The sequence below is a fragment of the Eumetopias jubatus genome, unplaced genomic scaffold, assembly GCF_037043125.1.
Source record: "Eumetopias jubatus isolate StellerSeaLion01/CBP00866 unplaced genomic scaffold, mEumJub1_p1.0 scaffold_7, whole genome shotgun sequence".
In the NCBI taxonomy this organism is placed as follows: domain Eukaryota; kingdom Metazoa; phylum Chordata; class Mammalia; order Carnivora; family Otariidae; genus Eumetopias; species Eumetopias jubatus.
Window position 1 is genome coordinate 1,275,015 of NW_028274813.1, and position 55,155 is coordinate 1,330,169.

Genomic DNA, 55,155 nt, shown 5'->3' on the forward strand with positions numbered 1-55,155 from the left:
ACCCCCTACTCGAGAAATTGAGAGATTTTGTCACAGCAAACTGATACCAAAAACACACTCAGTGACAGTCTATTGGAAAATGATCCCATGTGGAAACGTGGAAATGCAGGAGTGAGAGAGGAGTACCAGAGATGAAATATGTCAACACACTTAGGGCATGTTGACTGTAGAAATTAATAGTTCATTGTAGGGTTTACACTATTTGCAGAATTAAAATGCCCGATCATGGTAGCACTAAGGTGGGAGAGGCAGACAGATTTAAAGCGTTGGAAGGTCTTTACAGTGCCCAAGAAGTGGTAAAAGTGCAAGCTTACATTAGGCCCTAATAAGTGAAAGATAAATTTTGTAATTGAATTTTATAATTGTGAATTATTTAGTAATTGCCAGAAAGTAGTAAAAAGAACAATTTACATTGGACCCTAATAAGTGAAGGATGAATTTTATAATTGTTTGGGTGCCCACTAAGAGTATAATGAAAGAGAGCGTTACTAACAAGCAAATGGGGAAACATGGAATAATAATAATAATAATAATAATAATAATAATACTTGATTAATCCTAAGAAAAATGGAACAAATAACAGACATAAGCAAATTCAAAGTTGAATACATCGATAATTTCAATAAATGTACTAAAAATACTCCAATCACAAAACACATATTGTCAGACCGAATTTTATAAAACAAAATCTACAAAGCTTGAGTAAAAGGATGAAAAGGATGTTATGATAACGTTAACCAGAAAAAAGCTAACATAGCTATACTAATATCATACAAAGTAGACTTTAAGATAAGAAAAATAACTAGTGATAAAGAAGACTTCAGGATGACCAAAGGGCCCATCAACCAGCAATATAACAATTCTAAATTGTATGCACCTAATAACATAACTTCAAAATATATAAAGAAAAACTGATGGCACTGTGAGGAGAAATAGATAAATCCATAACTAGTGGCAGATTATAACTCAGCCCTTGCAGCAAGTGGTAGAACAAGCAAACAAAACATTAATGGATATATTTGAAAACCTGAACACAATAAAGCTGATCAAATTGACAAGAGAGACTATCTCTCAAGAAAATGGAAGTACATATTCTTTTCAAGGGCACATGAAGCATTTATTACAATTGTCCATATTCTGGGTGAAAAAGCATACTCTATACCTTTCCAATGATTGAAATAATTTAAAGTATATATTCTGACTACAGTGGAAATAGGCTAGGAATCAATTACCAAAGAATAACTGGAAAATCCTCATTTGTTTGGTAATTTAGCAACACATATCTAAACTCATGGGCCAAGGAAGAAATAATAATGAGTACTAAAGTTTTTTTCACTCAAATGATAACGAAAATACAATGTATCAAACTTTATGAGATCAGCTAAAGTTATATTTAGAAGGAAATTTGTAGCCTTAAATCCACAGATCAGAAAGAAGGAAAGCTGAAATTTAATCTCACAAAATAAAGGAAGGAAAGAAGAACGGAAGAAAGAAATCTTAAAACAGAGAAGAGGGGGGGAAAACTAACAAATAAACATAAAATGAAGAAGAGCAAATTTAATGAAACAGAAAGCAAATGTATCATAGAGAAAATCAACAAAACTAAACAGTTGGTTCTATGGAAAGAATAATAAAATTGGTAGACCCCAGCAAGACTGAGCAAGAGAGAGGGAAGGTATGAATCACCACTACTTAGGATGAAAATGAGAACACAGAAAGAGGTCCTACAGACACTAAAAAGAAAGCAAGAGAATATTATGAACGATTTTATGTTAATACATTCATTTTCCATTCCTTATTACTGTTTTGAATTCTTATTGCAGTACAATGTACACATGTTGGAGGGTGCAGATTTTCAGGTGTACAGAGCTGATGTGGGGAATAGACTTGGTGTGGGGAAGAGAGCTGAGGAAGGGAACAGAGCTGGTTGTGGGGAACAGAGCTGGATTGGGGAACAGAGCTGGCGTGGGGAACAGACCTGGAGTGGGGAACAGAGCTGAGGAGTGGAACAGAGCTGGTGGGGGGAATAGAGCTGATTTGGGGAACAGAGCTGGATTGGGGAACAGAGCTGGCGTGGGGAACAGACCTGGAGTGGGGAACAGAACTGAGGAGTGGAACAGAGCTGGTGTGGGGAATAGAGCTGGTGGGAGGAACAGAGCTGATTTGGGGAACAGAGCTGTTGTGGGGAACAGAGCTGAGGAGAAGAACAGACCTGGCGTGGGGAAGAGAGCTGACATGGGGAACAGAGCTGGATTGAGGAACAGAGCTGGCGTGGGGAACAGAGCTGCATTGGGGAACAGAGCTGGAGTGGGGAACAGAGCTGGCGTGGGGAACAGAGCTGGCGGGGGGAACAGAGCTGGCAATGGGAACAGAGCTGGCGTGGGGAACAGAGCTGGCGTGGGGAAGAGAGCTGGCGTGGGGAAGAGAGCTGGCGTGGGGAAGAGAGCTGGCGTGGGGAACAGAGCTGGCGTGGGGAACAGAGCTGGCGTGGGGAAGAGAGCTGGCGTGGGGAACAGAGCTGATTTGGGGAACAGAGCTGTTGTGGGGAACAGAGCTGGTGTGGGGGACAGAGCTGAGGAGTAGAACAGAGCTGGCGGGGGGAACAGAGCTGGCGTGGGGAAGAGAGCTGGCAATGGGAACAGAGCTGGTGTGGGGGACAGAGCTGGCGTGGGGAAGAGAGCTGACGTGGGGAACAGAGCTGGCGTGGGGAACAGAGCTGGCATGGGGAACAGAGCTGGATTGAGGAACAGAGCTGGCGTGGGGAACAGAGCTGCATTGGGGAACAGAGCTGGAGTGGGGAACAGAGCTGGCGTGGGGAACAGAGCTGGCGGGGGGAACAGAGCTGGCGTGGGGAAGAGAGCTGGCGTGGGGAAGAGAGCTGGCGTGGGGAACAGAGCTGATTTGGGGAACAGAGCTGTTGTGGGGAACAGAGCTGGTGTGGGGGACAGAGCTGGCGTGGGGAACAGAGCTGGCAATGGGAACAGAGCTGGCGTGGGGAAGAGAGCTGGCGTGGGGAACAGAGCTGGCGTGGGGAAGAGAGCTGGCGTGGGGAACAGAGCTGGCGTGGGGAACAGAGCTGGCGGGGGGAACAGAGCTGGCAATGGGAACAGAGCTGGCGTGGGGAAGAGAGCTGGCAATGGGAACAGAGCTGGCGTGGGGAACAGAGCTGGCGTGGGGAACAGAGCTGGCGTGGGGAACAGAGCTGGCGTGGGGAACAGAGCTGGCGTGGGGAACAGAGCTGGTGTGGGGAAGAGAGCTGGCGTGGGGAACAGAGCTGGCATGGGGAACAGAGCTGGCGTGGGGAACAGAGCTGGTGTGGGGAAGAGAGCTGGCGTGGGGAACAGAGCTGCATTGGGGAACAGAGCTGGCGTGGGGAACAGAGCTGGCGTGGGGAACAGAGCTGGCGTGGGGAAGAGAGCGGATATTAGGAACTCCTGCGCTGTGGTCGAGAGGCCTGGAGAACAGGTTCTGTGGCAGCTACAGCCTTGTGGGCTGATAGTAGGCTGAACACTTTCCCCAGCCCACTCGCCCAGCTCCTCTGGGTCCTCCCTGCAGCTGGAGTTGGGGGATGTGACCCCACCCCCTGCCAGGGTCTGAAGACGGGAGGCTCTAGGCGCTCAGCAGTGTGACGTCACCACAGCCCAAGGTGTCAAGTCCATGCGCTCCAAAGCCATGAACAGTGGGAAGGAATCGGAAGGAGCTGTGGCTCGGCAACTGGTGCCCGTGCCCCTCGGCTGGTACATGTCCGCAGCACGGCCTACCTGAGGGTGCTTCTGGTCATCCTGTCCTTGAATGGCTGGAATAAAATAACTTCTCTTTTGAGGAGCAAACGTCTGAAATTTCCCTGCGGCTTTCTCGCCTACACCACCCCCTGGTGGCAAGGTCTGGGCATTGCAGCACGCCTGGTCTGGGGCACAGATGGGATTTCGCGGCCGACGAAGGGCGACCCCGCGGGCCAAGCATCCCCACCCCAGACACCAACGGTGGAGAAAGGAGGTCAAGGCAACAGACGCCGGGGTCTTGCCATGTGCTAGAATGATTTATTAGAACAAATTCCATGACAACTCATAGAAAATAACCGTTTTCTGAAAGACATCCATGAGACCACCTGAGGACAAACATACAGAAGTACCTCCAAGAAGCCAGACAAATAAGTTACCGATCCCAAGTCGAAGGCTGGAAGGGGGAGGAACAGGAATTTGTGAATAAAAAAACGTGTACAGCAATCACTGAGGGTGGGTGTGGATGAGAATGGCCACTGTTTGTTTCCAGGGGACAGGCTGTGGGCAACCGTGTGGGGCATGCAGGAGGCCGGAGGGGGCCCAGTGCCGCCTCCGTGTGGACACAGCAGGCTCGAGGGGCGGGGTCCCGGCAGGGAGCCCACCACCACTCACACACATACGTAAACATCACGGGGGGGAGGGGACACAGGACCCATGCACGCGACTCCACGTCAGCTAAATGTAAACACGGAGACACACATCACCCGTGGCGGCCCGGACTCACACCCACTGGCCCCGGGCCCCATCCCGCAGTCGCCACTCACACAGGTACCAGGCACGGTGCAGAGCCACCTGCCCCCACCTGCCACAGCCCACGGGCTCTTTGGCTTAGAGGCTCCAGAAACAGCCCCCCTGCCCCGGGGGGGGGTGCTCTGCCCACCCGGCGTGTTCCCAGCTGAAAGAACCCTGAGAAGGCAAGACTGTCCCTAGGGGCCTCTCCCTGCCCCACACCCCCCACGGGACCAGGAGCCCAGCAGCCTGCAGGGCCCCGAGCTGGCTGCAGACACCCCAGGAATGCCCACAGCATCAGGCAGGACGGGGGTGAGGGCTGGGGGAGCGGGTACAGCCCAGGGAGCTTCTGGAAGCCTGGTTTCCTGCCATCTCGGTCTAGTGCCCCCTTCCCGCCCCCAGCCCCCAGCCCAGGACCGCAGGAGCCAAGCGCAGGAGCCCGGCCTCCGAGGCTGGGCGGAGCTGCCCCATGCTGTGGAAACGCGCCTGGGCGAGCCGTGAGCCTGGGAGCATGTGTCTGGCATGGGCGTACCTGCGTGCTCAGCCCACATGGCAGCAGCCCGCACACTCAGTGGGCTTGGCAGTTGCATTGGCACCAAAGGCTTGAACTGGTGGGGTTCCCGCCCCAAATGTCTCCACAGGCCACATCCCCGCCCCAGGTCCCCCGACCCCGGGGCAGCGGGGAGCCGCCCGGTGCTCGGCAGAGCTGGCTGCAAGTGTGCTGGCCGAGGGCCCCCTGCCCTCGAGTCCTGGGGGCTTCTTCAGCAGCCCCTCCTGGCTCCGTGTTTGGCACTTAATGACCGCCCCCACCCCCGGCCCAGCCCCTCTTCCTCCACCTGGCCCCAGCCAGCACACAGGAACAGGACACGTAAGCCCATGGGCGCCCTCAGCAGAACAGCCGCCCCCAACACAAAAGGCGGGGTGAGGGCCTTCCAGGCCCGGGGGCTGCTGCAGTGGCCCAAACCACTCTTTCCTTAAAAGCTAAAGACAGAAATAACAGCAGTGGGGAGGAGGCGGGGAACACACCTGTGACGCTGGCCCTTGGCGGAGGCCGCAGCAGGAACTAGGCCAGGAGGCCAGCAGGGGTGGCCACAGGGGCTGGACTGTCCAGCTGGGGCGCCGGCTGGGAGCTAGGGAGGGGATGTGGGCACAGAGGCACCTGCCCACAGGGTTATGGCACGCGTGGGGGTCTGTGGCGAACCGTCTGCAGCCGGGAAGGGCCGTGGCGGCAGACAAGGGGTGCCAGAGGTGCTGGACCCAGGGCACGCAGAGGCCGCCCCGGCCCCGGCCGCCTAGATCAGGAACCTCTCAGCGTCGGGGAGGAAGTCGGGCAGGAAGGCAGGGTCCGGGAGGCCCGGGGACCCGCAGTTCGCCCGCTGTGGGAAGCTCCTCAGAGGCAGGGCCGAGGGGGGCGAGGATGGGCTCTGGGCGGCCGGCCGGCCTTTCCCCAGCTGGGCCGAGCCCGCGGAGCCCCGGTTCCCGGTCAGCAGGTCCAGGTTCCCGCTGGGGTCCACGATGGCGTTGATGACTGCGGGGGCAGGGAGGGTCAGGCCAGCCGGTGGGTCCTGCCCTGCCTCCCGGCCCACCCCGGGGTCCCTCTGCCGGTGCCTCCGGCAGCACCGGGGGCCACACCCACCTTCCAGCTGCTTCTGCACGCGCCTCAGTTCTTTCAGGATGGAGCTGATCTCCTGGAAGCGGGCGGGAGGGAGAAGATGGAGCAGGGCGGCCAAGGGGGTCACGCCCCACTCCCTGCAGCCCGGCGGCTGGGTGCAGGCCGGCCCTCACCTTGTTGGACGTCTTCAGGATGGGCACCTCGTTCTCCGAGTTGATTCTGGCTTCCACCTCCTCCCAGGCACGCCCTGTGTTCTGAAAGAGGATCCTGCGCCGAGGGAGGAGGCAGAGGACAGCGATGATGGAGCCCAGGCCCCCTCCCCCGCCCCCCGCCTCGGCCCAAGGGGAAACACAGGCACGGTGCAGGAATGGGGCTGGCTGGAGCCAGAGTCCCAGCCTCTGGGCCTGACGTGCGAACGACTGGGGTGGAGGCTGGGGTCATCCTGGGGCTCTGGTTCCCGGGAGCCGGGCATGCGTGTGTGCACGGGCACCCCCGGGGTGGTGTCCCCCCACCCGACCGCCGCAGGTCCTGGCTGACAGGTGTGTTTGGGTCTGTGTCTGAGGGGTGTCTGGGGGGGCGGCTCCCACTGGCCCACCGAGCTCGCAGGGCCCTACGCACTTCATCTTCTCGGCGAGGTGCTCCGTGTTCTCCCGGATGGCGTGAGACAGCTGGGACACGGGGTTCAGCATCAGGTTGTCAAAGATCACCTGTGAGGACGGTGTCAGCATGGCGCCCGGGAGCCCTCCGCAAGGCCCTGCTCCCCGGGCGCACCCCAACGCCCAGCCGGGAGGGCCCCATGCACACAGCCAGGCCAGCTTTCTAAGGGGCGGGTGGGGTGCCTGCCTCCTCGCGGCTCCGAGGCCGCATCTTGCTGGCGAGGGGGTCCTCACAGCGGTCGTTCATGTTCTGGTCCAAGTCTCGAGTGCTCAGGGAGCCAGGTGGCACCTTCTGGAAGTTGAGGCTGGCCTCGGGGATGCGCTGCACCAGCTGCAGACAAGGGCAGGTGGTGACAGCCCTCCGGGGTGGGGGCATCACCAGCAGGGGCAGACAGCATGCCTCCGCTCCTACAACAGCAGGGGGACGGAGCAGACCCCAAGCCCAGTCTGCTGGGGGCCCCGGGACGCCCCAGCCCCCAAGGAAGGCGGATCCCAGACCCCACACTTCAGGGCGGCCGTGTCGGGAGCCGAGCAGGGGACACACAGCCTTGGGGAGGGCTCGTGGCTCAGACTGCCGGGGCACGCAGCTGGGCGTGGCCGACGCGGCCAGGACCAGAGGACCAGGCCAGACCTCAGCAGGGTGGTGGCGGGGCGTACCTCCTCACGGGCGGAGATGGTTGACGCAGGGGTGCTGGGCACATTGCTGAGGGAGGGGCTGCGGGCGGGCCCCGGTGAGCCCAGTGAGTCGCCATCCCCAGCCACGTCGTGGATCTCCCGGGCCAGGATGGCCACGTCCTTCACTAGCGTCTGGCTCAGCCTGCACCCGCAGGAAAGAAGGCAGGTCCTGTAGGGGCCTCCTGGGCGGGGCGCCAGCGTTGGGGAGGTCGGGGGGGGGGGGGTTGGCAGCCTGACGGAAACCTCCCCGGGCCGACCTCCCCTCTCAGGTGGAGGCAGGAGTCCTTCCCAAGAGGCAAGTGCGGGGTGAGGGGTACGGGCCAAGGGCATGCAGCCTCTAGTGTGGCCCAAACTGTGCCCAACCGGCCACTGGCAGTGCCAAACAGGGCCCCAAAGGAGGCTCAAGTGTCGGATGCCCCAAGAGGGGTGGCAGGGGTGGGGCTGGGGCCGGGCAGGAAGGGTGGGCGGAGGCACCCCACGCTCCAGAGCAGGCCACACCTTCCCCTCGGGCCACCCAGGCCCTACTCTGCAGGCAGGGACACTGAGGCAGGAAAGAGATCACAAACAAGGCTCAGAAGCAGGCTGTGAGGGACACAGGCAGGCAGAGACCAGGAACCTCCCCGCAGGGGAGGGAGGGAGGCCACGGGAGGCCACGGGAGGCCAGGCTCCCAGCCCCAGCCCGGCCCCACTCACACCCCACACAGGTTAGGCATGCTTCCCCACCAGGCTCTCAGGCCACCCGTAAAAGGACACAGGCCAGCAGGGACCAGGAGCACCTTCTACCCCCTAGTGCCCACAAAGTCCCCAGGCTGACCGCTGTCTCGCAGCACATCAGGTCCCACAACCAGCCTGTCCTGTGGACTGGAGCCCTCAGCCCAGGCTGGGGTACAGGAGTCCCCTGTCACTGTCCACACCGCTTCCTTCACTCGAGGGCGCATGAGCAACACCCTCAAGGTTCCTGGGCACATCACTGCTGCAGTCGCCCGAGTGGCGGGGCCTCCAAGGCCCACCCTCAGCTGTCCCAGCGTGCTCGGGACGCCGCCCAGCCAGCCCTCAGGGCCTGTCCTCTCCCATCGCCACCTGCACCTCTGCCTGGAATGGACACCCGAGCCCCTCCCAGAAATGCTGAGCACAGCTGGAGAAAACTATCCCAGCTGGCCCCTACCTCCCCAGCAAGGCTGACCTGGGCGCCCTCCAGATGGGGGCCCCCCAACTGGGTCCCACCTTCCCTACATCAAGAAAGCACAGAAGGACGTCCCTCAAAGTCACGGATGCCCAACGGACATGTGCCCCTGCCTGAGCACCTGCCCCCGCATCCTCTCTCCGGCCCCCAGCACATCGGGATGCCCAAGCCTGCCCATTCTGGGGCAGAGGCCCTGAAGCCCACCGGGGTCCCTCCATCCTGTCTCCTCGCCTCTGCACGCCCCTCAGCTCTCTCACCCAGCAGCCTCCTTCCAGAGCCCTCACTCTGCCTCCTCGGCAGTCCGCCCCCTCGTCAGCCCTGTGCACTGCACCCCGCGTCCTGGGAGCTCCGTCCCCGGCCCTCTTCACGCCCTGCAGGTCCTCTCCGCTCAACCTCCAGCCGCCATGGCCTCTGTCACCCTCTCTGTGTCTCCACCCCCACGGACCGTTCTCCCAGGAACCACCTGCCTCTGGTCACCTTTCTAGGAGGCTCACAGGCTCAAGCTCAGCATCCTCAGCACCAAACACTCACCATTCACCCAGCCCTGGACTCCTCCTGCCCCTGCACGAGCCCCACAGAACCCAACCACTGTAGCACTGACCACTTCTCAGTGGAAGACCATCCCCATTGTCCACCATCTCTGCACCAGCCTCCCAGCTCCTGGCCTGGAGGCGACCCAGAAAATAACCACACGAGAGTTCACCTTTAACAAAACTAGTACAGTCCTTCCTCTTACCAGAGGCCCCACACCCTCTTGGACAGACCTGCATCCATCCACCCACCCACCCACCCATCCACTCCTCCACCCAACTACCCAGTCACCCATCCATCCATCCACCCACCCAGCCACCCAGCCACCCATCCATCACCCACCCAATATCCACCTACCTACCCACCCAGCCACCTGATACCCATCTCATCCATCTACCCGCCCACCCACCCACCCCTCTACTCACCCGCCCAACCATCCCTCCGTCCACCCACCGGCCCGCCCAGCCACCCCTCCATCGACCAGCCCTTGCTGAGCTCCTTCGGGAAGACAGTCTCCAGACCAGGCCCTATCCCGGGGGTACCCTTGGCCCCAAGGTGAGATGCGCGCTGGCTTGAAGGCTCCGCTGAGTCGGGCTCACCTGGCAATCTCAGCGATCTCTGCCGTCTGCACAATAAAACCGTAGGGGTCAGGATCTTCTTCCTCGTCGTCTGTGTCCCGGGGCATGGGGGCCCGGGGGCGAGTCCGGTGGGAGCTGCCAGCCCGTGGGGTCTGCGTGGCTGTTGAGGCATGGGAGCGTGTGTGTGTGGGGGAGCCGTGGTGGGAGCCATACTCCTCCTCAGATGTGGACGTGCAATCTGAGCCCTGCTGCCGGCGACGCGTGCCTTGGGTGTGCGAGTTGTTTCCAGAAGCAAGAACAGAACAGAGCAGCGCTCAGCCCCCTGCGGCAGCCCCGGGTCCTTCTAGACGAATGCCCAGCGCTGCAGGACAAGCCACGCTGCATGCCCCCCCCCCATGCCCAGAGGCCCAGCAGCTGAAGCGCCAACAGCTACAGAGCTCCATGGCTGGGAGGCCACCACCAGCCCACAGGCACGAGGAGGGATGGGCAGGGACGGTCAGGGACTGGGAAGGTCGGGGAGGGATGGGGAAGGACAGGCAGGGTTGGGGAGGGACGGGCAGGGACGGGGAAGGACAGGGAGGAGCAGGGAGGGATGGCCAAGGACAGGGACAGAAGGGGAGGGGCGGGGAGGGAGGAGCAGGGTCCGGGAAGGACAGGCAGAGATGCGCAGGGCCGGGGAGGGACGGGCAGGGATGGGTTGGACCGGGTGGCCTGGCATTCCCACGGGCCTGAGACTGCTCACCCCGTGGGCAGAGGCCGTGTCCCGCGGGGAGGGTCCGTACCCATCAGATGGGAACTGGCAGGACTGGTGGCAGGGAATGGAACCCACAAATACCCCAAATCAGGGTGGACCTCCCCACGTGGATCAGCCCCAGGCCTGGGGGGTACCACAGGGGGTGGCTGGGCTCAGCCCTCACAGCCCCCTCCCTTGCCTGCCTGGTCTGAGACCCACTCCCGCCCGCCCTGCTCTGAGGCCCCGCGGCGGCAGCACACACACGCCGCCAGAAAGGAGGGGCAGTGGGCTGGCACCCAGCCATGGTCCCCAGCCCTCCACCCCCGTCCCGCTCCATCCCTTTTTCTCCAGCAAACCGGTCCCCCGGCACTCCTCGCCCCCCCCCGCGGCCCAGAAGGCAGGGAGGGGCCGTGTCTGCAGCCTCAGCAGGGCATGCCGGGCACCATCCAGCCACCCCGGGCAGGAGACAAGCCCCAGCGGCCACAGCACCGTCCCTCTGCACCCCACCTGGGGCTGCGTGGGAGACTGACACGGCCTCCCCCAGCACCCAGCCCCCCAGGGGACAGCGCCAGGGCAGAGTGGGCAGCCCCAGCCCACTGTCCACAGCCACACAGGCCCCCACCCGCGAGTCAGCAGGAGCCCCTCCCTCCGGGCTCGCGGAAGATGCGGACCCGCGCACACTCAAGGCTCTCGAGTGTGTCTGTGGAGATTGGCCTGCCTGGGCATGGGGGCTCCTCTAGGGCCAGAGTCGGGGGGCCCCACGGCCATGCGTGGGGCTGACCCAGAACACTGCGGACCCACCGCCCTGGCTGACGTGGCACTCACTGGGTGAGGAGTATCGGGCACTGCCCGGGCGGGCCCTGCTAAAGGGCTGGCGGGGGGCCGTGGTGGTATTGGTGGCCTTCCTGGTGGCGGCGGCCCGAGCCTCGGCCATGACGGGTTTGCGGCCAGTGCAGTACAACTCGACGCTGCGGCCAGAGAAGCTGGTGCGGGCAGGGGCCGCCTCGGAGTCGCTGGGCCCAGTGAAGGAGCCCGCCCGCTTCCGGGGCATGGCCAGGATGTCCAGGCGCGACAGCTTCTTGGCCTGCTCAGGGGCTGGCCGCCCCGCCGGCTCAGGGTTGGCCGAGGGCCCCCGTTCACCATCGGCAGCCTCCGTGTCTGAGGCATCCCCCAGCCGGGCCCGCCTCAGCCGGGAGGCCCGTGTGGGCCGAGGGGTGGACAGGCTGTTGGAGCGGGTCAGCACTTGCTGTACCTTCTGGGCGCAGCCACGGCCCTGCTCTTCCCGCGGAGCCGGGGATGGCGCTGCGGGTGCCGGTTTCCGGCGAGGCCCTGGCCGCCCCGCCCCAGGGGCCACGGGGGTCTCGTGGTCAGAGGTGACAGTGTCTGCGCCAGGTGGGTGGGCCGGGCCGGAGCCTCGCTCTTCGTCAGGCCAGTCCGAGGATGCCCGGGCCCCGGTGCCACGCCGCGCAGCCAGGCGCCTCCCCAGCTCTGCACGGCCCACGTCCATGGGGCCCGGGGGGCGACGATGCTTGTCTGAGAGCCGCTCTCGGGCGCTGTTCGAGGAGACGCTCCCCGGGTCCTGTGCTGCTGGTGGGGACGGCGGCTTCTCCTTCTGCGGCCCCGCAGCCTGGGGACTGGTTGGGCTGGGCCCGTTCTTACCACTGAGCAGGCTGACTGTGCTCCCTGTGTCCACATCAGAATCCCCGGACAGGGAGTCATCTGGTGGCCCAGGGGTGCTGCCCATCGGGCCCTCTGCCTCCTCCGCGGACTTGGAGAGCAGCCGGGCCTCCAGGGCTGCCAGGGCTGTCTCCGTCTCCTTGAGGATCAGGTGGGTGTCCTGGGGGTGGAGGTCCATGTGTGAGGCCTGGGCGGCAGCCAGGTCCTGCAGGAGGGGGTGGCTCGAGATGTGCGGAAGCTGGCCGGGCGCTGGGGGGCCACCGGCCGGCTCCTTGCGGAAGCTATCCTGTCGCACCAAGGCCGGGGCAGGGCTCTCGGGCTCCGAGGACCGCTCTGTCTGCAGCTGGATGACCATCCTCCCGCTGGAGCTGACGTAGACGCCGTCCCTCGCCACCCGCCCGGGGCTGTCCACCTCCCCTGCAGCCACGGATGGCTTCCTGGGGAAGGCTGTCTCCGCATTCTGGTCCCCAATGAAGAAAGAGGCGGGGGCTGGCTCTCCAGGGGCCCTTGGCGAGGGCCGGCCCTTCGTCCACGCTACTCCCTCCTGGGGGCTCCTCCGTCTCTCCTCCTGTGGGCCCCCACCCAGCTCGGAGCCCCGCCCACCATCCGACCCACTGGCATCGCTGAGGCTGTCAGGCTCCAAGTCCTCCTGGCCCAAGAGGCAGCCGGCCTGCTCACTGCCCGGCTCCGGAGGCCCAGGGCCGCTCCTCTTGGTGGCCTCGAGGCCCCCAGGGCTGTCTGCGCGGTCGCTGGGCAGCTGTGGGAGTCGCCGTCGCTGGCGCACAGGCAGGGTCCCTTCAAGCTCCCCCGCTCTGCGCCCAGGGCTCTCCTCTGCAGAGACAAGGGCAGACTGGTTGGAGCGGCCGCTGGGCCTGCAGGCCCTCAGTGCATGCCAGAAGCCTGACCCTCCTCCGGACTTGGCTGGCACGCACTCACGCCCACGTGTCCGGTGGAAAGCCTGGGCCCAGCCCCTCCCCGCTGCTGAGCCTGAACCACTCACCTGCCAGGCTTGGGTCTGAGTAGCTGTCGGCCAGGCTGGCCCAGCGGGACACCCACTTCTGACCCCCGGGGGAGCCCGGCACCGTGAGGCCCTGCGGAGTGAAGGACGAGTGTGTGTCTGCGGCAGGGAAAGTCAGGAGCGCCGTGGAGACCCTCAGCAGTGGGGACAGCTCACCCTAACCCCTGGTCCCAAACGCCATCTCTGGACCTGTGGCACAGCAGCCCCCCCCCCCCGCCCCACCCAAGAAACAGCCAGGAAAGCCCCTGCTGCACTCCTGAGCTTACAGAACCCCGACGTAACTACCTAACCTGAGCCCGGTTCGGGAGCTAGAGGCCAGCAGCTGTGGCTCAGCCCAGCCCTGCCTGCGGGCACACACCCAGGGGCCCAACTTGGAACCTGTCCTCAAGCCCTCCGCACAGGGCCCCAGCCCACCTGCCAGGTGGGCACGCCACTCAGTGAAGGTTCGACCCAGCCTCGTATGAGGCACCCAGCGCAGGCGAGACCATAACCCTCGAGCTCATACGGGACCTGATGATGGGGTCCCAGCACCTCCCCAGAGCAGTGTGCCTCCCACATACCTGGAGCTCCCCTTGGGGGGCTATGCCCACCGACCGGGAGGCAAACTCCTGCAGGAGCGCCATTCGCTGGGCGACCCCGTCACTGGCTTCGTCTCTGTCCCTTCTGATGACCGGACGGAAGGTGGCCGAGGACACCCTGGAGAGCTCAGGAGACTCAAGCACCCCAAAGACCTGGGAGGAGGGACGGCCAGGCCCTTGGGTCAGAGCCACCCCAACCCCAGCCGGGGCCCCAACCCCCTGCCCTGCAGACCTGGTCGATCATCTGGCGGGCCTCCTCCACCTCCGGGTCCTGCCCCTCCGTCTCGATGGTGTAGGTCCCCGCGTCGCTCAGACTGTCGTCCTCGTCTTGTTTGCGAGCCTTGCTCAGCTGGGGGTCGGCGGGAGGCGGTGGTGGGGTCGCAGGAGCCACAGGGCTGGCCCCACGGGGTGTCTCGGGGGCCGGTGACGCTGGAGATGCCTTGTCAGGGCCGGGCCGGGCGGTCGGGGAGCCCTCCCGCGGGCACTGGGCCATGAAGTCCTGGGCCAGACGGGAGCGGCGCCCCACGCTGCCAAAGGGTCGGGCAGAGCCCCGGGAGGCGGGTGAGGGGCCCCCCAGGCGCTCCTCTGTCCTCTCCCGCTTAAGCGAGCTGGCCCGCTGCGGCCCCGAGCTGCCGCCTGTCCCCCGCGCCGAAGCAGGGACGGCTGAGCGGTCTCTGTCCGCTGGCCCGGGGCCTCGGCGCTTGTCGGCCTTGGGGTCCCCGGGAGGGGTGTGCGTGAAGGACTGAGAGCGCTTCTTGCGGGGCGTGTCCTGGTCGAAGAACTCGATGACAAAGGCCTGCTGGTTATGCAGCAGCTCCTGGGGGTCCCGCTTCATCTGCCTCTGCAGCCGCACCTGCACCCCGCTGCCCTCCGCAGGGACCCCAGCTGTTGCCACCGCCGCCTTGGCCGTGGGGTCCTCTGAGTCGCTCTGCGTGCCATCCTCATGCTTGTGACCTGGGGGTGGGGAACCCCAATGCATCAGGTCAAGGGAAAGGACACAGCAATCTGGGGGAAGGGGAGCCTCTTCACCTCCTGCCCAAGCGGTGCCACGAGGCCGGGGACGTGGTACCCACAGCGCACAGCACCCAGCACACGTGGCTGAGATGAGCACCGGGAACACGCCCAACTGCCCCAACTGCGGAGGCAGGTGTCTGGCAATTAATTGCAGGCGGGAAATCAATCAAGCTGATGAGGGCACCCCACCGGGAGACGAAGGCGCTGTGGTGAGGTCATGGCCCGCCCGGCACTCACCCTTCAGGGTGCGGGTGTGGACGGGCAGGTCACTCTTGGTGCTGTGACGGTCATCCCCGGGGCCAGCCCGGCACAGCAGGCTAGGGTCACTCTGCACCAGCCAGTCGGCCACCTTGGTCTCGGCAGACACGGCCTCCACAGGTGTGGCCTCCTTGTCTGGGGGCCGTCTCTGGCGCAGCGAGAACTTGGTGACGTGGTCCTTGATCTTCACCTTGCCGGGGCTGCAGTCATCGAACTCGATGGTGAAGGAGGCATGGCTCTGCACCACAGGGGCCGTGGCGGGTGCCTCCTGGGCCGGCGCCTCAGGGGGCCGCGGTGGCGGAGGGGCCTCCTTCGTGGGGATCTCAAAGTAACTGGGCTCCCGCCTGAACGAGAAGCCCGGAGACTCCGCCGCCGCCCGGAAGCCAATCGTCCCCGGGAGCTCCCCGTCCTGCTGTGCCGGCTCCTTGGGCCGCTCTGGGTGGGCGGGGGGAGAAAGCATGTCCTTGGGGGCTGCAGGGTGCCGACCTCGGACCGCCCACCTCTGCCAGCACGGCCGGCTGTCTCCCCCGGAACAGGCATTTCCAGCCCGGCCACCCTTCAGAAGTGCCAGGGGCCTCTGGGACCTACCTGCGTAGGGCTCCTCCTGGCGCCGGTCCTCGGGGGGGCTGCCGCTGTCGTCCTCCCCCCACCAGGAGGGCTGCCCGTACAGGGGTGTGCGGTAGGCCGCCGACTCTGCAGGAGGAGAGGGAGTTCGAACCTGGGTCACTGGGGCCGCAGCGCAGACGATGAAGGAAGACCCGGGGCTGGGAAGGCGCTGGCTTCTGGAGGGGTCCCGGTGTCACCTCCCATCTCAGCCCAGGACCCTGCCCGAAGTGCTCCAACTTTGCCACTCTAAGGCCCATTTCCACATCTACGGTGGGTGACGCTTGCTGCCCCCAACCCGCCCAGGCCTCCCTGTGCAGGAGGCTCACCTGGGGCAGCACGGTCCTCAGCACCCCCATCCTGGGGCAGGCAACCCCTCCAACCCTGGCTGAGCCCTCTGCCCCCGGAGCCTGCCTGCCACAAGGGCAGGAGGACAGGAGTCCACAGCCAGGGCGGGTCTCTCTCCAAGGTCTGTAAGTGGCTCGAGCCACAGAGGGGCGACCCTGATGGCCGGGCCCCACCGCAGGCTGACCGGACCACACGGGGAGCAGGGGGGCAGTGCACATGGGTGGGCATGTCTCGGGCTGTGCAGGCGTGGGGCACACGGATGCCTGAGCCCACAGCCCAGCAGGTCTGTGCTGGGGCAGCGGGGAGCTGTGAGCCCAGAGGCTGAGAGGCAGGGCGAGCGCCGTGCTGGGAGGGGAGTGTGACCCAGAGCAGGCAGATCAAGGGGAGCCATGGGGAGGCCGGGGCGGGGGGGCAGGCCTGTGTGCACACCCCTCCTGGGCCCCGGTGCAACACTGCCCTTACCTGCCCCTGGCCTCCGGTCCCCCCTCTCCGGCCTGGGACCCAAGGACTCGCAGTAAGGGGTGTGCTGCGGCAGCGCTTCGCCCTTCCTGGGGGCCGGGCCCTTGACGCTCACCTGCAGCTGGCTGGTATACTTCTCGTGCTGCGGGCAGGGGGGCCGGGGGTAAGGGCAGGGTCGGCCTCAGGAGGACACCCAGGGCAGCCCGCTCCCTCTTGCTCCAGAGAGGACCAGGACTGGCCCCGCACACCATGAGGCCTCCCCACAACACCCACGGAGGAAACATCCTGAGGCTCGAGGCTGGGGGTCCTCGCCCAAGCCTGGGGCAGGGGGGGCGGCGGTTCTCAGGACCACACAGCTTCCAGGAAGGAGCTGGGGTTTGCTTGGAGCGGGCAGCAGTCATCAGAGGTCACACGGAACCCCCCACTCAGGACCCACCAGAGAAGGGTGGGACAGGCCCTGGGCCACGGGAGGTGGGGAACAGTGGTCTACCCGAGCACACCATGTGCATGCACGCTTGTGTGCATGCCTCCGTGTACGCGCCCCTGGCTGAGCTCTACAGCTGTCAGACCCAGGCTCACACTGCCCATGTGACTGCGGACAGGCTGCCCACACTCCAACTGAAAGACAGGGCTAAGGCTAGTCTCCCCCACAAGAAGCTCCCGAGTAAAGCTCTGGGCAGGGTCCCCCAAGTCGATGCTCCGTGACTCCCACAGAAACGAGCAAGGGGAGAGGAGACGTCCCACCCACTGCGGTCCCTGACCCAGGTCCCTCCTGCCCGTTCCCAGCTACCACCTCTGATAGCCTGATCAGGGTCCTCCTTGGCACCCCAAATGCCTCTGGGCCTCCCCTCCCCCAGCTGGGGGCAGCAGCCTCCCCGCTACTGCCACCACCTGCAGCTGCAGCAGCCTGGGGAAATGACTACCTTCCCCACCTGCCAGACCGGGCCAGCCTGCAGGACAGGCCAGGCCAGGCCTGGCTGACTCATGGCACCGCAGCCAGGCCAAGGGAGCCAAGAGGTGTGGGAGCGCTGGGCAGGAGGAGGGGTGGGGGGACGGTGCGGCCCCTCGGCTGAGTGCTGGCACTGACCCTGAGCGCCTCCTCGGGGACCCGGTGCTGCACGCGCTCCAGCACGTACATGTTGGAATGTGGCCGCAAGTTAAGGCAAACCCAGAGCAGAAGAGCCAGGATGGCCCTTGGACAAGGGCACGGGGCCACGTGGTACAGGCACTCTCCGCAGCGAGATGAGCAGACAGCTCCTGGGCAAGTCAGACTGACAGCCCCGGGGGGCTGTGCTGCCCCCACACCCGCGTGCGCCCCAGGCCCGTGTCCACACTGCTCTGAGTCAGAGAAGCAGGACAGACGCCGCTCCAGATCACGGCACACACATGCCCTTTAACCCCTCAGCCAAAGTGCGAGGCAGGGCGGGCAGGTGATGTGCCCAGGGGCCTGCCACACAGCTAGCTCCCAGCTCCCATCCCAGGCCACCCCTCGGCACCGGCCTCCCAAGGATCTGGGCTCGGAAGGGCCTCAGACAGCGGCTGGGCCCACACCCACTAGCGGTTGTGCGAACACGAGAGCTGGCCGAGGCGGGCATAGAGGAGAGGACATGCTCCTGCCACGTGTACGGGTCCCCAGGGCAAGCAGGCTGCTCAGGGCGGAGGCGCAGACCCCACTCCCACATGCTCCCGCACAGAACGCCAAGCCTGGGCAGCCCCCAGGCCACCAGGGGCCCTGGGTCCCAGGGAGGGCTCACTCGCTCCTGGGACCCTGTGTGAGCTCAGACCGGGACACAGGAAGCAGGTGCCCGTGACCGGTGCCTCTGTGGGGGGCATAGGGGCCGGGGTTCGGGCTGGAGCCCAGCCCGGGGTCATGCTGGCTACTCTGGGACGCCCGTGGGCCCCAGCTGTGCCCACGGAGGCCCCTACGACTCTGCCAGGACAACAGGACAACTGAGGCCAGAGGGAGGGAGCGCGGCCAGGAAAGGATATCGTAGCCAAATCGAACGACGTCATGGAGCTTCAGCGTGACGTACTTCTGGTCCGGGATGCGCACGTCGTTCACGAACGTCTGCGGAGGAAACAGGTGGCGGGGCCCAGCCAGCAGCAGGCGGGGCAGCGACTCTGCAGTGCCCTCCTTCGTGCTGCTCTGGGCCAGCCACTGTCCCTGGGACACACGTGCACCCAGCCTCACCCCCGCAGGGACCCCGGGACAGGTGACCGCCGAAGGCCTGGCCTCACCCGGCACCCAGGACCCTGAAGTGGCAGCGGCCAAGGCACACCCGCGGGGTGGCCCCATGGCAAGGCTGGCCGGGCTGTGCAAGGCTGCCTGCTCCCCAGAAACCTCCCCCGCCACCCAGGGGCTCTCACTGGCTGGCCACTGGACACTGCACTCTGGCCAGATCGGGGAGAGAGCCCCACACACTCTGAGGGCCTTGGGGCAGGCCAGGCGACAGAGGGAAGACAGAGGGGCTCAGGCACGGCAAGTGTGCCGGAGTCTGGTGGAAGGCACAAGAACCAGGGAGGACTCGGGGGCGGAGCAGAAGGGTGGGTCCACAGGGAGGGGTCCCAGGCCAGGGCTGGGTGGTGCAGAAACGAGCCTGCGGGGCAGCAGAGCAGGCCTGAGAGAGGGCTGGGAGCCCGGCAAGCTCAGTCTGCACACGCTGCCGCTGACGCGGGAGTCCGTGAGCTCCTGCAAGCAGTGGAGGGCAGCAGGCCCGGCGTGGGGGCAGCCTGTCAGCCTGTGCCCGTGGCTCGGTGCTGCACAGGCAGGCAAGACTTGGTCCCAACTCTACAGATGTCACTCAGGCTTCGGAGAAGCACACACCAGGCCCACAGCCCCGGGGACCCTCTCAGAGCCCAGGCGGTCTGGGGGGCCGGTGCCCCATGCAGCCCGTGTTGGCGGAGGGGATGCTCACTCTCCTTGCAGCCCCATTCAGGTAGGGCGACTCTGTCTGACAGGAGGGCTGACAGAGGAGGGGTTCAGGAGCAGACCCCAGCAGAGCCTGAGACCCCCCCACCCAGGAGCCCTGCACGGGAAGTGGTGATGAGTGCCCAGCACTCAGCAGCCTGAGGCTGCTGTGGGACCCCCCCCCCGAGCTCAGGATGGAGAGGGCAGACCTCACGAGCTGGGGGGGACAGGGCGGAAGGCCCTCCTCCGGCAGAAGGAAACCGCATATCCACACAGCCAGACACTGGACCCTGGAGGGACCCCTCACCTGCCCCCTCCCTGCTCACAAAGGAGATCACGCGTCCCCCGGAACAGGGTATCCCAGCAGACAGCCCCATCCCTCAGCCTACAGGAGATCCAATGTCTCCCACCCTCCCTAGGGCCCTCTCCCCCCAGAACAGCCCTGCCCCACACGGAGCCTCCCAAGGAGGCCATGGGGCCACTGCACCTGCAGGCGGCTTCCTCCCCACCCGAGCAGCAGATCCTGGAGGAGCTCAGGCGGGGACAGAGCAGAGGGATGTGGTGGCGAAGGGCAAAGGGGACCACAGCAGGGGGCAGAGCTGGAGTGGGGTCCCGGGAGGGGGCAGGGCCAACACAGCCGAGATATAGCGAAGAGGAGCGGGATCGAGGCGGAGGAACAGACCGGGATGCGGGGCAGGGTGCAGAAGGAGCTGGGGCGGGGAAGACGGGTGGCGCTACTATGGGGGGGCGGGGTGTCATGGAGGGGGTGTGACCATCACAAAAGAAGGCGGGGCCAGCACAGAGACAAAGGCCATGAGAAGGGGCGGTGCCGGCAGAGGGCTGGGTCGTGGCGGGGGCGGGGCCATGAGGGGGCAGGGCCAGAATGAGGGCGGGGTCACGACGGAGGCGGGGCCAGCACAGAGCGCCCCTTGCCCCTTGCACTCACCCCGTTCAGGCTCCCCAGGTCCTTCACCCAGTGCTCATCCCTGTCCTGATCGTAGTTGATGACAGCATGCTGCTTGTCCACGCTGCGGGACTGGGGACACACAGACTGCCCTCAGCTCGCCTCCCCAGCTAGGTGAGGCCCAGGAGGCAGAGGAAACCCCAGCAAGAACCCCATCCTCTACCCACTGCACTGCCAACACCAGCCAGCTAGGCCTGGGAGCCCACGAGGTCCAGCCCACACCCCCACACCTTGGGTGTGTGTGTCCCAGGGAGCCCACCCAGGCTTGACTCGGCCAGCTGCCCCAACCACTGGAACAGGCCACGGGGATTTGCTGAGATGCCAAGGCCAGGTCTGCCCACCCCACTGCTGCTACCCGGGCCCCTCCTTTTCTGCCCAGCCCTCTGCAGCACCAACAGGCCAGTGCCCCCCATCCCTGGGTCAGCCGTGGGAAGGGGGGAACCTCTGGTCATCTGGGACGTGCTGCTCACTCCCAAGGGCAGGTGGGGGCAGGCAGAGCCCACAGGGAGGACCGCAGGGCTGGGGGGGGTCCAGGGACAGGCCTTCCCCCCACTCCTGGCCAGCCCCACAGGTCACAGCCTCTCCCCGTGCTGCTCACACATGTGCAGGATGAATCTCAGACCCTACAGCTATGTGCCCACGTGCACAGGACTCACACGCCTCCGACGCACACCTTGCCGCACACCTGCATGCTGAGCACTGCCAACCTGTCCCCGGCCCCCAACCCTCTCAGGACCCCTCCCCAGCCGGTCACCCAGCCCCCTCACACAGTCAGCTGGAAGAACACAAACCAGTCCCCAGCACACCTCTCCACTCCTAGGGCTCGCGGTGCAGAGGCTGGGATAGGGTCATGGGGTCACACGCTCTTCGCAGAGGCCCCGCCAGCACAGGCCACCTCCCCAGCCACGAGGCCAGCGGTCTTGGCACAGAGCACACCACCGCCCACCCCACACTCACTCTGCTGGACGCCCTGGGTGTCTGGGTTGCCCCTGCATCCCTCTTTGGCCACCTAAGGAGACACAAGCCTGGGGACCAGCCCCTGGACAGCCCAGAAGAACCAGCCAATCTAGGAAATGTCCAGACCTGCTAGGATGACAGTGTGGGACCCTGTGGACCTGCCAGGCAGTGCCTCCACAAGACACCCAGACCTACCTGCAGAGCACCTGCGTGGGAACGACAGGGCTGCACACCTGCTCTCCGCAGCCCGGCATAGGATGGCCTCTAGCCCATGAGGTGCTGGCCCAGGACCTGAGTCCCTGTCACCATACCACCAGGCTTCTCTGTTCCCACAGGTGAGTGCCCAGACCCTTCCTCCCCTAGGCGGCCGGTCCCCACAGAGCCCACTTTTTCCCTGGCTTCCAGGGGCGGCCCCAGCACCCTCCCCAGGACTAGAAGCCCCTGCCTCACCCAGAGGCCCAAGGACACAGTAAGATGGAGGTGGGGGTGGGGGTGGGCTCTGGTCCCTCAGCTTGGCAGATGTGCCAAGAGCCCTGGAGGGCAGACCATCGGGGGCTAGCTCGTAGGGGCTGTGCCCTCAGCCCCAGCAGCAGCCTGCAGGCTCCAGCCCTGCCCGCACTCAGAGGCCCCAGGCGGCCAGCTGGACCCCCAAGGATGCCGCCGCATGGGGGACCTGGGGGGAGTGGCATGAGGAAGGAACGGGCCTTTGGTTCTCTGGAAGGGAACAGGGGTGCAGGGACGATCATAGAGCAGTCAGCGGTGCCAGCAGGAGCCTCCCTGACACAGAGGCCACCCCAGGCCATCTGCCCCAGGCTGCTCGAAGGACACGGGTCAGCAGCGCAGCCTGCTGTCAGCACCTCCCCCAGGACAGCCTGGGGGTCTCCTGGTAAGAGGCCTGGTGAGAGCATCTCCCGTGGCGACAGCTCTCCGAACAGGTGAGTCTAAGCTCGAGACCTACCGCCTCCCCCCCCAGGCCTCACCTCTGCCCCCACCCTGAATTCCTCACCCAGAGTTGGCACCCACGGCCAGACAGCTCCGGCCACAGCCTCTTCCCTGGGTGCCAGGCACCCCCTCCTCCATCAGACGCCCCTCCCTGTCCCAGATGCAGGCTGGCCCAGCGCTCACCTACCCCCAAAGCCGGCCCTGCACTGCAGCCCCCCACTGGCCCTGGCCTGGGCCTCCCCAACCCAGCACAGGCGGGGGACCCTGGCACACCCTTACCTGGGCCTCAGTCTCCCGGCTGCAGTGGGGCTGACAAGAACCAGCAGCTCTCTGGGGGAGCATGAGTGCTCAGGCTCGTCTCACCTCCGCCAGTGAACCGCCCCATGGGCAGCCTCGTGTCCAGCTGGCCGCTGAGAAAACACTATTTGCAGAGGAGTCTGGGGGCTCACCTCCTCTTGCGACCTTTCCCAAGCAGTGCCCAGGGCTCGAGATCAGGCCAGCTGCCCACCTCAGCCCTGCTGGACACCCCGGGTGCCAAAGAGCCTCCCCCCCATCTCTGGAAAGTGAGCCTGGGGGTGGGCTGTGGCCGTTGTGCCACCAGGTATCACACTGCAGGGGTGCTGCCGGCCTGGGAAGGGCACTGCGCAGGGGTGTACCACGGGGCTCTGGCCAGCCGCTCACCAGCACGCAGTGCGATACAGGCCGGCCCGAGGTGGACAGGGGTAGGCAGCAGCAAGGGCACGCTGCCCCTCAGGCTTGGGCCCCACCTCTGCCAAGGAGTAACCCCCTAGAGGGGCTTCTGGGCTGACCTCCCGGCCTGAGCAACTCCCTTCCCCCCTCAAGCCTCAGACCCCCAACTCCCAGACTCAGCCCAGCCGGGCCAAACCAGATTCCTCCCTCCCTGCCCACCTGGCCCTACAGCCTTCCCCCAGGAGGGCCAGCAGCGGAGGGTCCAGCTGCACCCCCTCGCCCCCAGGTACCCACTGGCCTTCCGGGGAGCCATCTTTCTCCCATCCTCCCGGCCCCGTCAGTCATGCCCATTACTCTTTTGCAGAAACTTCCTGAGGTTCCTGGCCAGCCTGAGAGAAAAGCCGAGCCACAGGCCCCAGAGGCCTCTCCAAACCTTCCTGCCCTGCCCTGGCCTGGCCAGCCCTCTGGCCAGACCGCTCTGTGGGTTCTGGAGATGCCATGCCCCTTCTTGGACCTGGGCCCTTCGCCGAGGACCACCACCCTCCCTGTGTCCACCTTCCCTGACGCCCCTGCCCACCCCATCCATCTTCTGGTCCTTGGACCTTGCACAGTGTCCCCCCCATTTGCCCCCAGAGCCTGGGCCACCCCCTCCAGTCCCCAGGCCCAGCCTCCACTCCCGGCCAGGGCTCTAGCACCAGGCACAGCTCCTGCAAAAACCCCCTCCCAGACTGGGGGTAGCACCAGGACTGATGGGGAGCAGGTGGAGAAGGGCTCCAGGACCGGAAACCTCCCTCCCAGCCCTGACACCCCAAGCCAGAAGCAGACCCCAGTTCCACCAGGCCCAGGAGCTCAGAGGCTGGACACCCACCCAGGGAAGATGGAGGCAGCCCCTTAGCCCTGGATTTGAGACTTCACAGGACACAAAGCAGCTCATGAAGGGAGAGATCGTGCAACAGGTGAATAAAATGACCCTAACAAACTCCAAACATACAGATATTTGAAAAAGAGTCTAATTATACTCACTTTAAAAGGAACAAAGATGTGCTTCCAAACTTTATGTGACTCCCTCCGCGGAAAGAGCCCGGCCCAGGCCAGCCTGATCCTGGCAGCAGCCAAAACCCAGGGCTCTGGGCACACCCTCCCACCAGTCCGCACCCGGCATCACCCACGTCCCCTGCGGATGGGCTCAGCTGGCTCGCGTGCAGAGGGCTCCAGCTCGGGGCTGTGGTCTCCGCATGAGGACGCAAGCAGACAGACCCCGGCTGCTACATTCCCACAGGGCAAACTGGGCAGAAGCAGGGAAAACACCTGTGCACAAGCACAGAGACATGCATGTGCACACACACGTGTGCGCGCACAAGCACAGAGACATGCATGTGCACACACACGTGTGTGCACAGGGATACACCCCCACACGCGTGTGCACAGGGGTACACACACATGCACGCGCGAGCACAGGAATACACCGCCCCACACACGCGTGCACAGGGATACACCCACACACAGGCGTGCACAGGCACACGCCCCCCCACACGTGAACGTGCACAGGCACATGCCCCCCACACGTGTGCACAGGCACACGCCCCACACACACGCGTGCACAGGGATATACCCACACACACATGCGTGCACAGGCACATGCCCCCACACACACGTGTGCACAGGCACACCCCCACACACACATGCACAGGCACATGCCCCCCCACACGCGTACAGGCACACACACCCACACACGCGTGCACAGGCACACGCCCCCACACGTGTGCATGGGCACACACACCCCACACACGTGAATGTGCACAGGCACACCCACACACACGTGTGCACAGGGACACCCCACACACATGCACACGTGCATAGGCACACCCCACACACGCGTGCATGCACAGGCACACGGGCCCCACACACACGTGCACAGGCACACACCCCACACACACATGCGTGCACCAGCACACACACACCCCACACACATGCCCACGTGCAGAGGCACACGTCCTGCACCAGCTCTGTGCCACACTTGGAGAGTGTGGGGCGGCACGTGGCCAGGCTGGCCGGCTCTGCCTCCACACACGCCCCCCCACCTTCCGCTGCCCCGCAAGGTCCAACAAGCCACAGCCCCTCCTGCCTCATTTGCGGCCCAGGCCCCCTGGACAGTCCCCTGCTCCCCAGCCTCCCCGCACTGCCTGCTCCCTGTGCCCTGTGTGGAGGCCACACCCCGCCCAGCACCTGTGCCAGCCCTCCGCGCCCTTCCCCCTCCCGAGTGTCCAGTCGGCCCCATAGCCCCCCATCCCGTTCCCAGTGCCACCTCCGGCGGGCTTCTGCCCTGGGGACTCATCTGGTCCCTGCTTACATGGGTGTGGCCGGCCCCACCCCAGAGCAGTGACCCCAGGAGGCAGGGTCTCTGCAGGGCCCTCCCGGCGCCAGGACAGTGCAGTGCTCCATCACAACTGTGGAGTGACAACACGGGGACAATGACACAGACCTCCACAGAGGGGAGGCCCGGGCCCCCGGAGGATGAGGCAGGGAGGGGGTGAGCTGGCAGGGAAGGATGAGCGGGGGTGGGGGGCCACCTGAACAGAGGGGCCGGGGCGGGGCAGCTGTAGGGCGAGGCTGGGATCCACCAGTGTGCCTGTCCCCTGAGCCTGGGCGCAGTGGCAGCACCGCCTGTGGATGCCCAAAGCACGGGTAAGGGAGGGGGAAGGTCAGGGTGCGTCCCCGGACCACTGGCGGGGACACTGGCAGGGACCCTGCTGGAGGGGAGGGAGGATGGTGGTTTTGCATGGAGCTGGGGCTGCCTGGGTGAGGCCCACACAGGCTATGACTGCAGGTGGCTAGAGACTGGGGACAGGAGAGGCAAGGACACCATGTGAATCACCTGAGCGGATGTGGAAACCAAGGTATGGGAGTGAGGGCACCTCTGGGAGATGCAAGGGGTGGTCCTGCCCAGGAGCTCAGGGCCCAGACAGAGAGGGAGGCTGCGGGGGTGGACAGCATGCATGACCTCCTGGAGCCTCGGTTTCCCCAGGTGCCAGAGGACAGCAAGGTGCACCCGAGCCTGGGGCTGGACCTGCATGGAGGGCTGAAAAGTGCCCGCTGCTCCTGCCCGGCTCAAGGCTCCACCACCAACAAACCAGAACTGGAACTGGACCCCAAGCTCACTTGAGCACCCTGATCCCCACCTCCTGCCCCAGAAGCCTCTGCACCAATCCCTGGGAAAAGCAGCAAGCAGAGTGAGGGCCTGGTGCAGGCGACAGAGCCAGGCAGTGGGCAGGAAGAACACCCACACCGGGCCCTGGTCAAATGCTGCCTCCTCCAAGAGGCCCTCCTGGCCACCCCAGGTAGACCAACAAAGCCATCAACACGCTACCCAGGCGCACGGCACCTTGCCAGGGTCAGGGACCCAGCCCGTTTTCAGACCCGCCTCCAGCGACAGAGAATGGGGGTCACGTTCCGTGTCATTGTCAGGAGCCACCAGCCACCTCCAGACCTCAGCGGGGCCGCTCAAGATGCCAGGGGTGCGACCGAGCCTGCCGCCTGCTTTGTGCACACCGCGAGTTCGGAGCACGCTTTCTACCCGTAAATGGTTTTTAATAAGCTGAGGCTATGTCGTGACACATGAGGACGACAGGAGACTGACATTGCGAGGCCGCGAGGAAGACCCCCTGGTGCCAGCACGCCGGCTGCCTCATGGTCCTCGGGCTGCTCCACGGCCAGGAGAGCGCAGTTGCGGCTGAGGAGGTGTGTGGCCCAAGAGGCCTCAGAGACGTTCCCCGGTCTTTACGGGAGACATGTGCCCACCCCGTACAGTCACTGACGCGGTCTCCCCAGCTTCCAAAGGCATGACGAGAAATAAGAGGACAGACTGTTCCAGATCAGAGACGCTTCGGAGGCCCAGCAACCAAACCTGACGCGGGAACTTGGCCAGCCTAGCCAAGCAAGTCCGAGGACCTTCGGGGAGAAGCCAGGGTGTCCAGAGAGGGACGGGCTTGCCCTCGGGAGACAGAGGTGGACGTCTGCTGCCCAAGTGTGCGTGTGTGTGGCAGAGCCCCCGTCCGCAGCCCAAGCCCCAGGTGTCCCAGGGAGTGGGCGGCAGCAGCCAGGCTCACACAAGGGAGCCAGGGCCTGAGCCAGGCCTCACCCTGCACCCGAGCAGCCCACCCAGAACACCACAGTCGGGGGCATGAGCTTGGGGAGCTTGGGGGACAGCAGCCCATGTGCCATGCAGGGGGAGGGGGGCGGCGCAGGGCTGCAGGAAGCCCAACTCAACCACACCCATGAGGCACAGGGAAAGGACACCCGAACTAGGGTGAACCCTCCTTGTTCCCAAATAGCCAGATACGTGAGCCCCACGGAAGCCAAACCCACACTCTGAAACCCAGAGCCTGAAAGTCCTGATGGCCAAGAGCACGGTGCCCTGGCCCCACCAGGCTTTTCTGCCCAAGAAAGGCCCCTTCCCCACCCCAGGGTGCCTCAAAGGGGCACCAGCCTTCCCCTGGACAGCTCTGATGGCCCGAGATGGCCCTGGGGCTCCCCGCTCCATTTGTGGCCCAGCTGGGGCCCCAGACAACAAGGTTATGGGTAGGTCCACTTTCCAGCACCTTCCAAAGGTGGGTCCCCGGTGCCTTGAGAACCTGATCGGCACCTAAACACCTTCCTGTCAGAAAAGCTCCCATATGCAGAGGCAGGGACCAGCCTCGTGAGCACACACTCAGGCCTGCAAACGCCCGGCTGTGGGTCCAGGGTCCAGGTGGAGACACCCAGGCCCAGGGCTGACTTGAGGGCTCCCCCCCCAGGTGTCCTGCAACCAGTAGGCCCGGGCCCTGGACCTGCCTTCTCAGCCCCGAGGGGCTCCCACTCACCTGCAGCATGAGCTCACACTCATCACGCCCCACGAAGATAAGCTCTCGCGGAAGCCGGTGGCGGGTACCACTGCTGCTCACCAGGAACCAGGAGGTGACACTCATCTTGGCACTGGCCAGGCCTATCCGGCCCTGGGGGGAAGGAGCTGTTAGAGCAGGCTTCCCTCCCTTGGCCCCAGCCCCTGGACACGAAAGGCCCGGAACAGATCCTGCCCCCCAGGAGGTTCAAGCACCCCCATGGCCACACAGCGGCCACCCCTGGAAACGCTGGGCCCCAGCCACACTAGGCCACCCGCCCTCCCCTGTGGCCGCCTGCCCCAGCTAAGTTCTCCCAGTCCTCCCCTTGCTCTGGGCCCCTCTCCTCTCCCTCCCGGATGCTAGGCGTTGAGTCTACGAGGCGGCACAGGCCACGCTGCCCACGTGTGGAGCCACACATGTCCTCATGACCCGACCAGGAACAGCTCTTGAGTGGGACTCGGCATGGCCCATCGGGGTCCCCACAACGCCAGGTGCACAGGGCCAGACCCCATCCCAGGACACATACTCTGCACCAGGGGATCTGTTTCCGCTAGCCGGACACTCTGGGGTGGACCTGGCAAGGAGGGTCAGGGGGAGACAGCTGAGGACAGGAGCCCTGAGCCATCAACACACTGATCACTTAGAGGAGACGAAACAGCCCTTGGTGGCCACTGCAGCCATCCTGCTAAGCTCCCCAAGCCAGGACAGTACCAGGTGACCAAGGCAGCAGGTGATGGAGGTAGTGCCCGGTGCCCGAGGTCCCGGGGGCATCGTGAGGGGCTGGTATGGTCAAGATGGGCAGGGAAGCACCATGGTAGCTTGAGGGGCACAGTGGGGGCAATCTGAACGACAACAAGGGCCAATGTCACCCAAGACCAGGCACTGGGGCAGCCTGAGGCCCTCATGCAGCCTGCACACACATGCTCTCCCACAGGCACCGTGCTCACCCGGAGCCCCAGAGCTGTATCACGGTGGCACCTGTGTGTGGACACCAAACATGCACGCACGCTCATGGGACACACGTGTGCACATGGCCTCCCGCGTATCCAGAGCACCACCCACAAGTGTCCTGGCCGCTCTTCACCATACAAACACGCATAATGCTGAGATACACACACACACACACACACACAGGATAAATCACATCCCGAGCACCGCCATGTGCCGAGGGGCGTCCTGGGCTCTGAGACAGCTGGGACCCGCACCACCAGCCTTCCCACCAGCCGTGGAGGCAGGCAACAAGGTGAAAGTCTCTGAGAATGTGTGAGTGTCCCAGAGGAAAAACGAAGCAGGGAGGGAGGGGTGGGGGGGTCTGGGAAGGCTCCCTGGGAAGGGGACATCTGAGTAATGCTGGAGCAGGGACAGGAGCAGGGGGACGGAAGCAGGCATGTGAACGTCTGGGGACTGTGGTCCAGGCAAAGAAAGAACCAGTGCAGAGACACGGGTCACAAGGCTCGGGGAGTCCTGTGGCCGGTGCTGGAGCCAAAAGGTAGTTCCAGGACCTGCTTCATCTCCAGGAGGCTCAGCGCAAAGTGAAATGTGGTAGCCTTGTCCAAAAGTCATGAAGAATTTCAAAAACACCACGAGCGGAGCGCTGAGCAGAGCAGGGGTCACAGTGGAAGGGCATGGGCAGATGCCATGTGGCCAGCCCTGGAGGTCCTGAAGCCACAGTGTGACCCAGAGGATGGAGCACAGACAGGAGAGAAGCAAAGGTAGGAGCAGTGGGGGCATCCCCAGTTCCTGTCCCTGCAGTCCCCACACCCAGAGGCCCCAGGTCTCAGCTCCCTTCTGGGTGGGGCAGTGAGCAAGGCCATGGAGGCCCAAGTGACCACGTATCCCTTGGCACACCCTCATGTCACCTGGGCCAAGCAGGTGGGAGGATGTGGGAAAAACCCACCCCAGGAGAAGTCGGCCAGAATCCCCTCCCCAGAGCCCCAGGCACTTCCTCAGAGTCAGGCCAGGGGGGCACTAACTAGAGGCGAAGGGAGGAGCCAGGGCCCCGGAGGGCTCCACCACCCCCGCCTCCTCTAAAACCCCTCCTTCGGGCAGCAGGGGGGAGGGGACAGGCTCTCTGCGGGAAAGCCCCCGCCCCATCACAGCCCCATCACTGCCCTTCCCCAGCCCCCACATCCCACACTCTTCCATCACCTGCTACTGGCTCCAATAGGCAGCGACCCCACCCAGAGGACGCCACAGCCTCGACTTACAGCAAAGGGAGGCCAAGCCCCGAGAGCCTGGTTATGCGGCTGTGCCAGGCCACCCCTGCCACTACCAACCCACCCTGAAAAGGCTCAGGCCGGGGAGCTGAGGATGTTCCCAAACAGCCTGCGGCCGGATCGGGGCTGGCCTGGCCATCGTTGCTAGGAGGGAGAATAATAAACACCCCAAACTTGTCCCCACGGCCGCCCCAGCCAGAAAAGCCACCCGCCAGGAGGTGAGGAGGGAAGGTGGAGCCGTCCGGGGGCAGGGGCTGGGAGCCGGCCGGGACCGGGAGAGGGAACGGATGGGGGCAGGGTCTGGGAGCGGCAGGAGCTGGGGCGGGCGGCTGGAAGGAGCAGACGGAACGGAGGCCGGGGACAGGCCGAGAGAGGAGGCAGGGCCGGCGGAGAGACGGCGGCGACAAGGGAAACGAGGGGAGGACGGAGGGAGGGACCGCGGGAGGGACCGCGGGAGGAGAGACCAGGCCGGGCGGCGGCCGGGCCCGGAGGGGGAGGGAGCGGCGCCTTCTGAATCAGCGCTCGCCGGGGCAGCCATGGCCGAGCCGGTGCCTGGGCGGGGACCCCGGCGCCCAGGCCTGCGCCCCCCTCTCCAAGCCGAGTAGACGCGCGCCGGGCGCCCCTCCCGGCCTGGCGCAGACCTGGGCCGCCTTCGCGGCGGCGGGGACCAGCCCGGCCAGGTGCGCCCGCGGCCGCCGTCCCCACGCCTTTGTCCGGCCCGGACGGGACCTGCTCCCCCGGCCCCTGCCCCCCGCTCATCTCCATCCCCGCGCGGCCCGGCGGGCGCAGGTGCGGGCGCAGGGAGGCCCCGGCCGCCGCGGGTGCGGGGCGCGCGTCTTACCTGCGGCTCGGCCCCGGCTCGGCCCCGGCTCGGCCCCAGCTCGGCCCCGGCCCTCCCGCCCGCCGGCCGAGCGCTGGGCGGGGCCGCCGCCTAGGACATGCCCGGCGCGGCCCGCACGCTCGCGGCAGCCCCGGCTGAGCCCACGGGCGGAGCGGCGGCCCGGGGCCTGGCGCGCGGGTCCCTGACGTCTGCTGGCGCTCGCCCCGCCCCCGCGTCCCGCCCCTCGCCCCGCCCCCTCGCCCCGCCCCGCCCCCGGAAATCCAGGTTAGGGCGGGCCCCGGCGCCAGGTGCACGCGGCCCTCGCCCCTGCGTCCTCCCCTCTAAGCCCCCGCGCCCCCCGCAGACCCCTCCCCTCTCTGCCTCGGTCCCGTCTCCCGCACCCCCGCACCCCCGACCCCCTCCCCTCCCTGCCTCGGTCGGGTCCCCAGCGCCCACCCCTAGGTTGTCCGCGCCCGCCCCCTGGTCACTAGTTCCCACACCCAGCCGACAGACCCCTTCCCCTCCCAGTCTCCGCCCCGCCCCCGGCTGGGGGACCCGCCCCGCTTGCCAGGCGGAACCTAGGGCCCGGGGCAGCCCGGCGTCCTGGCCCTGGGCCCGCGGGTTAACGCTTAAGCCAGCTCGGGGAGCGTTTCCCAGCCCCTAACCTTTAGCCCCGCCCGCCCAAATGAGGGTGGAGCTTGGGGGAGGGGAAGGGAGTGCCAGAGGGCACCCCCCCTTGCCCCACCCGGACCCTCCCCTCCCGCGCCCCCAGCTCCCAGACACCTGGCGTTCTAGGCTGGGGTGGGGGTCGTGGGCGTCGACGGTGGCGTGGGCCGCGGGGCGGGGTGGGTCTGGGGACCCTGGAGGTGCTCACCGTTCCTGGGGTAAGGGCTCACGGGCTGCTTGCTGGTGTCGGGTGACCCGGGAGCTGGGAGAGGGAAAGGGATTAACGCTGGGGCGGGGGCAGCGTGGGAGACGCCTCGCGGAGGGATCGCCCTCCCGGCATCCTCCCTTCCAGGTATGGGGAAGGTCTTGAGCAGAGGCTCGGTTGTGAGCAGCGGCAGGGGAGAAAAGTCCTGGGAGCGGGGGTTGGGAGGGCGGTGTGCTGGGGAGCCTGGGCTTTAGCGCCTGGACAGCTGGGGCTGCGACGGTGCCCACCCGCCGTGTACCCGTGTCTGCGGCCGCCCCGCCAGGGGCACGCGACAGCCACCCCCATAGTCCTCAGTCCCCGCGAAACCCACGTGCCAGGCCCTGCCCTGCGGGGGGGAGCAAGAAGGGGGGCACACACCCTGGAGAATGGAAGGGAGCCTCAAGCACCTACCATGCAGGTGGAAACCCACCTGCGGGGAGGCGGTCTAGGAGAGTATGGAGTGTGCCAGGCAGCGGGCGGCGCACCTGGGCTGGCTCGGCCGCTCGGTATGAGAACACAGAAGCCAGGGCCCCCGGGGTTGGAGGAGGAACAGGTCAGGGGAGGGACCTGCAGCTGGGTGATCAAGAAGTTTGGACTTCATCCCGACGACAACGTGGCGCCGCAGGAGGGTTTGATACCAGCTGAGACCTGCCCTGATGAGGGTATTAGACAGCTCTGGGCGCCCAAGAGGGTGGGGGGGGGGGCGGAATGGTCAGATATCCAGCCAGAGGCCCTGGGCTGGAAAAGGTGGGGACTGAGGCGAAGGAAGAGGGTATTCGCGGTTGCCCCCAGCCCTGCCCTCCTCCCTCTACACCCTGTCCTGAGCTCCGCACTACATCCGTGGCCCCATCCCCCACCCCCACTGGCTTCCGGGTGAGTTTGGCCTCCAGCCCAGAGGTTGGGGAATTTCCCCAGCTCCCCACTGGATCCAGACCTACCATGTCCCTGAGGCCCCAGCCCCTTCCCAGGGGCCCTTTCCTACCCTCTCAGGACTCTGGGACCAGCCCCCACCCAGAGCTTCACCTACCCCTTGTACACAGCTTGGTAAATGGCCCTTCATAAAAGTCCTTTTCTCTCTTTGTGTCTGTCTTCTGCCAGGATCCTGACTTCCTCCAAGGAGTAGGAGAGCGAAGGCAAGTATGGTTCCCAGCGGTCACCTGGACAGCCTGCTGTCCCTGGGAAACAGGTGACCAGATGTGCAGGGATCAGCAGTTGAGAGTTTGGCACAGGGGTGGGGAGCCCGGAGGACCAGCAGGTGAGCTGTCCTGTACTATTTTGGAGTTCTGGACAGAGCCAGGGAGCAGCTTTAGGCGCCATCAGATGTGGGGGAATACCTGGACCCAGAGGGAGGGGCTGCAAAGAATGAGGCGCACGCAGCCAGGAACCCGCAGAGCAGTGGGGGGAAGGGGAGAACAGGACAAGCTGATCTATGCGTTGCATACAAGCCAGTAAAAGTGGCTGCAAGATGTTTTTCATAACTGCACAAACCAGTTCTAAAGTCCATGTAGAGAGTAAAGGCACAAGAATCAACAGGCTGGGGGGCTCAGTCGGCTGGGTGTCTGACCCTTGGTTTCGGCTCAGGTCCTGATCTCAGGGTGGTGGGATGGAGCCCGGTGTTGGGTTCTGCGCTCGGCGGGGAGTCTGCTTGAGACTCTCTGTCTCCCTCACCCTCTGCCTCTCCCCCTGCTCTCTCGCTCTCTCTCTCTCTCAAATGAATAAATAAATCTTTAAGAAAAAAAAGAAGAAATAGGCTGAAAGTGCTAGAATGGACATGTCCCCAGGGACGGTGCCCAGACAGCCACAAGCACATGGAAAGGTGTTCCACATCATCCGAGACACCGGCTCACACCCATTAGGGTAGCTACTATCAAGAAATATAGGTAGATGCATAAACAGATGAAATAAGTACCGGCAAGGATGTGGAGAAATTGGAACTCTGTGCGCTGTTGGTGGGAATATAAAATGGTGCAGCTGCTCTGGGAAACAGTATGGCAGTTCTTCAAAAACTTAAAAATAGAATTATTATATGATCCAGTCATTCCACATCTGAGGTTTCACCCAAAGGACTGAAGGGCAGGGACACAGACGTGTGCCACTCTATGCTCACAGTAGCATGACTCACAGTAGCCAAAAGGTGGCAGCACCCAATGTCCATTGATGGATGAATGGATGAGCCAAACGGAATCCAACCCCACCGTGAAATATTATTCACCCTTAAAAAGGAAGGAAATCCTGGCTCCTGCTACAACATGGATGAACTGTGAGGACATTAGCCAGTCACAAAAGGACAAATACTGCATGGTTCCACTTATATGAGGTCCCTAAAGGAGTCAGACTCACAGAGACAGAAAGTAAGATGGTGGGTGCTGGGGGTGGGGGGATGGGGTGGTGAGTGTTCAGTGGAACAGAGTTTCAGTTTGGGGAGATGAAAAAGGCTCAGGAAATGGGTGATGGTGATGGTTGCACATGGTAAATGTGTTTAATGCCCCTGAACTGTACCCTTAAACGTGGTTAAGACGGTAAATTTTATGTTATGTATATTGACCACAATAAAAAAGGAAAAAACAGAAGCAGAAGACCCTGTAAAAATCTGAAACAAAAGGTTCTAGTTCTGCTGGAGGGCAGAATCTGTCGTGGAACCAACTGGAACATTTTGTTATGGGCAGTTCACTGGACACACAGATTAGAGGTTTGTGTCATCGTTTAGCATATGATTATTTGGCATTTAAAATCCACAAGGAAGGGGCGCCTGGGTGGCTCAGTCATTAAGCATCTGCCTTTGGCTCAGGTCATGCTCCCGGGGTCCTGGGATCGAGCCCCACATCGGGCTCCCTTCTCCACGGGAAGCCTGCTTCTCCGTTTCCCGCTCCCCCTGCTTGTGTTCCCTCTCTCACTGTGTCTCTCTCTGTCAAATAAATAAAATCTTAAAAAATAAAAAAATAAATAAAATCCATGAGGAAAAGGGCATTATTTAATTAAGTATATTGGGATGACTGGCAGCCATCGGACTCCCATCGCCAAAATAAAATCCTTATGGTCCAGAAACAGAAGTGCAAAAAAAACCCACAACCACAAAGGCATTCCAAGAAAACACAGGAGATTTTAATAGTCTCAGGATGAGAAAGACTTTTCTCAGCATGATACAAACGCAGAAGCCATTAAAAATAAAGTTTATAAATCTAATTAAATTACAAATTGAAACATTTTGCATAGATGCAACCTTTTAAGTCCAAGGATGTGTGACAAACTGGGGAAACTGTAAAACATATGCTCGACAATGAGCTGACTCCCCTAACAAAGCAGTCTGGTAAATTATCGAGGTGAAGGCTGCCGATCTCGTAGGAAGTCTGTCAAGCAGCCTGGATGTGTGCAAAAGGAAACAGGAATAGCTATTTGTTGAAAGATGCTGAACTTCACCCATAATCAGAGAAAAGCAAGTGCGTGCTCCCTGGAGGTGGCAGTCTTCCCCTACAGGGAGACTAGGAAGTCTCAAAAAGGGTCAGGAGGTGAGGGGTGGAGAGACAGGCACCCCCAGTTACATCCCCAAATGGGAGTGTGCAGCTTGGGTGGGAACAGTGCCCATCAGCCTCACAAAGGCAGGTGTCCGGCCAGCCCTGCATCCCTGCTGGGATCCCTCCCATGGGAACAACCACCTGCGTGCCAAGTGCAGCCATGATTTCGCATCACTGCGTTGCTCCTCACCACAAAGCTAGAGACAGCCTGAACATGTGTCCACACAAGGGCACCCCTGAGTGAGGCTGGACCCTCTGCAGCCTTGGGCACGAGGCAGCAGCATCCTGGACTGGCGCAGAGCCATCTCTTTGATAGTCAAAGTGAACCCACAGCCCCTCCGATTCCTCTATGCTGTCTGGTCCCGGTGGTGGTCTCTGCACATGGGAACTGGGGGTGGGGAGACCCTGTTTCCACCATTTACCGTTGGCTCTGCCTGAAATTTTTTAAACCAGGAAGCCGTATTAAAGATGACAAAGTGTGCTATATTCTTCAGGGAAGAGAGAGTCAGGAGAGAGGCGAGAGGGCCCTGCAGAATGTGCCAGAGTCAAGGGAGCATCCAGCAGATCTGGTGGGCTTGTGGCCAAGGACACAAGGCTTCAAGGTCAGGCAGGGGCCTGATCTGGTGCCTACAGCTGGAGGGGGAGCGTGCAGACCCCCGCCTCCAGGGGTGAGAGTGGAGCCAGGGAAAAAGAGAGATGGAACCGGGTTTGCCTGTCCCCGGCCCCAGGGCCCGGTGGCCCTTTGAAGCCCTTAGGCTCCACAGCCTCCAGGTGAGGTCGGGGCTGGGACCAGCCTCCTCCTGGGCTTCATAGCCCACTCTCGAGGATTCCGGCCGGGAGTCTCTGGCCGAGCCCGCATGAGTGAGCCTCTGGCAGCCCAGCCCCTTGTCTTCCGCGAGGGACTGGGGGGTCCTGTGGTACTGCGACTGTCCCCTTGCCTTTGGATTTTCGCATTTAGCCACGAGCGTCAGGGCATTAGAAGCTTCCAGCCTGACCACTAGGCACAGTGCTGCTCGCAGAAGGTGGTCTCAGTGCTGGCACATAACTCAGGACACGGGGTGCCCGACACACGCCCTGCAGAGGGGCCACGCAGGTTCTTCCCTTCCCTGCGGCCAGTCTGGGCCTTGCACACCCCTGCTGGTGACCAGAAGCCAAAGGTCAGCTGCAGCCAGGCGCTGGGCCTTCCTAGAGGTGAGGCCAGGAGACACCTCCTTGTTCACACCCCCAGTACAGCTGCCCAGGTCTGCAGGGGCCTGTCCGGCTGGGAGAGGACAGGAACCACGCTTGTCTGCAGGCCCTGGGTCTCACTGGCCCCCAGCTCAGGAGCCCGCTGTGGGCTTGTCTGCTGCCGGAGCAGCTGGGGGGCTGGAGACAGTGGCCCGGGCAGAGCCTTTTTCCCACTGGCCTCGCCTCGCTCCCCGTCGGAGGCCTGGAGGCCCCCTGGCCACTCTCCCAGGCTTGCTGGCCTCCTGGAGACCCAGTCCTTGGACTCAGCTTCAGGGCTGAAGGTAATTATCGCAGACAGCGGGGGCCAGAGCCCACACAGTGGGGGCTGCACTGAGTCCACGTTTAATTATTCGCCCAGTTGAGAGCCGGCAGCCCAAGCGGGGCACCACTCTGCTGTGGGAGGGGGGCCATTAGTCCTTCCAGGGCCTGGCTGGGGAGTGGCGGCAGGAGCCCCAGGACGGGTAAACCTGAGGGGTGAGGGTGGGCTGGGAGTGACTGTGAGGTGGTGTCCCCCTAGGCGGTCCCTGAGCCTCCCGCCTTAAACGCCTAGCGTCTGCCCACATCCCTCCCAGAAGTGACCCCTGCACAGGGGATTCCCGAGTGGGGAAGGCAGCATCCATGCCCCCACTGTTCCCCTACAGCATGCCCCCACTGCCCCTCGCCCCACATCCCTGCCCCCCATGCTCCTGGCTATGGGACACAGTAGGACAGTGAGGAGCTAGAAGAACGTCCAGTCAGGAAGCCCTGTTGCTCTCTTGCACCCCCAGGCTGGTACACAGAGCCCATCGCTGCGGAGAGCCTCCATCCACTGCACCCCGACGCTTGCCCACAGCCCTGCTGCTCCCCTGGCAGACAAGGCAGGGGACCATCTCCCGCCCCAGGGGGATCTTCTCTCAGGGCGGCCCTCAGAGGGCAAGGGCTGCTTCTGCTCACCTTCCACAGCCCGCTCCGGGCCTCAGCCCTTTCCACGCAGGTGCAGGGGCGGCTGAGGTACCCTACGTCCCCTCTACGGTCAGGAAGACCGAATCTAATCTTTTACTGAAGAGGGGCTGAAACGTGTCTCTTGGAGCTGTAATCAAAGCCTTCTTAAGATATTGAAGCGTCACGTTTTATTAAGCAAAATACCTTTCTATTTTGATTCACATAATGGAATGTTCTGTGTCATGTCCCCAATTTATATTTTATTTTTATATATTTGTATTTATTTTAACACTCTCCATTTATTTCTTTGGTGTATTTTGACTCACTCACATGGGCTCTTTGCACAGTTTTAAAATTTTAAGGAAAGCCAACATATTTTTAAAAACGTGTTACAACAGCATTTGTGGATACTGTTATACCCACCTGTGAGCCCACCCCACACCCGGGGACTGGAGCCCGGCACGTCCTCTGACCCTGTCACCTGCCGGCCCTGCCCGCTCCCAGCCCCAAATCACACGTCCTGCTTTACAATTTCCACACACGTCGTAGAGCCTTCATTCAGTGTGGGCTGCCTACCAAACACGTACGCCCTGCAGAACTCTTCCTCCTGCTTCTATGGCTCAAACAGGAAAGCCCTTGAACAAAACGTAGCAAGGTTTTGTGGCCTCAAACTGGACCCAAATCAAATGAGGCAGAAATCCAAGTTCTTCCGAGGAAAGATAAGTGACTGCAGCCTCCCAGGGGCAGGCAGAACCAAAAGGACCCACTCCCAGGTATCAGAACGAGATGTACACGTGCTTGCTGCCTTCCTTTTCAGTAAACTGGAGTTTGCAGACTATTCCGGGATTGTGCTAGTGCTGAGCCGGGTGGGAGATTCCCACCCAGAAACCACATGCCAGGGGCATCGGTTTTGATTAAGGTTTTTGCTCTCAGGTCAAATCCTGTGAGGGGGAAAAGAAAAGAAAAATATCCTGACATGTTTTCTTTCTTTTTGTTTTTTAAGATTTTATTTACTTATTTGACAGAGAGAGACACAGCGAAAGAGGGAACACAAGCAGGGGGAGTGGGAGAGGGAGAAGCAGGCTTCCCGCCGAGCAGGGAGCCCGACGCGGGGCTCGATCCCAGGACCCCGGGATCATGACCTGAGCCGAAGGCAGACGCCGAACGACTGATCCACCCAGGCGCCCCGACATGTTTTCTTTCTTAATATGTTTCTTACTAAAATGCAACCTTAAAAAAATAAATACATGCAACCTTATTTCTCTCATTATTCTGTTATAGAATTAAAATACACAATACGTATATGATTTTAATAATTTCTTACATCAAATCATCTGGTAGATTAATTTTACCATCTACCCATCAAATCTATAGCACTCATTACACTTTATTCGACCATTTAATTTTTAACCACAATCATGAAATTCCATGCATCCAAAAGTAAAGTCTCACCACAAAGCAAAAACTTCCATTTCTGGCTCTGATGAATAGCAAATATCAGACAAAAACCTGCACCAAAAACAACTCTAAAAGCTTGATTTAAAAGCACATGGCAGGGGCACCTGGGTGGCTCAGTAGGTTGGACATCTGCCTTCAGCTCAGGTCATGATCTCAGGGCCCTGGGATCAAGTCCTGCATCCAACTCCCTGCTCAACACAGGGTCTGCTTCTCTCTCTGGCCCTTCTGCCCCCCGAACCCCCACTCAAGCTTTCTCTCTCTCAAATAAATAAATAAAATTTTAGAAAAAAAAAAAGCATATAGCAGATTGAAGGCATCGGCGAGCAACTGAGGCAGCCAGGACTTGAGGGGCTGAGGTCCTGGCCGGAGGGAGTCACACTGAAGGAGTCCCGCATTCTCAGCCCCTTTCCCTGTTGGAGAAATCTGGTTCTGGGCCTGGCAGCCAAGTGGGGATGTGGCAGCTCAAAGCTTCCAGCATTCTCACAGCTACCAGCCAACCCTGGGCACCTCTTTTCCCCTCTGGGTATTTGCCTGGTTCTGAGCGGTCTGGGGGAGGGGCTAGGAAGCCAAGCAAGAAAGTGGCAGCTGATGGCCTACAAAGCCAAGCAGGATGTTTAGCAGAGGGAAGCTGGAGCCTGGCGTTGCAGGGACAGCGCCTGGGAAACATCTAGACCTTCAGCCCAGGCCGCTGCGTGTGACTCTCCAGCGGACTCAGAGCAAACATTGCCCTCACCCTGTACAGTTTCCCTACACAATGTCCAACATTCACTCGGAAATGACCAGCCATGACAGGAGACAGGAACAAAAGTCAAACAAACAAACAAACAAAAAAAATAGAGGGGCACCTGGGTGGCTCAGTTGGTCGGGCATCCTACCCTTGGTTTCATGATCTCAGGGTCACGGGATCAAGCCCCTCATCAGGCTCCACGCTCAGTGCAGAGTCTGCTTGGGTTTCCTTCTCCCACTCCCTCTGCTCTCCCAATAAATAAATAAAATTTTTTTATTTTTTATTTTTTTAAAGTTTTTTGTTATTTATTTGGGATAGAGCGTGCTCGCATGAGCAGGGAGATGGACAGAGGGAGGGGGCAGAGGGAGAGAAGAAGCAGACTCCCTGCTGAGCAAGAAGCCCAATGAAGGACTGGATCCCAGGACCCCAGCGTCATGACCCGAGCAGAAGGCAGATGCTTAACTGACTGAGCCACCCAGGTGCCCCAATAAAATCTTTCTTTAAAAAATAGAAAAAATAAAAGAAACAGATCCACAGGTGGGCCAGATTATTGGTGCTATCCGACATGGATTTTTAAATAATTATGATTAAAACATTCAAGAAATAAATGACAGGATGGAGAATTCTACCAGAGGCCTGGACGCTATGAAAACAATAATGAGATGGAAATTCTAGAATTAAAAATAAAGTAACTGAAATTAAGAGCTTGATGGATACGTCCAGTAGCTGGTTCGCCCTGGACGGACGACACGTGAGGGGGAGGCTCTCAGCCGCAAGCTGAAGGAGTCAGCACCCACAGCCCCTGCTCCTGGAGAGGCGAGCTGCTAGCTCGGCCCCACGGCTACGCCAGTAAAGCGGTTCCCGTGGCCTGCTGGGGCCACCTGCCCACCCCACCTCCTCGTCCACCCCTCTCACCGCACACTCTGGTCCTCACCTTGGGGTCTGCTGCTGGGACTCCCTACAGAGCAAGAGTGTCCCCTGCTTCAGGGAGTCCTCACTCTGGGTAGGGTAGGGTGAGGGCTGGCCCCTGCAAGGCTGCAGGCAAGGTGGGGGTACCAGGGTCTGGATAGGCCTGGCTTGTGGGAAGAACAGCAGCTTCAGGAAGAGGGGGGCCGTTGGGTGGGGAAGGAGGAGCCCTGCCTTCTCCAGAAGACCCACAGCCTCCCCTTATGAGGGGTCAGAGCCCCCCCCCCACCTCCCAGAGACCACTCCAGAGGACGGCAGTGTTCCCTCGGATCCTGGGACCCAGGGTAGGCGGGTGGCGGGGGGGCCTTCCCTCCTGCCCCCCTTCTTCCTGAACTGTCCTCTGGCTCCTGTCCCTGCCCAGCAGAGAGTGGCCACCCCAAAACACAAAGAGCTCCCCGCGGCCCTCAGGCCTGAGCCCAGGAGGCCCCCCGAATGCACCCTCTCCCCTCCAGCCTCATTGCCACTCCCAAAGCTCTGGGCCGCCACCCTGCATTCTGGGCTTGTGTGCCCACTGTCGGCGGCCACCCCCCATCCCAGCTTGAAGGCCTCGACCCCAGGAGCACGCGCTGACCACCGCCCCTCCCCTCCCCGCTCTGCCCCTGCTGTTTGCCCCGGTAGCCCCTGGAGGAGCCCTGCTGTCACCCACTCGTCACATTTTATCTACCAGCAGTTAAACCCAGACCAAGGGCGCCGCTGGGTGAGGAGGGGCTGAAGCCGTGGGCAGCTGAGGGTCCCTGCCTGCACCGTGGCTGGGTCATTCCCTTCGCCTTCCTCCGCAGACCCCGGGCACCGGAGCAGGTCCCCTCTGACACACTCTGCTCTGGGGCGCCTTCCAGTCTTGGAGCAACAGAGATTTCCCGCGGGACAAGCTCAGAAATGTATCCCTGCAGGGGAAGGAGTCTGAGCACAAAGAGGCATCCCTTGAAGACAGCCGTCCACCGGAGAAAGAGGGAATGGATGTCCAGCGTGGTCTGGCCAGCAGCGGACGCCGCACGGACACACGTCCCGCTGTCCCAGGGGACGGTGCCAGTGGGCACTCGTGATCCACCCAGCAGCTTGTGATCTGAAGCGAGTCACGTGGATTCTCTGTGACTCAGTTTCCTTACCTTGCCATCAGAAAGACTGGGGCCCAGGCGGGGGGGGGAGGGAGGGGGTGGGAGGGGCGGAAACAGTCCCCACCTGGCAGGGTTGGCAACCGCAGGGGCGAAAAGCTGCTGGGGCGAAGAGGAGCTCTGGGAGACCCAATTCGGGGGCGGGGGGAGGGGCGAGGTGCGACCAACTGGCCCCAGGAAGTGGGGACAGATGAGAATTTTATTTTTTTTAAAGATTTTATTTATTATTTATTTGAGAGAGAGAGAGAGGGAGAACAGGGGGAGCAGAGGCAGAGGGAGAAGCAGGCTCCCCGCTGAGCAGGGGTGCTGCCATGGGGCTCGATCCCAGGACCCTGGGATCATGACCTGAGCGGAAGGCAGACGCTCAACGACTGAGCCAGCCAGGCGCCCCCCGATGAGATTTTTAAATGTGTGCTTTCTTTTCCTGTGAGAGTGGGGCCACAGAGCCATATTTTGAGATGCACCCCCGCCATCTCGGAGGGACCCCAGGGACAACAGTTGCCTTCTTGTCTTCTGAGTTCCCAAAGCCACAGCAGAGACCCTGGTCCCAAAGCCAACGTGCTTGTCCTTTTCAGCCCCGGACTGGGCTCACAGCTTTCCCCTGGGGGGGGAGAACTGGGGTGTGGACAGCATGAAGGCCCCCCGGGGGGTCACCAGGGAAGGAGAGACACTGCAGCGCCACCGCCCCCCCCCCCCCCCCCCGCCCCAGTGTCAGACAGTTGAGATGTCAGGGAACCTGCCTGGAAAGCTTTGTGCTAAGCCCTTGGGCCAGTCTGCTCCTGCAGAACTCCTCACGGCCTTACCCATCTGTGAGCCCCTGACTCTCCCACGTTGGGACCGGGACTGTGCTCCGCTCGGCCTGGATGCTCCGGGGCAGAGAGCCAGGGGACAGGGCTCCTGGAATGTGCCCGCTGTGCTGGCATGGTGTGCCCCCTCCCCCAGCCAAAGAGCACAGATGGGAGAAAGCAAGAAGGGGGTCAGACCAGCGAGGAGGCTCCAGACGCTGGGGCCAGGGAGGTCTGGGAGCTGTGGGGAGAGGAGGGGGCCGGGGAGGGGAGGGTGGTGGTGGCTAAGGCCAGGACGGTGGGAGGGCAGGATTTCACTGGCTTCGCTTGTTTCTCGGGATGGGGAGCCTGCAGTAAGGGCCTGTCCGCAGAGAGGTGCAGACAGCGGGAAGGATGACAGGCTCCGTGGGAGAGTGGCAGGGAGGCAGGGCCTGGGCTCAGGAGCTGCAAGCAGGAGGGAGGGACACTTCCAAGCCTGAGCACCACTGTATGCCCCCGGGAAGCCCCGGCCCTGCCCTATCTCCCATGGGTGGGTGGGCATACAACACCTGCACTTACAGGTGGGCTGGGCTGGGCAAGTTCCCGTGACCCTGATGGGGGACAGGGCACCCGGCCGCTGGGCTGGCCTGGCTCCTCACAGCCCTGGAGTGGTGGGCTCTAGGCTTCTTCTTCTCAGCCCCTAGGCCTACAAGTAGGGGGCTCACACTCACACCCTGGGCTGGGGGGATCCATCCGCTAAAGGGCCTGGGCCGTCCCACACAGGACCCCTGGCTCCAGGCGAGCAGGGACCTCCCCTGATGGGTGGGCAGGAGCAGACAGCTTGTCCTGCAGGGACCGGACCAGGCGGTGAGCAAAGGAGTCGGGGCAAATGCAAGAGGAGCAGTATTGACCCTGTTCCGTCCCACAAGGAAAGGAGGACCTCCCCCTCCCCCCACAGCTGATAACAGATGGTACAAAAAAAAGAGAAGATAGCCATCTCACTTATGAATATAGATGGAAGTAGGGTAATTAGCATGAAGATTGGAAAAGAAGAATTACAAAGCCAGTTCTTTCTGAGGACGCTATGCTTGACTACCTGGACAATCTGAGACACTCTAGTAAAAACTACTGGAATCGTTAGAATAATCTGGTGAATTGGCAAGAAGAGAAGCTTATGGAATGATTAATCTTTTGTCTTTTTTCTATTCCAATAATGAGCTTTTAAAGGAGAAAATATGTCCCATTTGTTACAGTGACACAGAAATATAAAATAGTTAAGGAAACCACTAAGGACGGCCCAGGCCCTGAAGGAAGAAAGCTCTACAGCCTTGCAGAACGGTGCAGAGTGAGAACTGTGCAAAGGAAAGCAATGCTAGTCAGTCCCACAGAAGATCTTGGCAGGGGCTAGGAAGAGCTTCAGATGCTTGTGAGAGAATAAATGCCCAGAAAGCTGAGAAAAGAGCAAAAGGGGATAAAGCAAAAAGATACAAAGGATGGAACAAAAAGATACAAAAGGGCAAGGGAGGGTCTGCCTTCCCAGATATTAAGCCAACCTCTAAAGCTACTGTGTAACCAGTAAATGTGGAACTGATTTAGGAAGAGACAAACAAATCCGCGGACCCCAACAGAAGTTCTAGAAATCGTCACCATTGTACGGGAGAATTTGGCCAAGGACAGCAGAGGAGGGAAGATTCTGTTTAATAAGTGGTGCTGAGCAATGAGACAACCGTTGGTAGGAAAATGTCCCATAGCATGTCAGCACCCAAACCAGACTGATTCAATCACTAAGTGCAGAAATCAAAAGAATTGGGGGAAAATGGGCGCCTGGGTGGCTCAGTCGGTTAAGCGACTGCCTTCGGCTCAGGTCATGGTCCTGGAGTCCCGGGATCGAGTCCCGCATCGGGCTCCCTGCTCGGCAGGGAGTCCGCTTCTCCCTCTGACCCTCCCCCCTCTCATGTGCTCTCTCTCTCTCTCTCATTCTCTCTCTCAAATAAATAAAATCTTAAAAAAAAAAAAAAGAATCGGGGAAAAAACAAAACATCACATATGGAATCCAGGGTTGAGAAAAACCTCTTAACCCAAGCTAGGTCCCCTAAAATTATAAAGAAAACATAGACATAGTTCACTCCATAGAAATATTAAATTGTGTGTGGAAAAGGAAACTGTAAACGAGTTCAATGCAAACATGGTAAACTGGGGAGGGGGGCACCCGGCTGGCTCAGTTGGTGGAGTGTGCAACTCTTGATCTCAGAGTTGTGAGTTCAAGCCCCATGTTGGGGGTAGAGATTGCTTTAAAAAAATGGTGAATTTGGGAAAACATATATATTTGTAAAGCAGACAACAGACAAATAATGATTATCTCTAATATAGAAAAGGCTTTTGGTAAGTGACAAGAAACAAATATTTTAAGTTTTTATTTATTTGAGTCACATATACACCCAACGTGGGACTTGAACTCACAACCCCGAGATCAAGCGTCACACCCTCTTCCAGCTGAACCTGCCAGGCACCACGACAGAAACAAACTTTTTTTTAAAGATTTTATTTATTTATTTGACAGAGACAGAGAGAGTGAGCACAAGTAGGCAAAGCAGCAGGCAGCGGGAGAGGGAGAAGCAGGCCTCCCGCCGAGCAGGGAGCCCGATTCGGGGCTCGATCCCAGGACCCTGGGACCATGACCTGAGCTGAAGGCAGACGCTTAACTGACTGAGCCAGGTGCCCCCAGAAACAAATTTTTAAAAACCAGTAGAAAGATGGACAAAGGATATAAATGGGCTAGCGTCTAGTGTTTCTGGGGGTGTGAGAGATCAGGAACCCTCCTGTGCTGATGGATGAAATGAGAGTTGTTACAGTGCCTTGCAAAACAGTCTGTCAACCACAAATAACATCAAAAAGACAAATGGCTATCACTCTGCTGATGGAGAATTTCTGCCATAAAAATGAAACCCCCGTTGCAGAAAAAATGTTCACAGATGCCTGGTGTAGCCTCCTTTTCGTGGCACAAGGGCAAAAATTCTGGTCCATAGAGTGAATGCCAACACAGGCAAACGTTTCCTTTTGTTCATTAATGCACTCAACAATTACATACTGAGGCATGTGCGTGACGCTGTTTTAAGAGCCGAGACTATGGCAGGAAACAAATCAAAGCTCTAGCCCCTACAGAAGTTTTATTCTAGTAAAAAAGACAAAAAAAAATAAACAAAAAATATATTTAAATGTTAGGTAGTAGTAAGTACTAAGATCAAAAAAATAAGGAGAGAAAAAGAAATTAAGAAAGCAATTCTATCCTCAATAGCATCTCAACGAATTAAATGTTTATGGGGCACCTGGCTGGCTCAGTCAGTTAGTCCGACTCTTCATTTCTGCTTAGGTCATAACCTCAGGGTCGTGAGATCAGCCCCACTTCAGGCTCTGCACTCAGTGGGGAGTCTGTTCAGGATTCTCTCTCCCTCTCCCTTTGCCCCTCCCCCCTCCATGCAGGCATACACACACTCTCTCTCTAAAAAAAAAAAAAAAGAAAAAAAAAGAATTCAATAAATCTACCCAAGTTGGTGAAAGCCTTGGATGCTGAAAACTACAAAACAACAGCTGAAAGGAATTTCAGAGGACCTACATAAACAGAAAGACATCTGTGCTCATGGATGAGAAGACTCAACACGGTAAAGAGTCAGTACCCTAAGCAATCTACAGATTAACAGGATCTCCAGGTAAATTCCAAAAGCCTTTCCCACATAAATGGAAAGGCCAATCCTCAAATTCATGTGGAATTGCAAGAGGTCCTAAGTAACCTAAATAGTCTTGAAAAAGAATAAAGGTGGAGGACTCCCACTTCCGAATTTTGAAACTTACTGCAAAGCTCCAGTAATTAAAATAGTTTAGTAGTGGCATAAGGATGGATGTATGGACCAACGGAACAGCACAGATGGCCCAGAAGTAAACCTTCACACGTATGGTCAATCGGTTTTTGACAAAGGTAGCAAGATCACTCAATGGGGAAAGGACAGTCTTTTCAACAAAAAGTGCTGGGAAAACCGGATACTGACAAGCAAAAGAATGAAGCTGGGCCTTTACCTCATGTCATAATCAAAAATGAACTCATGGGGCGCCTGGCTGGCTCAGCATGTGACTCTGGATCTTGCAGACAGGAGTCCAAGCCCTGTGTTGGGCATAGAGCTTACTTTAAAAATAATTATTTAATTAACTAATTAACTCAAAATGAATCAAAGACCTAAATTTAAGAACTAAAACTGTAAAATTCAGAATAAAATACAGAGTAAAGCCTCCACCACCTTGGATTTGGCAATGGTTTCTTAAGTATGATACCAAACGCACAGGAAACAAAAGAAAAAATACAAATTGGACTTCATCAAAATTAGAAAACTTTCTGAATCAAAGGACGAGGCAACCCACAGACTGGGACAAAGTATTTGTGAATCATACATCAGACAAGGGATTAATATGCAGAGTACATAAAGAACTTCTACAACTCAACAGAAGCAACAAAACAAACAACTCAACTAAAAAATAAGCAAAAGAAGGGCGCCTGGGTGGCTCAGTTGGTTGAGCACCTAACTCTTGATCTCAGCTCAGGTCTTGAGCTCAGAGTTGTGAGTTCAAGCCCCACGTTGGGTTCCACACTGGGCATGGAGCCTACTTAAAAAAAAAACAAAGAAAAAACATTTCTCCAAAGAAGACATACAGGTGGCCAACGAGCACATGGAAATATGCTCACCATCATTAGTCACTAGGGAAATGCACGTCAAACCGCAATGAGTCATCACTATGCACCCACAAGTCTGGCCATGATTTAAAAATGGAAAACCACAAATATTGATGAAGATGTGGATAAATCATCAAGCTGATCCTGAAATTCTCATGGAAATGCAAAAGACCCAAAATAACCAAAACAATCTCTAAAAAGAAAAAGTTAGGGAACTCGCACTTCCTGATTTCAAAATGTATACAAAGCCACAGTAATTCAGACAGTGTGGCACTGGTGGGACAATACATTCCAGATCGTGGAAGCAGAACGGAGAGTCCAGAAATAAACCCAGACATTTATGCCGAACTGATTTCCAGCAAGAGCACCAAGACAGTGCAGCGGGGAAAGAACAGTCCTTAGTGAGTGCTGCTGGGGCAACTGATTTCTACACCCAAAGGAATGAAGTTGAACCACTGCCTCACGACATGCACAAAATTACCTCAAAATGTATCAAAGGGGTGTCTGTGTGGTGCAGTCCGTTGAGGGTGCAACTCTTGATTTCAGCTCAGGTCATAATCTCAGGGTCGTGAGATTGAGCCCCACGTCGGGCTCTGTGCCGGGCGTGGAGCCTGCTTGGGATTCTCCCTCGCCCTGTGCCCCTCCCCGACCGCTCTGTTTCTCTCTCTCTTAAAAAAAAAAAAAAAAAAAAATCAAAGATCTAAACATAAGGGCCCGAGCCATAAAACTCAAAAAGAAAACACAAAAGCAAGCGTCACCATGATGCCAAGAGCATGAGCAACAACAGAAATAGGTAAATTTGCCTTCCATAAAATTAAAACATTTATGCTTCAAGGAACACAATCAAGAAAATGAAAAGACAACCCACAAAATGGGAGACATTATTTGCAAACCCTCACATCTGATAAGCATCTGACAACCAGACTATATGAAGAACTCTTACAAATGGATAATAGGCAAAAGACAGATAGCCTAATTAAAACATGGGTGAAGGACATGAACGAAACATACAAATGGCCAATATGCACAGGGTGAGATGCTCGATATATTCAGTCGTTAGGGAAATGCAAATTAAAACCACGAGCGATACCATTTCGCTCCTACTGGAATGGCTGTCACCCAAAAGACACCCAGTAACAAGTGTTGGCGAGGGCGTGGAGACGCCCGACCCCTCGTACGTTACTGCTGGGGATGAACGTGGCGCAGGCATGTTGGAACCAGTTTAAGACTTCCTCAACGATTTAAACGGAGAGCTACCATATGATCCAGAAATTCAGCTTCTGGATCTGTAACCAAGAGAATGAAAAACATATGTCCACACAAAATATGTACATGTGTGTTCGCAGCCATTCACAATATAGCCCCGAAGAGAAGCAACCCAAATGCCCATCGACAGATGAAGGGATAAACAACATGGGGGTCTCTCCAGTGGGGAGGGGGAGGGACTGCGCGTGAGGACTCAGTTTCTCTCAGGGATGATGAAAGGTTCTGAAGTTAGATCATGGTGATGGGTGATGTTGGCTCAACTCTGTGGACGCTAAAAACCACTGAACTGTACCCTTTAAAGGGCTGGATTTTATGGTATGTGAATTATATCTCCATTTTTTAAGTTCTGTGGAATTACAGGCTTTGCATATAAACAATCTCGTACATGGGCGCCTGGGTGGCTCAGTGAGCAGACTCTTGGTTTCGGCTCAGGTCATGATCTCAGGGTCCTGGGATGGAGCCCTGAGTTGGGCTCCCTGCTCAGCCGGGAGCCTGCTTCTTCGTCTCCCTCTCCCCCTGCCTGTGCTCCTTCTCTCTCTCTCTGTCAAATAAATAAAGGAACTCTTAAATAAATAAATAAATAAATAAATAAATAAATAAATAAAACCCAGTACCTCACAGATATCTTTCAAAATTACCTCAAAATGTATCAACGACCTGTGCCTTCCTTAGATATAAATTATACTTCAATAAAAAGTGAAAGAAAAATACAATCAGCGTGCTTATATCCACCAAAAAACAGACAAAGCAATCAGAGTGGTTTCACTGCTGATCACCCCAAACTGGAAACAACCCCCAGGAGAGCGGGCAGTCCCTCATGGAAGGCTGCCGAGCAGCAAGAGAACTGTGGCTCCGTGCAACACACGGATGAATCTCATGGACAGCTGACCAAGTGAAAAAGGCTGGGTGAGAAGAGGGCGTATTGCCTGAGTGCCCGCACATGAAGCTCAGAGCCAGGCAGCACTGGCGAGCGCCGGGGGGCTGTACCGACTGCATGCGCACAAGGGCGTGCGCCCGGGCTCCGGAACTCGGGTGTTTGCAGGGGCGCCTACGCACGGACACGTTATCTAGCTGTCCGCCTCGGATCTGGGCTCCGTGCGGTGTCGAAGTCACACCTCAAGGGAAACACGGGAGATAAAGAATCGGCACGATTTCTAACACATTGCCATCCGTCTAAGTTTAAAACACGCACATGGGGGCGCCTGGGTGGCTCAGTGGGTGAAGCGTCTGCCTTCGGCGCCGGTCATGATCTCGGGGTCCTGGGATCGAGTCCCGCATCGGGCTCCCTGCTCGGCGGGGAGCCTGCTTCTCCCTCCCCCTCTGCTGCTCCCCCTGCTCGCTCCTTCCCTCCATCTCCCTCTGACAAATGGATAAATAAAATCTTAAACACACACACACACACACACACACACCGGAAATAAGCTTAAATAATTGTTTAAACAAATATAAACACTTTACCCTGGTGCAGCCGAGGCCAGGGGGGACCCCAGGACCGGGCAGGTGAAGGGATGGAGCAGGAGGTAGACTGTATCAGGATGTGTAAATGGCTCCTGGGAGCTGCCTCCTGTTCTGCGGCCCCTGAGGCCTTGGTGGCTACCTCTCTCCCCTGGCCCGTCCTCCCTCTCCTAACCGGCCACCTCCAGGTCCCCAGCTCTCCCCCGCCAGGGCCCAGGGAAGGGGCCGGTGAGCCTGCTGTTACCTGGCCCTCTGCAGCCGGCCAGCCGGCCAGCTCGCCGGGTCACCCCCCCCCCCCGCCCCAGGACGCAGGCAGTTTTCCCCGGAGGGCTCCCGAGGGCACCCCTAGGCAGCGTCTTGGGCACGTGTAGGCTGGCTTCCGGTGGAGAGTCCCGCTGCAGAGACCCCCAAATGGAGCAGCTTTGAGGAACAATGCAGCAGATGGACCCGAGGGAGGGGCAGAGGGTAGGCTGGGTGACCCTCGCAGTCCCAGGGGTACCGGAGCCCCTCCAGCTCCTGCCCTCCCTTCCTGCTGCCCCCAAGCCGCCCAGAGACCCCTGGCGGGTCCCCATCCGAACTTGGCCTGCCATCGCCCCGCCCCCGCAGAGACCGAGGCCGCCGCTCCAGGCAGCTCCTCCGCTCGCTCGCACTGGCGCCCCCCTGCCACCCACCCTCCCGAGCTCCGGGGGGGGCAGCCACCCCCGCGGCCTCAACACAGGCCTGTGCTGGCCCCTCCCAAATCCCAGGCCCCACCAGGTCTCTCTATTCCCCCAAGGCCGGTGCCAGAGCCCAGGTCACCGCCCCGGTGCCTCCCCCGCCCCCCGCGACCGTCCGTGTCCCTCAGATCCGGCCCTGGCCACCTGCTTCGCCGCCCGTCCCTCCACACCCGGACCCACCAAGGCCTTGACCGCTTACTTGGCGGGGGCGGGGGGGGGAGGGCGGGGGAGTCCAAGCCTCGTCCTCGCCCCGGACCAGGGCAGCCGCCCCCCTTTCTCCTCTCTGCACACAGAGCCACCTTCCTAAGCGCCGCCTAAAGCCCCCAAGCTTCCCCCTTTCTCCTGGGAGCCCCCGCGACCAGCCCCGCTCCCCCCACCCCGTCCCACACACCCCCTGGTCCACGCGCAGGGGCGGGGTCCCCCCAGGTGCCCGCTCTCCGTCCCCGCGCCGGGCGGGAGCCCGGATTCCACCCGCGCCAGCTGCAATCAAAGGGCGGCGCTTTCCCTCAGCTCCACGATCGGGGTGCGGAGCGGATTTGCTCGGAGGAGCCCCCAGCGCGTCCCTAAGAGAGGTAGGTCCCGCGCGGGGTGCTTTGCGGCTCGGGGCCGCCAGATGGCGCGCTGGTCGCGGGGACGAGGCCCGGAGGCCCCCTGAGAGGGTCCCCGGGACGCTGAGAACCCCCCACCCCCACCCCCGATGCGGAGAGCCCTGGATGCTGAGAGACTCCCCCGGATGCTGAGAGCCCCTCCAGGCTGGGAGGATGCTGAGAACCCCTCACCACCACCCCAGATGTGGAGAGCCCCGCCGATGCTGAGTGCCCTCGGGATGCTGAGTGGGTCCCCAAATGCTGAGTGCCCCTCCAGGCTGAGGGGATGCCTAGAAACGCCCCCCCCCACACACGCAGAGAGCCCTGGATGCTGAGAACATCCCGGGATGGACAGCACCCCCGAACTCCAGGAGGAAGGGGGCCGCCCCATGCAGACTCCTGGTTCCATGTTGTCACAGAGCAAGAGTACAGGGCTCACCACCGGGCGACCTGAGGATGGCTTGGGACCCAGCCGGCCAGGCCCTGGCTGTCCCAGTTCGCACAGCTTTCCAAATGGACCAAACCCTCCCCCCAGGAGCCCTCATTTGGGAACTTTAAAGTGCTCGATTTTACCAGCAGGGCCTGGTTGAGGGAGCTGTGGCCCACCCTCCCAGGAGCAGTGCCCACCCCAGCCTGAGCATAAGAACCAAGGTTTGGCTTCAGGGGCCATGGGGGGTGAAAATCACTCATCTCACCATGAACACGGTGCCCCCATGGGGCCAAGGTCTCCCCTCCTCCCTGCTCCTCTGCACAGGTAGGCAGGGCAGCTGGGTGGGTGTGGGGGAGGGCAGCTGCCAAGGTTGGTAGCTCTGTTGCTTCTTGGAAAGCACAGGGAGAGTCTGAGTCAGCTGCTCGTCTCTCTTAAGGATGTGGGGAGCCTCATCACTAAGCAAACCCCACCGCCTGGAATTTGGTTACACGTCCATCCACCCCCCTTCCCACTCACCCCAGCACTGTGGTTTGGGGCAGCGGCTGGGGTTCTGGGTTGCTGGAACAAAAGACCACAAACTGGGGGCTTAAAACAATGGAAGTTTATTCTCTCACATTCTGGAGGCCAGATCTGGAATCAAGGTGTCGGCAGGGCTGTGCTCCCTCGGGAGACCCCGGGACGGGAAACTCCCCCGCCGCCCTCCTCGCTTCTGGTGTGGCTGTCAGTCCGGGCCCTCCTGGGCTCACAGCTGCACCCCTTCAATCTCTGCCTGGCTGTCACAAGGCCTCTCCCTTCATGTGTCTGCATCCAAATGTCCCTCTTATAAGGACACCAGTCATGTTGGATTAAGGCCCATCCTAATACCTCTTTCTTACTTGATTGTATCTGTAAAGACCCTATTTCCAACAAAGGTCACAGTCACAGGTACTGGGGATTAGGACTTCAAGGTAACGTTTGAGGGGACACAATCCAATCCATACAGTTGCAGACAAAAGAATCCACTTGTTAAGCAAATGTGGATTTCTAAGGAGCTGTAAGATGGCTTGAGGACTGGGCTAAGCTTCCAGGAACGGTGCCCAGACCCCCTACCTGAGCTGGTCTGGGTAAGGGATCTGCTGCCTCCACCAAGCCCAGAAATGCCCTATTTCTGCAGCAGCAGGAAGCTAACTCCACCATCTCCAGCCCCAGAAATACGCTGCCTTTGCCAAGACCAGATTCAGCAAAGCGTTGTCCCAGCAGCCCACTGGTGTCCTGGTGTGGCAGCCCCCTTACAGGCCACTTCAGACATGGTAAGGGACACAGGCCTGGGTGGTCCCTCTGAATTCTGAGTGGGAAGACGGGATTCACAACGTGGGAACCATCAAAGACGCTGGACAGCGACAGTGACAGATGTCCACCCCAGCCGTTAGCCCTGTTCTCTTCTCTTTCACTATAAACACCAGCAAAGCTCAGTGCCCACTCCCCAGCTGTGCTGCAGCAGAGTTGGTCTTGGGACATAGTTCCAGCCAGTGAGATGTAGCCAGAGGCCGACTGGGGAGCATCTGGGCATTTTGTTTCCATGATAAAAGAGACATCTCTGTCACTACCCTTTTCCACCTTTGTCCAGCCTGGAACACGGATGTATGTTCCTCCAGGGGGGCCCCAGATGTAACATCTGGAGCTATGGCAACCCTCTGTGACCAGGAGGGGAAAGCCCCTCCTGGTTACAGAGACGCTGGCTCACACCCCTGGGCTGCTGAACTAACAGAAATCTTCCCGCTTCCAGGCTTCCTGTTATGGGAGGAAAAACAAGCTCCTGTGGGCTCAAATGCCCACACTTGCATTTCTACTACTCGGAGCAAAGAGGACGACAACTGATATAGCAGCGATCCATTTATCCAACCATCATCCAACCAAGTAGCTTAAAAAGGCTTTTCAGCAAACTAGTGGCATTTGCTTAAACTCACTTCAGTAAGTTTAGGAAGTAAATTAAGCTTGCTTTTTAGACCGGTTTGGAGGGAAGAAGGGAGCGGCTCAGGGGCCCTCCCGGAGGCAGAGGCGGGGTGAGGACGGGGTTCGCTCCACTGTTCACGGAGGAAGGCAGGACTCCCAGATCTGGAGCAAACCCAGCTGTCCGGCGACGACACCACCGCACTCTGGCCCCCCAGCGCGGCAGAGCACGTGGACCCCAGCCCTTGCCGGCGGGGTGGGAATTCTCCTTCGTCCCCCTCCGGCCCCGGAAAGGATTCCGTGCTCCGGCTGACCGGGCGCGGCGGCCGCCCGGCCGACAAGGGCAGGGCGGGGTCCGCGGACCGCCCACCGTCCGGCCGCCAGGCGCACAGGCGAGCCCCGCAGGTAAGTCGGCGCCGAGTCACCGTCCGGCACCGCTCGCCCAAAGCGCCCGGCGTGCCCGGCCCGCCGAGGAGCCACGCGCGGTGCGTCCCCCGCGAGCGCCCACGGCGGCGGACCGACAGACTTCACCCGAGTCCACGCGCGACCCGACGGCGGAGCGCGGCCGGGCACAACCCGCGGCCCCGGGCTCGTGCTTCCCGGGAGACTTCCGGGAGCGGCCGCACGCCGTCCCACGTGACGCGGGAGCGCGCGGGAGGCGGGGCGAGCATGCGCGGCCGGGCCCGCACTTCCGGGTGGCTGCGGGCGCGGGCCGAGGGCCGGGTGCTCGCCTCGCACGGGGCTGCTTCCCGAGCTCCTGCAGCGGACGTGCCGGCCGTTTCCTCCGACTGCCCGCCTTTCCTCGCTACGCGTCAGCTCGGGGTGGGCGGGGCGGGGCGAGTTGTCCCCTCGAGAACCTCCCTGGGTGGCGTCAAAGACCAGCGACAGGTCGTAATAGAATGAGGAGGGGCGAGAAGGAGCGGGGCTCTCGGCTTCTTGGGCCCCGGACCCCACACCCCGAACCGCCGGACCTCACCCCCGCCCTCCGGCCCCGGACCCCACACCCCCAATCCCCGGACCTCACCCCAGTCCTCCGGCCCCCACCCCCGAGTGCCCGGACCCCCAGTCCTCCGGCCCCGGACCCCACATCCCGAACCGCCGGACCTCACCCCCGTCCTCCGGCCCCCACCCCCAAGTGCCCGGACCCCCAGTCCTCCGGCCCCGGACCCCACACCCCGAACCCCCGGACTTCACCCCAGTCCTCCGGCCCCGACCCCACACCCCGAACCGCCGGACCTCACCCCCGCCCTCCGGCCCCGGACCCCACACCCCCAATCCCCGGACTTCACCCCCGTCCTCCGGCCCCCACCCCCGAGTGCCCGGACCCCCAGTCCTCCGGCCCCGGACCCCACACCCCGAACTGCCGGACCTCACCCCAGTCCTCCGGCCCCGACCCCCGAGTGCCCGGACCCCCAGTCCTCCGGCCCCGGACCCCACACCCCGAACCGCCGGACCTCACCCCCGCCCTCCGGCCCCGGACCCCACACCCCCAATCCCCGGACTTCACCCCCGTCCTCCGGCCCCCACCCCCGAGTGCCCGGACCCCCAGTCCTCCGGCCCCGGACCCCACACCCCGAACCGCCGGACCTCACCCCAGTCCTCCGGCCCCGACCCCACACCCCGAACCGCCGGACCTCACCCCAGTCC

At 60.7% G+C, this 55,155-nt stretch overlaps 1 protein-coding gene across 1 annotated transcript; it reads right to left on the bottom strand.

The window, feature by feature from the left end:
• Nucleotides 1–5,788: 5,788 nt before the first annotated feature.
• Nucleotides 5,789–27,859, bottom strand: CEP170B (centrosomal protein 170B). The gene is made up of 18 exons (XM_088024989.1): nt 27,755–27,859; nt 20,289–20,378; nt 18,424–18,502; nt 17,522–17,580; nt 16,438–16,576; nt 15,613–15,717; nt 15,004–15,459; nt 13,985–14,706; nt 13,735–13,905; nt 13,157–13,247; nt 11,305–12,987; nt 9,768–10,011; nt 7,437–7,596; nt 6,967–7,110; nt 6,742–6,830; nt 6,297–6,390; nt 6,148–6,199; nt 5,789–6,039 (listed from the first exon to the last, which is right to left on the bottom strand). The coding sequence occupies exons 1-18, from the start codon at nt 27,857–27,859 to the stop codon at nt 5,804–5,806; spliced, it is 4,719 nt and encodes a 1,572-aa protein (XP_087881115.1). The 3' UTR covers nt 5,789–5,803.
• Nucleotides 27,860–55,155: the final 27,296 nt, after the last annotated feature.

Coding starts and splice junctions, on each gene's coding strand:
- CEP170B (XM_088024989.1), bottom strand. CDS start 27,859: ATGAGTGTCACCTCCTGGTTCCTGGTGAGCAGCAGTGGTACCCGCCAC. Junction 14,707..15,003: donor CCACACCCGCACCCTGAAGG/GTGAGTGCCGGG, acceptor CCCCACCCCCAG/GTCACAAGCATGAGGATGGC. Junction 10,012..11,304: donor TGCCCGATACTCCTCACCCA/GTGAGTGCCACG, acceptor CGCACACCCAAG/GCACGCGTCGCCGGCAGCAG.